We start from the raw sequence: 71,389 nt of genomic DNA on the forward strand, positions 1-71,389 counted from the left end.
TGTGATATGGCAATAGTGACACCAAAATAAGCCACCTATTTATAAAACTGACATGGAAGAAAAACTAAAGGTTAACTTCTGAAATTGTAGCCGATGTTAAAAAGATTCTCGTTGTCGGCAGGATTAGATCCTGCGCGGGGAGATCCCAATGGATTTCTAGTCCATCGCCTTAACCACTCGGCCACAACAACTGACTGTAAGGCTTGTGCACATAATCTGTATGCAAGTTTTCAAGGTGTCCCACAGCAAATTCCTGATATTCTGCAATGCACTTTTTAAAAATAATGTTTTTTTCAGCAGGCACATTCTCTCCTGAAAACAAAAATTGCATGCGTTTATCTCTAGTTTGGAATACTATAGGCTTGCATGCATACTCTCATGGGTCACTCAAGTTTTTTGGACCCTATTGCACTCTGTTTTCGTGCTGCTTTTAGTATATGGCCCATATTACAGAAGTCTACCATCTTTGAGTATTTGAGGCTCCTTTGTAAGTGCTTTATATTTTCTCCTTTAAGAGCTATATAATAAAGGGGTCCGGGAAAGATTGCATTTATGGAAGATAAAAGAAGGCCCATTTGTCTCACCAAATGCTGTAGAGAAACCTGATGTTTTACTCATGTTATCCTTAGTTCGTTTTTGTTAGACCTTGCATTCTTAAGGTGGTCCCAACCCCACCTTATTGCTTTTCACCTCCGCATTTTGCTGTATCTTTTTGTTGGCCTTAGGACTCTGATCACTTTATCGCTACTAATCAGTGCTGAAGTGCACGTGCTTCTTCCCTAATCATGTGTATAATTGGAGTATACCTGACTGACAGATTTAATTTACTTGAAAGCCCCTTGTAAAGTGGTATACCATATACCCAGGGACTGATTGTGCCGCCCAAAGAAATAGCATTTCAAACCTGTCTCAAGCCTGCTACTGCAGTGCCTGTGCTGCAGTGTACTGCCACTTCGACTTGGCATTTAAAACTACTTGACAAGCCTTAAACTCCAATTTTATTACATATCAGTAACCCCTAAGGTAGGCCCTAAGTAGTCCTGGGGCATCATGCTATGTAAGTAAAAGGTAAGACATGTACTGTGGTAGTTTGTATGTCCTATTAGTATCAAACAGTCTATTACATTTTTCACTACTGTGAGATCTGCCCCTCTCATAGGTTAGCATTGGGTATTCCCTTATACTTTTTGGGTGGTAATTCCATATCAGAGAGGAGAAGCTTTATTTATTTATTGATAAATCCTATCTACTGGTGAGGTTGGATTTAATCTTACTATTGTATAAATGCCATTTTTAGAGAGTGAGCATTTCCCTTCACTTACTGCTCTATTTGCATGAAAACCTGTCTTCAATTGACGTCTGGATTGGGCTGCGAGACAGCTACATATGTGCATTCCCTGTAGACAGCCACAACACAGGTCACTCAACTGCAACTGCATTCATCTGCATTCTGATTGGCCTGGGGGAGAGCTCCGCTCCCCTTACCGCAAATATATTCAAGAACGATAATTTATGTCAGTAAGTACAGTATACCTACATCTTATAATCATGTGTGTTTAAATAATTTGTCGTTAGATCGTTTAAATATTGAAAAGGATCTGTTTTTAATAGACATTTTACAAAAACAACTGGTACATTTGGGAATTCCGTAAAGGAAAAACCCAACTGCCGTGACATTGCCAACCACAATGCCGTGACTCGGATTCGAACCGAGGTTGCTGCGGCCACAACGCAGAGTACTAACCACTATACGATCACGGCGAGCTACTTGGGCTCAATAATGTACAGTGACATGAAGAAATTATAATTCGGAACACTCAGGGCTACTCCTGTGATAGGCTGAATGTGTTCATTGCTTCCTCATTCCTTATACAAAGGCTTTATCTCCTCAGTGGTTGATAGGCTGAAACCGTTTCCTGGCCGCCTGCTTGTGAACTGGCAGGAGTCAAAGATCACACATACACTGGTGGGCCTGTGATGGGACACCAATGCAGAGAAACACACCTGGAGCAGATATTCTATTCTGTTTATTAGACCTGCATCTCCCCTGTACCTCCTCAAGCCATCTGTATGTGAAGCAAGAAAGAGTAAAGGAACGGTCCATCTACACTTTTATTGGGAGGATGCTGCCGTGAGCTCCTCCCAGCTAATCACACAAACAGCAGTAAAGCAAGATAACTACACAGTTAGGGGGGACTGCATGGTTAGGTTTTTGAGGAATTATTGAAACTGACCTCAGTGACCCATAATCAGAGATGTGGCTAATGACTGCATGCCTAATTATGATGAAGCAAGCACCATGGCTCGTAGGGGCCCCACAACACACTTTTCTTAGCTCATTGAATTAAAGTATAAACTTCTGCCATGTGTGAGTGGTTAAGGCTTGTTAATTTTGTTGCTTTTCAAATTCACGCCTGGCAACAAGACGAAGGAACATTGGGGCATCAGACGCTTTGGAAAGTAGCCACCAACCGCAGAGAAAGAGAGAAAGAGGGAAAAGGCAGTATGAGGTGTGGAGAAAACAACAGCAGGTACAGGGAGCTCAAATGAGATTAATGGCGCCTAAATAGAGCACGTAAAGGAACAGTTACAAATCTAAGAAAAGGGAAAGAAAAGACTAGGAAAAAACACAGAAAGAGCTTGTAGATGAAATTCTCTTCCAGGAACAGCAGGTTAAGAGAAATTAAACAGGGAGCAGTTAAGCTTGTAACACGGGGGAGAATAGAAAAGAAAATGCAGTTTTATGAAGTGTGTTTGCCTAATCCAGCTAGCACTTTTATTTTATTTCTCTATTTGCTTCTTTTATTGGTAAAGTAAGTTTCAAGTGCATGCACAGGTATGACCGAGAGAGCCAGGGTATAATAATTTGAAGTGTTTGCACCAGCGCTAATGAAGGACGAGAGTTATAGCAAAGATATGAAAGGGGGAGCGATCATAAATATGTGATATGGCAATAGTGACACCAAAATAAGCCACCTATTTATAAAACTGACATGGAAGAAATACTAAAGGTTAACTTCTGAAATTGTAGCCGATGTTAAAAAGATTCTCGTTGTCGGCAGGATTCGAACCTGCGCAGGGAGACCCCAATGGATTTCTAGTCCATCGCCTTAACCACTCGGCCACAACAACTGACTGTAAGGTGTATGCACATAATCTGTATGCAAGTTTACAAGGTGTCCCACAGCAAATTCCTGATATTCTGCAATGCACTTTTAAAAAATAATGTTTTTTTCAGCAGGCACATTCTCTCCTAAAAACAAAAATTGCATGCGTATATCTCTAGTTTGGAATACCATAGGCTTGCATGCATACTCTCATGGGTCACTCAAGTTTTTTGGACCCTATTGCACTCTGTTTTCGTGCTGCTTTTAGTATATGACCCATATTACAGAAGTCTACCATCTTTGAGTATTTGAGGCTCCTTTGTAAGTGTTTATATTTTTTCCTTGAAGAGCTATATAATAAAGGGGTCCGGGAAGGATTGCATTTATGGAAGATAAAAGAAGGCCCACTTGTCTCACCAAATGCTGTAGAGAAACCTGATGTTTTACTCATGTTATCCTTAGTTCGTTTTTGTTAGACCTTGCATTCTTAAGGTGGTCCCAACCCCACCTTATTGCTTTTCACCTCCGCATTTTGCTGTATCTTTTTGTTGGCCTTAGGACTCTGATCACTTTATCGCTACTAATCAGTGCTGAAGTGCACGTGCTTCTTCCCTAATCATGTGTATAATTGGAGTATACCTGACTGACAGATTTAATTTACTTGAAAGCCCCTTGTAAAGTCTTATACCATATACCCAGGGACTGATTGTGCCGCCCAAAGAAATAGCATTTCAAACCTGTCTCAAGCCTGCTACTGCAGTGCCTGTGCTGCAGTGTACTGCCACTTCGACTTGGCATTTAAAACTACTTGCCAAGCCTTGAACTCCAATTTTATTACATATCAGTAACCCCTAAGGTAGGCCCTAGGTAGTCCTAGGGGCATCATGCTATGTAAGTAAAAGGTAAGACATGTACTGTGGTAGTTTGTATGTCCTAGTAGTATCAAACAGTCTATTACATTTTTCACTACTGTGAGGTCTGCCCCTCTCATAGGTTAGCATTGTGTATTCCCTTATACTTTTTGGGGGGTAATTCCATATCAGAGAGGAGAAGCTTTATTTATTTATTGATAATTCCTATCTATTGGTGAGGTTGGATTTAATCTTACTATTGTATAAATGCCATTTTTAGAGAGTGAGCATTTCTCTGCACTTACTGCTCTATTTGCATTGAAACCTGTCTTCGATTGACGTCTGGATTGGGCTGCGGGACAGCTACATATGTGCATTCCCTGTAGACAGCCACAACACAGGTCACTCAACTGCAACTGCATTCATCTGCATTCTGATTGGCCTGGGGGAGAGCTCCGCTCCCCTTACCGCAAATATGTTCAAGAACGATAATTTATGTCAGTAAGTACAGTATACCTACATCTTATAATCATGTGTGTTTAAATAATTTGTCGTTAGATCGTTTAAATATTGAAAAGGATCTGTTTTTAATAGACATTTTACAAAAACAACTGGTACATTTGGGAATTCTGTAAAGGAAAAACCCAACTGCCGTGACATTGCCAACCACAATGCCGTGACTCAGATTCGAACCGAGGTTGCTGCGGCCACAACGCAGAGTACTAACCACTATACGATCACGGCGAGCTACTTGGGCTCAATAACGTACAGTGACATGAAGAAATTATAATTCGGAACACTCAGGGCTACTCCTGTGATAGGCTGAATGTGTTCATTGCTTCCTCATTCCTTATACAAAGGCTTTATCTCCTCAGTGGTTGATAGGCTGAAACCGTTTCCTGGCTGCCTGCTTGTGAACTGGCAGGAGTCAAAGATCACACATACACTTGTGGGCCTGTGATGGGACACTAATGCAGAGAAACAAACCTGGCGCAGATATTCTATTCTGTTTATTAGACCTGCATCTCCCCTGTACCTCCTCAAGCCATCTGTATGTGAAGCAAGAAAGAGTTAAGGAACGGTCCATCTACACTTTTATTGGGAGGATGCTGCCGTGAGCTCCTCCCAGCTAATCACACAAACAGCAGTAAAGCAAGATAACTACACAGTTAGGGGGGACTGCATGGTTAGGTTTTTGAGGAATTATTGAAACTGACCTCAGTGACCCATAATCAGAGCTGTGGCTAATGACTGCATGCCTAATTATGATGAAGCAAGCACCATGGCTCGTAGGGGCCCCACAACACACTTTTCTTCGCTCATTGAATTAAAGTATAAACTTCTGCCATGTGTGAGTGGTAAAGGCTTGTTAATTTTGTTGCTTTTCAAATTCACGTCTGACAACAAGACGAAGGAACATTGGGGCATCAGACGCTTTGGAAAGTAGCCACCAACCGCAGAGAAAGAGAGAAAGAGGGAAAAGACAGTATGAGGTGTGGAGAAAACAGCAGCAGGTACAAGGAGCTCAAATGAGATTAATGGCGCCTCAGTAGAGCACGTAAAGGAACAGTTACAAATCTAAGAAAAGGGAAAGAAAAGACTAGGAAAAAACACAGAAAGAGCTTGTAGATGAAATTCTCTTCCAGGAACAGCAGGTTAGGAGAAATTACACAGGGAGCAGTTAAGCTTGTAACACGGGGGAGAATAGAAAAGAGAATGCAGTTTTATGAAGTGTGTTTGCCTAATCCAGCTAGCACTTTTATTTTATTTCTCTATTTGCTTCTTTTATTGGTAAAGTAAGTTTCAAGTGCATGCACAGGTATGACCGAGAGAGCCAGGGTATAATAATTTGAAGCGTTTGCACCAGCGCTAATGAAGGACGAGAGTTATAGCAAAGATATGAAAGGGGGAGCGATAATAAATATGTGATATGGCAATAGTGGCACCAAAATAAGCCACCTATTTATAAAACTGACATGGAAGAAATACTAAAGGTTAACTTCTGAAATTTTAGCCGATGTTAAAAAGATTCTCGTTGTTGGCAGGATTCGAACCTGCGCGGGGAGACCCCAATGGATTTCTAGTCCATCGCCTTAACCACTCGGCCACAACAACTGACTGTGAGGTGTGTGCACATAATCTGTATGCAAGTTTTCAAGGTGTCCCACAGCAAATTCCTGATATTCTGCAATGCACTTTTAAAAAATAATGTTTTTTTCAGCAGGCACATTCTCTCGTAAAAACAAAAATTGCATGCGTATATCTCTAGTTTGGAATACCATAGGCTTGCATGCATACTCTCATGGGTCACTCAAGTTTTTTGGACCCTATTGCACTCTGTTTTCGTGCTGCTTTTAGTATATGGCCCATATTACAGAAGTCTACCATCTTTGAGTATTTGAGGCTCCTTTGTAAGTGCTTTATATTTTTTCCTGGAGGAGCTATATAATAAAGGGGTCCAGGAAGGATTGCATTTATGGAAGATAAAAGAAGGCCCACTTGTCTCACCAAATGCTGTAGAGAAACCTGATGTTTTACTCATGTTATCCTTAGTTCGTTTTTGTTAGACCTTGCATTCTTAAGGTGGTCCCAACCCCACCTTATTGCTTTTCACCTCCGCATTTTGCTGTATCTTTTTGTTGGCCTTAGGACTCTGATCACTTTATCGCTACTAATCAGTGCTGAAGTGCACGTGCTTCTTCCCTAATCATGTGTATAATTGGAGTATACCTGACTGACAGATTTAATTTACTTGAAAGCCCCTTGTAAAGTGGTATACCATATACCCAGGGACTGATTGTGCCGCCCAAAGAAATAGCATTTCAAACCTGTCTCAAGCCTGCTACTGCAGTGCCTGTGCTGCAGTGTACTGCCACTACGACTTGGCATTTAAAACTACTTGCCAAGCCTTAAACTCCAATTTTATTACATATCAGTAACCCCTAAGGTAGGCCCTAGGTAGTCCTAGGGGCATCATGCTATGTAAGTAAAAGGTAAGACATGTACTGTGGTAGTTTGTATGTCCTAGTAGTATCAAACAGTCTATTACATTTTTCACTACTGTGAGGTCTGCCCCTCTCATAGGTTAGCATTGGGTATTCCCTTATACTTTTTGGGTGGTAATTCCATATCAGAGAGGAGAAGCTTTATTTATTTATTGATAAATCCTATCTACTGGTGAGGTTGGATTTAATCTTACTATTGTATAAATGCCATTTTTAGAGAGTGAGCATTTCTCTGCACTTACTGCTCTATTTGCATTGAAACCTGTCTTCGATTGACGTCTGGATTGGGCTGCGGGACAGCTACATATGTGCATTCCCTGTAGACAGCCACAACACAGGTCACTCAACTGCAACTGCATTCATCTGCATTCTGATTGGCCTGGGGGAGAGCTCCGCTCCCCTTACCGCAAATATGTTCAAGAACGATAATTTATGTCAGTAAGTACAGTATACCTACATCTTATAATCATGTGTGTTTAAATAATTTGTCGTTAGATCGTTTAAATATTGAAAAGGATCTGTTTTTAATAGACATTTTACAAAAACAACTGGTACATTTGGGAATTCTGTAAAGGAAAAACCCAACTGCCGTGACATTGCCAACCACAATGCCGTGACTCAGATTCGAACCGAGGTTGCTGCGGCCACAACGCAGAGTACTAACCACTATACGATCACGGCGAGCTACTTGGGCTCAATAACGTACAGTGACATGAAGAAATTATAATTCGGAACACTCAGGGCTACTCCTGTGATAGGCTGAATGTGTTCATTGCTTCCTCATTCCTTATACAAAGGCTTTATCTCCTCAGTGGTTGATAGGCTGAAACCTTTTCCTGGCCGCCTGCTTGTGAACTGGCAGGAGTCAAAGATCACACATACACTTGTGGGCCTGTGATGGGACACCAATGCAGAGAAACAAACCTGGCGCAGATATTCTATTCTGTTTATTAGACCTGCATCTCCCCTGTACCTCCTCAAGCCATCTGTATGTGAAGCAAGAAAGAGTTAAGGAACGGTCCATCTACACTTTTATTGGGAGGATGCTGCCGTGAGCTCCTCCCAGCTAATCACACAAACAGCAGTAAAGCAAGATAACTACACAGTTAGGGGGGACTGCATGGTTAGGTTTTTGAGGAATTATTGAAACTGACCTCAGTGACCCATAATCAGAGCTGTGGCTAATGACTGCATGCCTAATTATGATGAAGCAAGCACCATGGCTCGTAGGGGCCCCACAACACACTTTTCTTAGCTCATTGAATTAAAGTATAAACTTCTGCCATGTGTGAGTGGTAAAGGCTTGTTAATTTTGTTGCTTTTCAAATTCACGTCTGACAACAAGACGAAGGAACATTGGGGCATCAGACGCTTTGGAAAGTAGCCACCAACCGCAGAGAAAGAGAGAAAGAGGGAAAAGACAGTATGAGGTGTGGAGAAAACAGCAGCAGGTACAAGGAGCTCAAATGAGATTAATGGCGCCTCAGTAGAGCACGTAAAGGAACAGTTACAAATCTAAGAAAAGGGAAAGAAAAGACTAGGAAAAAACACAGAAAGAGCTTGTAGATGAAATTCTCTTCCAGGAACAGCAGGTTAGGAGAAATTACACAGGGAGCAGTTAAGCTTGTAACACGGGGGAGAATAGAAAAGAAAATGCAGTTTTATGAAGTGTGTTTGCCTAATCCAGCTAGCACTTTTATTTTATTTCTCTATTTGCTTCTTTTATTGGTAAAGTAAGTTTCAAGTGCATGCACAGGTATGACCGAGAGAGCCAGGGTATAATAATTTGAAGCGTTTGCACCAGCGCTAATGAAGGACGAGAGTTATAGCAAAGATATGAAAGGGGGAGCGATAATAAATATGTGATATGGCAATAGTGACACCAAAATAAGCCACCTATTTATAAAACTGACATGGAAGAAATACTAAAGGTTAACTTCTAAAATTGTAGCCGATGTTAAAAAGATTCTCGTTGTCGGCAGGATTCGAACCTGCGCGGGGAGACCCCAATGGATTTCTAGTCCATCGCCTTAACCACTCGGCCACAACAACTGACTGTAAGGTGTGTGCACATAATCTGTATGCAAGTTTTCAAGGTGTCCCACAGCAAATTCCTGATATTCTGCAATGCACTTTAAAAAAATAATGTTTTTTTCAGCAGGCACATTCTCTCGTAAAAACAAAAATTGCATGCGTATATCTCTAGTTTGGAATACCATAGGCTTGCATGCATACTCTCATGGGTCACTCAAGTTTTTTGGACCCTATTGCACTCTGTTTTCGTGCTGCTTTTAGTATATGGCCCATATTACAGAAGTCTACCATCTTTGAGTATTTGAGGCTCCTTTGTAAGTGCTTTATATTTTTTCCTGGAGGAGCTATATAATAAAGGGGTCCAGGAAGGATTGCATTTATGGAAGATAAAAGAAGGCCCACTTGTCTCACCAAATGCTGTAGAGAAACCTGATGTTTTACTCATGTTATCCTTAGTTCGTTTTTGTTAGACCTTGCATTCTTAAGGTGGTCCCAACCCCACCTTATTGCTTTTCACCTCCGCATTTTGCTGTATCTTTTTGTTGGCCTTAGGACTCTGATCACTTTATCGCTACTAATCAGTGCTGAAATGCACGTGCTTCTTCCCTAATCAGGTGTATAATTGGAGTATACCTGACTGACAGATTTAATTTACTTGAAAGCCCCTTGTAAAGTGGTATACCATATACCCAGGGACTGATTGTGCCGCCCAAAGAAATAGCATTTCAAACCTGTCTCAAGCCTGCTACTGCAGTGCCTGTGCTGCAGTGTACTGCCACTTCGACTTGGCATTTAAAACTACTTGCCAAGCCTTAAACTCCAATTTTATTACATATCAGTAACCCCTAAGGTAGGCCCTAAGAAGTCCTAGGGGCATCATGATATGCAAGTAAAAGGTAAGACATGTACTGTGGTAGTTTGTATGTCCTAGTAGTATCAAACAGTCTATTACATTTTTCACTACTGTGAGGTCTGCCCCTCTCATAGGTTAGCATTGGGTATTCCCTTATACTTTTTTGGGGGTAATTCCATATCAGAGAGGAGAAGCTTTATTTATTTATTGATAAATCCTATCTACTGGTGAGGTTGTATTTAATCTTACTATTGTATAAATGCCATTTTTAGAGAGTGAGCATTTCTCTGCACTTACTGCTCTATTTGCATGAAAACCTGTCTTCAATTGACGTCTGGATTGGGCTGCGAGAAAGCTACATATGTGCATTCCCTGTAGACAGCCACAACACAGGTCACTCAACTGCAACTGCATTCATCTGCATTCTGATTGGCCTGGGGGAGAGGTCCGCTCCCCTTACCGCAAATATGTTCAAGAACGATAATTTATGTCAGTAAGTACAGTATACCTACATCTTATAATCATGTGTGTTTAAATAATTTGTCGTTAGATCATTTAAATATTGAAAAGGATCTGTTTTTAATAGACATTTTACAAAAACAACTGGTACATTTGGGAATTCTGTAAAGGAAAAACCCAACTGCCGTGACATTGCCAACCACAATGCCGTGCCTCGGATTCGAACCGAGGTTGCTGCGGCCACAACGCAGAGTACTAACCACTATACGATCACGGCGAGCTACTTGGGCTCAATAATGTACAGTGACATGAAGAAATTATAATTCGGAACACTCAGGGCTACTCCTGTGATAGGCTGAATGTGTTCATTGCTTCCTCATTCCTTATACAAAGGCTTTATCTCCTCAGTGGTTGATAGGCTGAAACCGTTTCCTGGCCGCCTGCTTGTGAACTGGCAGGAGTCAAAGATCACACATACACTGGTGGGCCTGTGATGGGACACCAATGCAGAGAAACACACCTGGCGCAGATATTCTATTCTGTTTATTAGACCTGCATCTCCCCTGTACCTCCTCAAGCCATCTGTATGTGAAGCAAGAAAGAGTTAAGGAACGGTCCATCTACACTTTTATTGGGAGGATGCTGCCGTGAGCTCCTCCCAGCTAATCACACAAACAGCAGTAAAGCAAGATAACTACACAGTTAGGGGGGACTGCATGGTTAGGTTTTTGATGAATTATTGAAACTGACCTCAGTGACCCATAATCAGAGCTGTGGCTAATGACTGCATGCCTAATTATGATGAAGCAAGCACCATGGCTCGTAGGGGCCCCACAACACACTTTTCTTAGCTCATTGAATTAAAGTATAAACTTCTGCCATGTGTGAGTGGTAAAGGCTCGTTAATTTTGTTGCTTTTCAAATTCACGTCTGACAACAAGACGAAGGAACATTGGGGCATCAGACGCTTTGGAAAGTAGCCACCAACCGCAGAGAAAGAGAGAAAGAGGGAAAAGACAGTATGAGGTGTGGAGAAAACAGCAGCAGGTACAAGGAGCTCAAATTAGATTAATGGCGCCTAAATAGAGCACGTAAAGAAACAGTTACAAATCTAAGAAAAGGGAAAGAAAAGACTAGGAAAAAACACAGAAAGAGCTTGTAGATGAAATTCTCTTCCAGGAACAGCAGGTTAAGAGAAATTACACAGGGAGCAGTTAAGCTTGTAAGACGGGGGAGAATAGAAAAGAAAATGCAGTTTTATGAACTGCGTTTGCCTAATCCAGCTAGCACTTTTATTTTATTTCTCTATTTGCTTCTTTTATTGGTAAAGTAAGTTTCAAGTGCATGCACAGGTATGACCGAGAGAGCCAGGGTATAATAATTTGAAGCGTTTGCACCAGCGCTAATGAAGCACGAGAGTTATAGCAAAGATATGAAAGGGGGAGCGATAATAAATATGTGATATGGCAATAGTGACACCAAAATAAGCCACCTATTTATAAAACTGACATGGAAGAAATACTAAAGGTTAACTTCTGAAATTGTAGCCGATGTTAAAAAAGATTCTCGTTGTCGGCAGGATTCGAACCTGCGCGGGGAGACCCCAATGGATTTTTAGTCCATCGCCTTAACCACTCGGCCACAACAACTGACTGTAAGGTGTGTGCACATAATCTGTATGCAAGTTTTCAAGGTGTCCCACAGCAAATTCCTGATATTCTGCAATGCACTTTTTAAAAATAATGTTTTTTCAGCAGGCACATTCTCTCCTAAAAACAAAAATTGCATGCGTATATCTCTAGTTTGGAATACCATAGGCTTGCATGCATACTCTCATGGGTCACTCAAGTTTTTGGACCCTATTGAACTCTGTTTTCGTGCTGCTTTTAGTATATGACCCATATTACAGAAGTCTACCATCTTTGAGTATTTGAGGCTCCTTTGTAAGTGCTTTATATTTTTTCCTTGAAGAGCTATATAATAAAGGGGTCCGGGAATGATTGCATTTATGGAAGATAAAAGAAGGCCCACTTGTCTCACCAAATGCTGTAGAGAAACCTGATGTTTTACTCATGTTATCCTTAGTTCGTTTTTGTTAGACCTTGCATTCTTAAGGTGGTCCCAACCCCACCTTATTGCTTTTCACCTCCGCATTTTGCTGTATCTTTTTGTTGGCCTTAGGACTCTGATCTTTTTATCGCTACTAATCAGTGCTGAAGTGCACGTGCTTCGTCCCTAATCATGTGTATAATTGGAGTATACCTGACTGACAGATTTAATTTACTTGAAAGCCCCTTGTAAAGTGGTATTCCATATACCCAGGGACTGATTGTGCCGCCCAAAGAAATAGCATTTCAAACCTGTCTCAAGCCTGCTACTGCAGTGTCTGTGCTGCAGTGTACTGCCACTTCGACTTGGCATTTAAAACTACTTGCCAAGCCTTAAACTTCAATTTTATTACATATCAGTAACCCCTAAGGTAGGCCCTAGGTAGTCCTAGGGGCATCATGCTATGTAAGTAAAAGGTAAGACATGTACTGTGGTAGTTTGTATGTCCTAGTAGTATCAAACAGTCTATTACATTTTTAGGTTTCGAACCTGGCGAGGGGCACGAAGTGCCCCTCCCAGTTTGAAAACTATTGTCTTCAGTATGGATGTCGGCCCCGCCTCTGCCTCTCATTGGCTAGCTCCATAAATGGAGGATAGCCATTGGGAGGCAGAGGCTGTCAATTGCGCTTTCTCTCGAAAACGCGATTCGGGGGCGTTTCTGGTGCTTTTTTTAAGCCCCGCCCCTTTGTCCCGGGCCGCGCTGCGATTGGCTGCCGGCCCGGGACACCCCCGTGACGTCATTCCCGGGCCGCGCTGTGATTGGCTGGCCGGCCCGGGACCTGACTGCCTCTGCAATTTGTGGCTTCAAAAATCGGGAGATTGCCGCTTGTTTATACGACTTGTGTCCTGATAAATCCAATTACAGCACCTTAGTGAAGCTAGCCAAAAAAAACCTGTGACTTCAAAAACTTTGCATAAGTAATGTGTCATGGCAAACTTTGCTAAAACCATTATTAAAAGGTAGTTAGAAACAGCTGGACAGTCAGATCCACTGATGGACATTTAAATGTGCTGTTTATTGTGGGTCTTTTCTGCTTATTTGTCGTATGATGATGGGAGAAACTGACACAATAACAGTTTTCGTAAATATTGTGGAAAACTGAACGACCGCGGCAAATGTAAGCAAAGTTAACAGGTATGTATTTACCACGAACAAAATGACTAACGTTATCACACCAGTAAGCAATGTTTATATTTATAGGAAATAGTCGCACATTTTCGGTGCGCCCATCTGGGTTTAAGATATTGAAATAGAAAGCTAAGTAATTACAAAACCAAACGCAAAGGAATAGAGCCAAAGCCAATCAGAATGGGCTGCTCAGCGGCCAATGCTAACAGGCCTGAAGCGCACGAATCAGCAGCCCGGGACACCCCCGTGACGTCATTCCCGGGCCGCGCTGTGATTGGCTGGCCGGCCCGGGACCTGACTGCCTCTGCAATTTGTGGCTTCAAAAATCGGGAGATTGCCGCTTGTTTATACGACTTGTGTCCTGATAAATCCAATTACAGCACCTTAGTGAAGCTAGCCAAAAAAACCTGTGACTTCAAAAACTTTGCATACGTAATGTGTCATGACAAACTTTGCTAAAACCATTATTAGAAGGTAGTTAGAAACAGCTGGACAGTCAGATCCACTGATGGACATTTAAATGCGCTGTTTATTGTGGGTCTTTTCTGCTTATTTGTCGTATGATGATGGGAGAAACTGACACAATAACAGTTTTCGTAAATATTGTGGAAAACTGAACGACCGCGGCAAATGTAAGCAAAGTTAACAGGTATGTATTTACCACGAACAAAATGACTAACGTTATCACACCAGTAAGCAATGTTTATATTTATAGGAAATAGTCGCACATTTTCGGTGCGCCCGTCTGGGTTTAAGATATTGAAATAGAAAGCTAAGTAATTACAAAACCAAACGCAAAGGAATAGAGCCAAAGCCAATCAGAATGGGCTGCTCAGCGGCCAATGCTAACAGGCCTGAAGCGCACGAATCAGCGGCTTCCTTACAGACTGCAGCTGCAGCTCTGGCGGCTGCAGGCTGGATGGTTTAGTGAGTGGATCGGGGAGGAGACGGTGGAAGTGCTACTGCTGCCTGCCCTGCTCTAAACAAGTACCCTGCCGGTAAGTGGCACCCTACCGCATCCCCTGTTTCCGTTTGGATTCCTGAGCCCCCAAGGAGTACTTGCGTCTTCTTCCTGTTCACGCGTGTGTAGGTGTCCCGGCTGCAGGCCTTCTCATTGTCCTCCTACCCTTGCATACCCTTGTAGGCTGTGTTATTGTAGCACACTGTTCTGTGATTGGTGGGTGGCAGGATAAGCCTAGGGCTATTGTGACTGCTTGACCAGCGGGTGCCGAGGTGTGTAAGACTGATGAGGGCAATAAATGAATAGCTTTAGTGCAATGAAATCCAGCTGCATAAATCTGTGTTTTTTCTGCTTTGTCGGTTAGTTTCCAGAAAGTTTGGTCAGTTAATTCCGAATGTTTCTGGTCCTTTGGGCTTCGTGGGCAGCCGGATTACTTCTGGAGAGGGAGGAAGATGTACATAAATGTATCTGATTTACTCCCTCACTTAAGAAGTTTGTAAGATTGACACATGAAACCCTTGCAGGCCAATATGTGAGGATTTCTGTTGACCAGAAAGTCCTGAGGAGGGGCACAAGAGATTTGGCCATTTGATCGTTTTATTTATTTTAGATATCAAGTTATTTATATTATCTGTAACGTCAGTTTTTCCCCAGAAATGTTGGTCATGAAAATGGGCTTGTGTCGCTGTATAACCATGCGACCCGTTAAGTCGGGAGAGGAAAAAGGTTTATCTGTGTGTTTCCGTGTCTGCTTATCGTATCTTTAGTCCGTGCGGGACAGTGACCATAGTAGAAACACTTATTCTTTACGCCTTATCACTTCCTTTCCAAAACGCTACTGCAGATAAATCAGTGCTGGGCAGTGCTTGTTTTTTTTCAGCGTTCTTTTAAATTGTGTATTCTCTCTACCCTGTGATGCATTTCATCCGTTCATGTACAAAGGTTTGGGTTTAACAAGTGAATTATGTATGTTTCCCTGGAGATCTTTGAGATTTTGAGTGAGTATGGACGGGCGGGAGGGTCGATGATCAGTGCTTCTTGTGAAACCTACATCCTGCGTCCAAGAAAGCTGAACATCTGTCGGTCTTATCAGTATCTTCTCAAAGCAAGCGTCAAGCCAGTATTTCGATTGCAGGCTGGTGTCACCGACATTCCGTAAACTGAAGTCGTAATCGTCCTTTCTGCGGCAACGAACTGGGACGGAGTCCGAAGAAAGTGACATTATCGCGAATATTACTTTGGATCGCAAACCGAAGTCAGTTTGACTGGTTCTACTTTGTAAAAGAAAGCATGGATAATAAATTCACTTTTTTTTTTTAAAAATGAAAGGAAAAAAACAAGCGGTGTCTTTGGACAAGACTCGGTGCGGTGCTTAATCTCTGTTTACCACTTTTTCTGTCTGCTTTCTCTTCATGGTGACCACTTTTCAGTGTATTAGTGCTGTAGTTGTTATCTCTTTCAACAAGAACAACTATTTTCCGAGTCGCTCCTGGGAAGAGTCCAGTTAATATTGCAGGCCTTTAGTCCTGAGGGGTCCATATTTCCCGGGACAGTCTTCTATCACAGCTTGGCCTCACTACGCTGGCTGATGTGCTTGGAACGTTGAAATCGCATTTGCGAGAGATTAAGCTATTGCCATTGTAAATGACAATGCCATTTATTTATCTGTTTTCAAAACCAACACATAAATAAAAAGTTTGTCATTCACAATGCCAATAGCTCAAACTTTTCCAAGGGCGAAACCGTTGCATTGTAAATGCTTGTTCACTAATGTGAGGTCTGCCCCTCTCATAGGTTAGCATTGGGTATTCCCTTATACTTTTTGGGGGGTAATTCCATATCAGAGAGGAGAAGCTTTATTTATTTATTGATAAATCCTATCTACTGGTGAGGTTGGATTTAAGCTTACTATTGTATGAATGCCATTTTTAGAGAGTGAGCATTTCTCTGCACTTACTGCTCTATTTGCATCAAAACCTGTCTTCAATTGATGTCTGGATTGGGCTGCGAGACAGCTACATATGTGCATTCCCTGTAGACAGCCACAAGACAGGTCACTCAACTGCAACTGCATTCATCTGCATTCTGATTGGCCTGGGGAGAGGTCCGCTCCCCTTACCGCAAATATGTTCAAGAACGATAATTTATGTCAGTAAGTACAGTATACCTACATCTTATAATCATGTGTGTTTAAATAATTTGTCGTTAGATCGTTTAAATATTGAAAAGGATCTGTTTTTAATAGACATTTTACAAAAACAACTGGTACAATTGGGAATTCTGTAAAGGAAAAACCCAACTGCCGTGACAGTGCCAACCACAATGCCGTGACTCGGATTCGAACCGAGGTTGCTGCGGCCACAAAGCAGAGTACTAACCACTATACGATCACGGCGAGCTACTTGGGCTCCATAACGTACAGTGACATGAAGAAATTATAATTCGGAACACTCAGGGCTACTCCTGTGATAGGCTGAATGTGTTCATTGCTTCCTCATTCCTTATACAAAGGCTTTATCTCCTCAGTGGTTGATAGGCTGAAACCGTTTCCTGGCCGCCTGCTTGTGAACTGGCAGGAGTCAAAGATCACACATACACTGGTGGGCCTGTGATGGGCCACCTATGCAGAGAAACACACCTGGCGCAGATATTCTATTCTGTTTATTAGACCTGCATCTCCCCTGTACCTCCTCAAGCCATCTGTATGTGAAGCAAGAAAGAGTTAAGGAACGGTCCATCTACACTTTTATTGGGAGGATGCTGTCGTGAGCTCCTCCCAGCTAATCACACAAACAGCAGTAAAGCAAGATGACTACACAGTTAGGGGGGACTGCATGGTTAGGTTTTTGAGGAATTATTGAAACTGACCTCAGTGACCCATAATCAGAGCTGTGGCTAATGACTGCATGCTTATTATGATGAAGCAAGCACCATGGCTCGTAGGGGCCCCACAACACACTTTTCTTAGCTCATTGAATTAAAGTATAAACTTCTGCCATGTGTGAGTGGTAAAGGCTTGTTAATTTTGTTGCTTTTCAAATTCACGCCTGACAACAAGTCGAAGGAACATTGGGGCATCAGACGCTTTGGAAAGTAGCCACCAACCGCAGAGAAAGAGAGAAAGAGGGAAAAGGCAGTATGAGGTGTGGAGAAAACAGCAGCAGGTACAGGGAGCTCAAATGAGATTAATGGCGCCTAAATAGAGCACGTAAAGGAACAGTTACAAATCTAAGAAAAGGGAAAGAAAAGACTAGGAAAAAACACAGAAAGAGCTTGTAGATGAAATTCTCTTCCAGGAACAGCAGGTTAAGAGAAATTAAACAGGGAGCAGTTAAGCTTGTAACACGGGGGAGAATAGAAAAGAAAATGCAGTTTTATGAAGTGTGTTTGCCTAATCCAGCTAGCACTTTTATTTTATTTCTCTATTTGCTTCTTTTATTGGTAAAGTAAGTTTCAAGTGCATGCACAGGTATGACCGAGAGAGCCAGGGTATAATAATTTGAAGTGTTTGCACCAGCGCTAATGAAGGACGAGAGTTATAGCAAAGATATGAAAGGGGGAGCGATCATAAATATGTGATATGGCAATAGTGACACCAAAATAAGCCACCTATTTATAAAACTGACATGGAAGAAATACTAAAGGTTAACTTCTGAAATTGTAGCCGATGTTAAAAAGATTCTCGTTGTCGGCAGGATTCGAATCTGCGCGGGGAGACCCCAATGGATTTCTAGTCCATCGCCTTAACCACTCGGCCACAACAACTGACTGTGAGGTGTATGCACATAATCTGTATGCAAGTTTACAAGGTGTCCCACAGCAAATTCCTGATATTCTGCAATGCACTTTTAAAAAATAATGTTTTTTTCAGCAGGCACATTCTCTCCTAAAAACAAAAATTGCATGCGTATATCTCTAGTTTGGAATACCATAGGCTTGCATGCATACTCTCATGGGTCACTCAAGTTTTTTGGACCCTATTGCACTCTGTTTTCGTGCTGCTTTTAGTATATGGCCCATATTACAGAAGTCTACCATCTTTGAGTATTTGAGGCTCCTTTGTAAGTGTTTATATTTTTTCCTTGAAGAGCTATATAATAAAGGGGTCCGGGAAGGATTGCATTTATGGAAGATAAAAGAAGGCCCACTTGTCTCACCAAATGCTGTAGAGAAACCTGATGTTTTACTCATGTTATCCTTAGTTCGTTTTTGTTAGACCTTGCATTCTTAAGGTGGTCCCAACCCCACCTTATTGCTTTTCACCTCCGCATTTTGCTGTATCTTTTTGTTGGCCTTAGGACTCTGATCACTTTATCGCTACTAATCAGTGCTGAAGTGCACGTGCTTCTTCCCTAATCATGTGTATAATTGGAGTATACCTGACTGACAGATTTAATTTACTTGAAAGCCCCTTGTAAAGTGGTATACCATATACCCAGGGACTGATTGTGCCGCCCAAAGAAATAGCATTTCAAACCTGTCTCAAGCCTGCTACTGCAGTGCCTGTGCTGCAGTGTACTGCCACTACGACTTGGCATTTAAAACTACTTGCCAAGCCTTAAACTCCAATTTTATTACATATCAGTAACCCCTAAGGTAGGCCCTAGGTAGTCCTAGGGGCATCATGCTATGTAAGTAAAAGGTAAGACATGTACTGTGGTAGTTTGTATGTCCTAGTAGTATCAAACAGTCTATTACATTTTTCACTAATGTGAGGTCTGCCCCTCTCATAGGTTAGCATTGGGTAATCCCTTATACTTTTTGGGGGGTAATTCCATATCAGAGAGGAGAAGCTTTATTTATTTATTGATAAATCCTATCTACTGGTGAGGTTGTATTTAAGCTTACTATTGTATAAATGCCATTTTTAGAGAGTGAGCATTTCTCTGCACTTACTGCTCTATTTGCATCAAAACCTGTCTTCAATTGATGTCTGGATTGGGCTGCGAGACAGCTACATATGTGCATTCCCTGTAGACAGCCACAAGACAGGTCACTCAACTGCAACTGCATTCATCTGCATTCTGATTGGCCTGGGGAGAGGTCCGCTGATCACGGCAAGCTACTTGGGCTCAATAACGTACAGTGACATGAAGAAATTATAATTCGGAACACTCAGGGCTACTCCTGTGATAGGCTGAATGTGTTCATTGCTTCCTCATTCCTTATACAAAGGCTTTATCTCCTCAGTGGTTGATAGGCTGAAACCGTTTCCTGGCCGCCTGCTTGTGAACTGGCAGGAGTCAAAGATCACACATACACTGGTGGGCCTGTGATGGGACACCAATGCAGAGAAACACACCTGGCGCAGATATTCTATTCTGTTTATTAGACCTGCATCTCCCCTGTACCTCCATAAGCCATCTGTATGTGAAGCAAGAAAGAGTTAAGGAACGGTTCATCTACACTTTTATTGGGAGGATGCTGCCGTGAGCTCCTCTCAGCTAATCACACAAACAGCAGTAAAGCAAGATGACTACACAGTTAGGGGGGACTGCATGGTTAGGTTTTTGAGGAATTATTGAAACTGACCTCAGTGACCCATAATCAGAGCTGTGGCTAATGACTGCATGCCTAATTATGATGAAGCAAGCACCATGGCTCGTAGGGGCCCCACAACACACTTTTCTTAGCTCATTGAATTAAAGTATAAACTTCTGCCATGTGTGAGTGGTAAAGGCTCGTTAATTTTGTTGCTTTTCAAATTCACGTCTGACAACAAGACGAAGGAACAATGGGGCATCAGACACTTTGGAAAGTAGCCACCAACCGCAGAGAAAGAGAGAAAGAGGGAAAAGACAGTATGAGGTGTGGAGAAAACAGCAGCAGGTACAAGGAGCTCAAATGAGATTAATGGCGCCTAAATAGAGCACATAAAGGAACAGTTACAAATCTAAGAAAAGGGAAAGAAAAGACTAGGAAAAAACACAGAAAGAGCTTGTAGATGAAATTCTCTTCCAGGAACAGCAGGTTAAGAGAAATTACACAGGGAGCAGTTAAGCTTGTAACACGGGGGAGAATAGAAAAGAAAATGCAGTTTTATGAAGTGTGTTTGCCTAATCCAGCTAGCACTTTTATTTTATTTCTCTATTTGCTTCTTTTATTGGTAAAGTAAGTTTCAAGTGCATGCACAGGTATGACCAAGAGAGCCAGGGTATAATAATTTGAAGCGTTTGCACCAGCGCTAATGAAGGACGAGAGTTATAGCAAAGATATGAAAGGGGGAGCAATAATAAATATGTGATATGGCAATAGTGACACCAAAATAAGCCACCTATTTATAAAACTGACATGGAAGAAAAACTAAAGGTTAACTTCTGAAATTGTAGCCGATGTTAAAAAGATTCTCGTTGTCGGCAGGATTCGAACCTGCGCGGGGAGACCCCAATGGATTTCTAGTCCATCGCCTTAACCACTCGGCCACAACAACTGACTGTAAGGCGTGTGCACATAATCTGTATGCAAGTTTTCAAGGTGTCCCACAGCAAATTCCTGATATTCTGCAATGCACTTTTTAAAAATAATGTTTTTTTCAGCAGGCACATTCTCTCCTGAAAACAAAAATTGCATGCGTTTATCTCTAGTTTGGAATACTATAGGCTTGCATGCATACTCTCATGGGTCACTCAAGTTTTTTGGACCCTATTGCACTCTGTTTTTGTGCTGCTTTTAGTATATGGCCCATATTACAGAAGTCTACCATCTTTGAGTATTTGAGGCTCCTTTGTAAGTGCTTTATATTTTTTCCTTGAAGAGCTATATAATAAAGGGGTCCGGGAAAGATTGCATTTATGGAAGATAAAAGAAGGCCCATTTGTCTCACCAAATGCTGTAGAGAAACCTGATGTTTTACTCATGTTATCCTTAGTTCGTTTTTGTTAGACCTTGCATTCTTAAGGTGGTCCCAACCCCACCTTATTGCTTTTCACCTCCGCATTTTGCTGTATCTTTTTGTTGGCCTTAGGACTCTGATCACTTTATCGCTACTAATCAGTGCTGAAGTGCACGTGCTTCTTCCCTAATCATGTGTATAATTGGAGTATACCTGACTGACAGATTTAATTTGCTTGAAAGCCCCTTGTAAAGTGGTATACCATATACCCAGGGACTGATTGTGCCGCCCAAAGAAATAGCATTTCAAACCTGTCTCAAGCCTGCTACTGCAGTGCCTGTGCTGCAGTGTACTGCCACTTCGACTTGGCATTTAAAACTACTTGCCAAGCCTTAAACTCCAATTTTATTACATATCAGTAACCCCTAAGGTAGGCCCTAGGTAGTCCTAGGGGCATCATGCTATGTAAGTAAAAGGTAAGACATGTACTGTGGTAGTTTGTATGTCCTATTAGTATCAAACAGTCTATTACATTTTTCACTACTGTGATGTCTGCCCCTCTCATAGGTTAGCATTGGGTATTCCCTTATACTTTTTGGGTGGTAATTCCATATCAGAGAGGAGAAGCTTTATTTATTTATTGATAAATCCTATCTACTGGTGAGGTTGGATTTAATCTTACTATTGTATAAATGCCATTTTTAGAGAGTGAGCATTTCCTTGCACTTACTGCTCTATTTGCATGAAAACCTGTCTTCAATTGACGTCTGGATTGGGCTGCGAGACAGCTACATATGTGCATTCCCTGTAGACAGCCACAACACAGGTCACTCAACTGCAACTGCATTCATCTGCATTCTGATTGGCCTGGGGGAGAGCTCCGCTCCCCTTACCGCAAATATATTCAAGAACGATAATTTATGTCAGTAAGTACAGTATACCTACATCTTATAATCATGTGTGTTTAAATAATTTGTCGTTAGATCGTTTAAATATTGAAAAGGATCTGTTTTTAATAGACATTTTACAAAAACAACTGGTACATTTGGGAATTCCGTAAAGGAAAAACCCAACTGCCGTGACATTGCCAACCACAATGCCGTGACTCGGATTCGAACCGAGGTTGCTGCAGCCACAACGCAGAGTACTAACCTCTATACGATCACGGCGAGCTACTTGGGCTCAATAATGTACAGTGACATGAAGAAATTATAATTCGGAACACTCAGGGCTACTCCTGTGATAGGCTGAATGTGTTCATTGCTTCCTCATTCCTTATACAAAGGCTTTATCTCCTCAGTGGTTGATAGGCTGAAACCGTTTCCTGGCCGCCTGCTTGTGAACTGGCAGGAGTCAAAGATCACACATACACTGGTGGGCCTGTGATGGGACACCTATGCAGAGAAACACACCTGGTGCAGATATTCTATTCTGTTTATTAGACCTGCATCTCCCCTGTACCTCCTCAAGCCATCTGTATGTGAAGCAAGAAAGAGTTAAGGAACGGTCCATCTACACTTTTATTGGGAGGATGCTGCCGTGAGCTCCTCCCAGCTAATCACACAAACAGCAGTAAAGCAAGATAACTACACAGTTAGGGGGGACTGCATGGTTAGGTTTTTGAGGAATTATTGAAACTGACCTCAGTGACCCATAATCAGAGATGTGGCTAATGACTGCATGCCTAATTATGATGAAGCAAGCACCATGGCTCGTAGGGGCCCCACAACACACTTTTCTTAGCTCATTGAATTAAAGTATAAACTTCTGCCATGTGTGAGTGGTAAAGGCTTGTTAATTTTGTTGCTTTTCAAATTCACGCCTGGCAACAAGACGAAGGAACATTGGGGCATCAGACGCTTTGGAAAGTAGCCACCAACCGCAGAGAAAGAGAGAAAGAGGGAAAAGGCAGTATGAGGTGTGGAGAAAACAGCAGCAGGTACAGGGAGCTCAAATGAGATTAATGGCGCCTAAATAGAGCACGTAAAGGAACAGTTACAAATCTAAGAAAAGGGAAAGAAAAGACTAGGAAAAAACACAGAAAGAGCTTGTAGATGAAATTCTCTTCCAGGAACAGCAGGTTAAGAGAAATTAAACAGGGAGCAGTTAAGCTTGTAACACGGGGGAGAATAGAAAAGAAAATGCAGTTTTATGAAGTGTGTTTGCCTAATCCAGCTAGCACTTTTATTTTATTTCTCTATTTGCTTCTTTTATTGGTAAAGTAAGTTTCAAGTGCATGCACAGGTATGACCGAGAGAGCCAGGGTATAATAATTTGAAGTGTTTGCACCAGCGCTAATGAAGGACGAGAGTTATAGCAAAGATATGAAAGGGGGAGCGATCATAAATATGTGATATGGCAATAGTGACACCAAAATAAGCCACCTATTTATAAAACTGACATGGAAGAAATACTAAAGGTTAACTTCTGAAATTGTAGCCGATGTTAAAAAGATTCTCGTAGTCGGCAGGATTCGAACCTGCGCAGGGAGACCCCAATGGATTTCTAGTCCATCGCCTTAACCACTCGGCCACAACAACTGACTGTAAGGTGTATGCACATAATCTGTATGCAAGTTTACAAGGTGTCCCACAGCAAATTCCTGATATTCTGCAATGCACTTTTAAAAAATAATGTTTTTTTCAGCAGGCACATTCTCTCCTAAAAACAAAAATTGCATGCGTATATCTCTAGTTTGGAATACCATAGGCTTGCATGCATACTCTCATGGGTCACTCAAGTTTTTTGGACCCTATTGCACTCTGTTTTCGTGCTGCTTTTAGTATATGGCCCATATTACAGAAGTCTACCATCTTTGAGTATTTGAGGCTCCTTTGTAAGTGTTTATATTTTTTCCTTGAAGAGCTATATAATAAAGGGGTCCGGGAAGGATTGCATTTATGGAAGATAAAAGAAGGCCCACTTGTCTCACCAAATGCTGTAGAGAAACCTGATGTTTTACTCATGTTATCCTTAGTTCGTTTTTGTTAGACCTTGCATTCTTAAGGTGGTCCCAACCCCACCTTATTGCTTTTCACCTCCGCATTTTGCTGTATCTTTTTGTTGGCCTTAGGACTCTGATCACTTTATCGCTACTAATCAGTGCTGAAGTGCACGTGCTTCTTCCCTAATCATGTGTATAATTGGAGTATACCTGACTGACAGATTTAATTTACTTGAAAGCCCCTTGTAAAGTGGTATACCATATACCCAGGGACTGATTGTGCCGCCCAAAGAAATAGCATTTCAAACCTGTCTCAAGCCTGCTACTGCAGTGCCTGTGCTGCAGTGTACTGCCACTTCGACTTGACATTTAAAACTACTTGCCAAGCCTTAAACTCCAATTTTATTACATATCAGTAACCCCTAAGGTAGGCCCTAGGTAGTCCTAGGGGCATCATGCTATGTAAGTAAAAGGTAAGACATGTACTGTGATAGTTTGTATGTCCTAGTAGTATCAAACAGTCTATTACATTTTTCACTACTGTGAGGTCTGCCCCTCTCATAGGTTAGCATTGGGTATTCCCTTATACTTTTTGGGGGGTAATTCCATATCAGAGAGGAGAAGCTTTATTTATTTATTGATAATTCCTATCTACTGGTGAGGTTGGATTTAATCTTACTATTGTATAAATGCCATTTTTAGAGAGTGAGCATTTCTCTGCACTTACTGCTCTATTTGCATTGAAACCTGTCTTCGATTGACGTCTGGATTGGGCTGCGGGACAGCTACATATGTGCATTCCCTGTAGACAGCCACAACACAGGTCACTCAACTGCAACTGCATTCATCTGCATTCTGATTGGCCTGGGGGAGAGCTCCGCTCCCCTTACCGCAAATATGTTCAAGAACGATAATTTATGTCAGTAAGTACAGTATACCTACATCTTATAATCATGTGTGTTTAAATAATTTGTCGTTAGATCGTTTAAATATTGAAAAGGATCTGTTTTTAATAGACATTTTACAAAAACAACTGGTACATTTGGGAATTCTGTAAAGGAAAAACCCAACTGCCGTGACATTGCCAACCACAATGCCGTGACTCAGATTCGAACCGAGGTTGCTGCGGCCACAACGCAGAGTACTAACCACTATACGATCACGGCGAGCTACTTGGGCTCGATAACGTACAGTGACATGAAGAAATTATAATTCGGAACACTCAGGGCTACTCCTGTGATAGGCTGAATGTGTTCATTGCTTCCTCATTCCTTATACAAAGGCTTTATCTCCTCAGTGGTTGATAGGCTGAAACCGTTTCCTGGCCGCCTGCTTGTGAACTGGCAGGAGTCAAAGATCACACATACACTTGTGGGCCTGTGATGGGACACCAATGCAGAGAAACAAACCTGGCGCAGATATTCTATTCTGTTTATTAGACCTGCATCTCCCCTGTACCTCCTCAAGCCATCTGTATGTGAAGCAAGAAAGAGTTAAGGAACGGTCCATCTACACTTTTATTGGGAGGATGCTGCCGTGAGCTCCTCCCAGCTAATCACACAAACAGCAGTAAAGCAAGATAACTACACAGTTAGGGGGGACTGCATGGTTAGGTTTTTGAGGAATTATTGAAACTGACCTCAGTGACCCATAATCAGAGCTGTGGCTAATGACTGCATGCCTAATTATGATGAAGCAAGCACCATGGCTCGTAGGGGCCCCACAACACACTTTTCTTCGCTCATTGAATTAAAGTATAAACTTCTGCCATGTGTGAGTGGTAAAGGCTTGTTAATTTTGTTGCTTTTCAAATTCACGTCTGACAACAAGACGAAGGAACATTGGGGCATCAGACGCTTTGGAAAGTAGCCACCAACCGCAGAGAAAGAGAGAAAGAGGGAAAAGACAGTATGAGGTGTGGAGAAAACAGCAGCAGGTACAAGGAGCTCAAATGAGATTAATGGCGCCTCAGTAGAGCACGTAAAGGAACAGTTACAAATCTAAGAAAAGGGAAAGAAAAGACTAGGAAAAAACACAGAAAGAGCTTGTAGATGAAATTCTCTTCCAGGAACAGCAGGTTAGGAGAAATTACACAGGGAGCAGTTAAGCTTGTAACACGGGGGAGAATAGAAAAGAAAATGCAGTTTTATGAAGTGTGTTTGCCTAAACCAGCTAGCACTTTTATTTTATTTCTCTATTTGCTTCTTTTATTGGTAAAGTAAGTTTCAAGTGCATGCACAGGTATGACCGAGAGAGCCAGGGTATAATAATTTGAAGCGTTTGCACCAGCGCTAATGAAGGACGAGAGTTATAGCAAAGATATGAAAGGGGGAGCGATAATAAATATGTGATATGGCAATAGTGGCACCAAAATAAGCCACCTATTTATAAAACTGACATGGAAGAAATACTAAAGGTTAACTTCTGAAATTGTAGCCGATGTTAAAAAGATTCTCGTTGTCGGCAGGATTCGAACCTGCGCGGGGAGACCCCAATGGATTTCTAGTCCATCGCCTTAACCACTCGGCCACAACAACTGACTGTAAGGTGTGTGCACATAATCTGTATGCAAGTTTTCAAGGTGTCCCACAGCAAATTCCTGATATTCTGCAATGCACTTTTAAAAAATAATGTTTTTTTCAGCAGGCACATTCTCTCGTAAAAACAAAAATTGCATGCGTATATCTCTAGTTTGGAATACCATAGGCTTGCATGCATACTCTCATGGGTCACTCAAGTTTTTTGGACCCTATTGCACTCTGTTTTCGTGCTGCTTTTAGTATATGGCCCATATTACAGAAGTCTACCATCTTTGAGTATTTGAGGCTCCTTTGTAAGTGCTTTATATTTTTTCCTGGAGGAGCTATATAATAAAGGGGTCCAGGAAGGATTGCATTTATGGAAGATAAAAGAAGGCCCACTTGTCTCACCAAATGCTGTAGAGAAACCTGATGTTTTACTCATGTTATCCTTAGTTCGTTTTTGTTAGACCTTGCATTCTTAAGGTGGTCCCAACCCCACCTTATTGCTTTTCATCTCCGCATTTTGCTGTATCTTTTTGTTGGCCTTAGGACTCTGATCACTTTATCGCTACTAATCAGTGCTGTAGTGCACGTGCTTCTTCCCTAATCATGTGTATAATTGGAGTATACCTGACTGACAGATTTAATTTACTTGAAAGCCCCTTGTAAAGTGGTATACCATATACCCAGGGACTGATTGTGCCGCCCAAAGAAATAGCATTTCAAACCTGTCTCAAGCCTGCTACTGCAGTGCCTGTGCTGCAGTGTACTGCCACTACGACTTGGCATTTAAAACTACTTGCCAAGCCTTAAACTCCAATTTTATTACATATCAGTAACCCCTAAGGTAGGCCCTAGGTAGTCCTAGGGGCATCATGCTATGTAAGTAAAAGGTAAGACATGTACTGTGGTAGTTTGTATGTCCTAGTAGTATCAAACAGTCTATTACATTTTTCACTACTGTGAGGTCTGCCCCTCTCATAGGTTAGCATTGGGTATTCCCTTATACTTTTTGGGGGGTAATTCCATATCAGAGAGGAGAAGCTTTATTTATTTATTGATAAATCCTATCTACTGGTGAGGTTGGATTTAATCTTACTATTGTATAAATGCCATTTTTAGAGAGTGAGCATTTCTCTGCACTTACTGCTCTATTTGCATTGAAACCTGTCTTCGATTGACGTCTGGATTGGGCTGCGGGACAGCTACATATGTGCATTCCCTGTAGACAGCCACAACACAGGTCACTCAACTGCAACTGCATTCATCTGCATTCTGATTGGCCTGGGGGAGAGCTCCGCTCCCCTTACCGCAAATATGTTCAAGAACGATAATTTATGTCAGTAAGTACAGTATACCTACATCTTATAATCATGTGTGTTTAAATAATTTGTCGTTAGATCGTTTAAATATTGAAAAGGATCTGTTTTTAATAGACATTTTACAAAAACAACTGGTACATTTGGGAATTCTGTAAAGGAAAAACCCAACTGCCGTGACATTGCCAACCACAATGCCGTGACTCAGATTCGAACCGAGGTTGCTGCGGCCACAACGCAGAGTACTAACCACTATACGATCACGGCGAGCTACTTGGGCTCAATAACGTACAGTGACATGAAGAAATTATAATTCGGAACACTCAGGGCTACTCCTGTGATAGGCTGAATGTGTTCATTGCTTCCTCATTCCTTATACAAAGGCTTTATCTCCTCAGTGGTTGATAGGCTGAAACCGTTTCCTGGCCGCCTGCTTGTGAACTGGCAGGAGTCAAAGATCACACATACACTTGTGGGCCTGTGATGGGACACCAATGCAGAGAAACAAACCTGGCGCAGATATTCTATTCTGTTTATTAGACCTGCATCTCCCCTGTACCTCCTCAAGCCATCTGTATGTGAAGCAAGAAAGAGTTAAGGAACGGTCCATCTACACTTTTATTGGGAGGATGCTGCCGTGAGCTCCTCCCAGCTAATCACACAAACAGCAGTAAAGCAAGATAACTACACAGTTAGGGGGGACTGCATGGTTAGGTTTTTGAGGAATTATTGAAACTGACCTCAGTGACCCATAATCAGAGCTGTGGCTAATGACTGCATGCCTAATTATGATGAAGCAAGCACCATGGCTCGTAGGGGCCCCACAACACACTTTTCTTAGCTCATTGAATTAAAGTATAAACTTCTGCCATGTGTGAGTGGTAAAGGCTTGTTAATTTTGTTGCTTTTCAAATTCACGTCTGACAACAAGACGAAGGAACATTGGGGCATCAGACGCTTTGGAAAGTAGCCACCAACCGCAGAGAAAGAGAGAAAGAGGGAAAAGACAGTATGAGGTGTGGAGAAAACAGCAGCAGGTACAAGGAGCTCAAATGAGATTAATGGCGCCTCAGTAGAGCACGTAAAGGAACAGTTACAAATCTAAGAAAAGGGAAAGAAAAGACTAGGAAAAAACACAGAAAGAGCTTGTAGATGAAATTCTCTTCCAGGAACAGCAGGTTAGGAGAAATTACACAGGGAGCAGTTAAGCTTGTAACACGGGGGAGAATAGAAAAGAAAATGCAGTTTTATGAAGTGTGTTTGCCTAATCCAGCTAGCACTTTTATTTTATTTCTCTATTTGCTTCTTTTATTGGTAAAGTAAGTTTCAAGTGCATGCACAGGTATGACCGAGAGAGCCAGGGTATAATAATTTGAAGCGTTTGCACCAGCGCTAATGAAGGACGAGAGTTATAGCAAAGATATGAAAGGGGGAGCGATAATAAATATGTGATATGGCAATAGTGACACCAAAATAAGCCACCTATTTATAAAACTGACATGGAAGAAATACTAAAGGTTAACTTCTGAAATTGTAGCCGATGTTAAAAAGATTCTCGTTGTCGGCAGGATTCGAACCTGTGCGGGGAGACCCCAATGGATTTCTAGTCCATCGCCTTAACCACTCGGCCACAACAACTGACTGTAAGGTGTGTGCACATAATCTGTATGCAAGTTTTCAAGGTGTCCTACAGCAAATTCCTGATATTCTGCAATGCACTTTTAAAAAATAATGTTTTTTTCAGCAGGCACATTCTCTCGTAAAAACAAAAATTGCATGCGTATATCTCTAGTTTGGAATACCATAGGCTTGCATGCATACTCTCATGGGTCACTCAAGTTTTTTGGACCCTATTGCACTCTGTTTTCGTGCTGCTTTTAGTATATGGCCCATATTACAGAAGTCTACCATCTTTGAGTATTTGAGGCTCCTTTGTAAGTGCTTTATATTTTTTCCTGGAGGAGCTATATAATAAAGGGGTCCAGGAAGGATTGCATTTATGGAAGATAAAAGAAGGCCCACTTGTCTCACCAAATGCTGTAGAGAAACCTGATGTTTTACTCATGTTATCCTTAGTTCGTTTTTGTTAGACCTTGCATTCTTAAGGTGGTCCCAACCCCACCTTATTGCTTTTCACCTCCGCATTTTGCTGTATCTTTTTGTTGGCCTTAGGACTCTGATCACTTTATCGCTACTAATCAGTGCTGAAGTGCACGTGCTTCTTCCCTAATCAGGTGTATAATTGGAGTATACCTGACTGACAGATTTAATTTACTTGAAAGCCCCTTGTAAAGTGGTATACCATATACCCAGGGACTGATTGTGCCGCCCAAAGAAATAGCATTTCAAACCTGTCTCAAGCCTGCTACTGCAGTGCCTGTGCTGCAATGTACTGCCACTTCGACTTGGCATTTAAAACTACTTGCCAAGCCTTAAACTCCAATTTTATTACATATCAGTAACCCCTAAGGTAGGCCCTAAGAAGTCCTAGGGGCATCATGATATGCAAGTAAAAGGTAAGACATGTACTGTGGTAGTTTGTATGTCCTAGTAGTATCAAACAGTCTATTACATTTTTCACTACTGTGAGGTCTGCCCCTCTCATAGGTTAGCATTGGGTATTCCCTTATACTTTTTGGGGGGTAATTCCATATCAGAGAGGAGAAGCTTTATTTATTTATTGATAAATCCTATCTACTGGTGAGGTTGTATTTAATCTTACTATTGTATAAATGCCATTTTTAGAGAGTGAGCATTGCTCTGCACTTACTGCTCTATTTGCATGAAAACCTGTCTTCAATTGACGTCTGGATTGGGCTGCGAGAAAGCTACATATGTGCATTCCCTGTAGTCAGCCACAACACAGGTCACTCAACTGCAACTGCATTCATCTGCATTCTGATTGGCCTGGGGAGAGGTCCGCTCCCCTTACCGCAAATATGTTCAAGAACGATAATTTATGTCAGTAAGTACAGTATACCTACATCTTATAATCATGTGTGTTTAAATAATTTGTCGTTAGATCATTTAAATATTGAAAAGGATCTGTTTTTAATAGACATTTTACAAAAACAACTGGTACATTTGGGAATTCTGTAAAGGAAAAACCCAACTGCCGTGACATTGCCAACCACAATGCCGTGCCTCGGATTCGAACCGAGGTTGCTGCGGCCACAACGCAGAGTACTAACCACTATACGATCACGGCGAGCTACTTGGGCTCAATAATGTACAGTGACATGAAGAAATTATAATTCGGAACACTCAGGGCTACTCCTGTGATAGGCTGAATGTGTTCATTGCTTCCTCATTCCTTATACAAAGGCTTTATCTCCTCAGTGGTTGATAGGCTGAAACCGTTTCCTGGCCGCCTGCTTGTGAACTGGCAGGAGTCAAAGATCACACATACACTGGTGGGCCTGTGATGGGACACCAATGCAGAGAAACACACCTGGTGCAGATATTCTATTCTGTTTATTAGACCTGCATCTCCCCTGTACCTCCTCAAGCCATCTGTATGTGAAGCAAGAAAGAGTTAAGGAACGGTCCATCTACACTTTTATTGGGAGGATGCTGCCGTGAGCTCCTCCCAGCTAATCACACAAACAGCAGTAAAGCAAGATAACTACACAGTTAGGGGGGACTGCATGGTTAGGTTTTTGATGAATTATTGAAACTGACCTCAGTGACCCATAATCAGAGCTGTGGCTAATGACTGCATGCCTAATTATGATGAAGCAAGCACCATGGCTCGTAGGGGCCCCACAACACACTTTTCTTAGCTCATTGAATTAAAGTATAAACTTCTGCCATGTATGAGTGGTAAAGGCTCGTTAATTTTGTTGCTTTTCAAATTCACGTCTGACAACAAGACGAAGGAACATTGGGGCATCAGACGCTTTGGAAAGTAGCCACCAACCGCAGAGAAAGAGAGAAAGAGGGAAAAGACAGTATGAGGTGTGGAGAAAACAGCAGCAGGTACAAGGAGCTCAAATTAGATTAATCAACAAAATGTGCCCCCTCCCTCGATTGCTTCAATGTTGAGAACCCAATAAACACAAGTTAAATCAGGTCCGGTATATTTATTTATACCTCTTTTTCAGTGATTATTTGAAAACAACTACTTTTTCATGGCAGATCAATAATACAACATACACAATTATTGACAAAAAACGTTAAACTACATGGACACAATGAAATTGACAAACTATAATGTGAAAAACAGTTTCAAGTGTCACATCCCACAAGTACTACAGTGTTGAACCAAAAACGTAACAGTGAGATAATTCTAATACAGACAACTCATGAAGAACGAAAGAAGAGCCAATTAAATGCAAGAGCACATAGGCGTGAGGCAATAAATTTCAGTACACATTTAATGTATATAGTTGTCTCTTGCTGGATTGCCGACGCGTTTCAAGTTTGGGCATGAAGTTTCCAAACTCTCATCAGGGCTCTTGATTATAATCTAATGGAATGTAAAAAACTCGTTTTAATACAACCAAATGGCCTCCTAGAACATATAGAAGTACCGTTTGAATGAAGTTAAAAGTACCTGATTGTTGGTAATGGGTTGGCCTGTGTGGGTTTATATCAACGGACCGAATCCTTGATTTAGGGCTCAACCAAAAATGGCTTCTTTGACAACATCACCCTGGAACAGAGGTGTTATCATCATTTAGAGTGTGGTCCCCAGTGTACGGAATAACATCTTTACACTTTGCTAAACAATAGTAAATATTGGCGGAATCGTACCTTGAGGTGATCGATTCCGTTGTCAACAGTGGAGGCTGGGGGGCGGAGGATTATCTTTGCTTGTGAACCTGTGCATAAAAATTGTACCTTTTTATGATTGGGGAAACCTTCATGGTTTACATACAGAGGCGCTTTGCTTAGCCAGAAATAAATGTACCTTATGTTTGGGTCTTTGCAGGAAACCTCGTCCCCACTCTACTGCCCCGGCCGGGGCTGTAAGGAATCACAGGGATGTGAATTCAGTAAGTGCTTCACAGACGCGAGCAGTCGTTTGTCTGAAAGAACGCACGAGTGGTTTATTTACTATGAGGCACGCTAGATGAAAAGCTCCGGGTAGATGACCCTGGCTGTTGATTCGGCTTACCTCGGGAATCTTATTCTTTTTCTTTAGCGCAGTCGCCGCGGTGCTTCTCTGTCGCTTGCTGCAAGCAGGAAGAGGCGGCGGCCATTAACACCTACTTAAAGGGGCACCGTTCTGGAAAAACGGAGGAGTGTTGCAAAAACCGCAATGAATTATGGGATTTGGAGTTCGAGCCAAATCGTGATTCATTCTATGGTGAACATTATGATGACTTATATCTCTGTTTATAATGAAGGTTTTCCTCATGATTGCACAGGGGAGTGATGCAATAGTGCCAACGCGGCAGTGTGGCGCCAAGTCTCAAATTCTTGACAATTCAGACATGGTGTTAAGGCCCGTTAAGGTGCAATTAAATTTCAGTATGAGATACGCTTCTTTCTCAAGAAGCATCTTGTCAATGTCAGCGGGGCGCTGTACGTGGTTCATGGTGTGTAGAACAGTCCACTTGAAATCATTTTCATTGTGAGACATTTCAATGAAATGTTCTACCACCGGGGCTGTTAGAATTCTCTTTTTGATCCGTGAGCGATGTTGTCCTATTCGGAGATTAACCTGCTGATTGGTCTTCCCTATATATAATTTGGAACAGGGACAGATCAGGGCATAAATTACATTCTTCGTTTTGCAATTAGAAAACCCCAAATGTTTCCATTTAGTTCCCTGATGCTCGAACTCAACTCCCTCAATGGTGGTGCTGCACGAGACACAATTCCCACACCTATGGTGTCCCTCGACCGGTTTCATGTCCCAAAGTGCTCGGATATCATGTTTAGGTGGGGGCTTTGGGAGATCTGCTCGCACGATATGTTGACCCAGACTGCGGTTCTTTCTATACGCAAAAATGGGGCGTTGAAAGGGGCATTCTAAGTCCTCCAACAGGTGCCAGTTTTTTAGGACTGCCTGTCTCAATTTGTGGGTGTCTGGCCCGAACGTTGTCACGCATACCAACCTGTCCAGTTCCTTTTTGACATTGGTTTCCAATAGGGTTTCACGGGGGGTGCAGCGTGCCCTCTTGAATGAATTCCGAAGAAGCTTCCTTGGGTAGCCTCTATGTATCATTTCACTACAGAATGTTTGCGCATGTTGGTCGTAGTCACCAAGCTCCGAACAATTTCTTCGGATGCGTAGCATTTGTCCATACGGCAAATTCGCCTTTAGGCTTCTTGGGTGGTAGCTTTTGTGGTGGAGGATGGTATTCTTGTCAGTTGGTTTTTTGTACAACGACGTTTGGAGTTTACCCTCTTTACAGGTTACCTCGACGTCCAAAAACGTCATTTTTGTGGTGCTTGATTCGATGGAAAATTTGATGTCAGGGTGTCTATTGTTAATCCATTCATGGAACTCTGACAGTTCAATCTGGCTCCCCTGCCACAGGAGCCAGATATCATCAATGTATCTCCACCATTGAAGGATGTTGTCTTTATAGGGGTTGTTATTGTCAACAAACATGGTCTCATACTGAGCCATATAGAGCACTGCCATTTCTGGGGCATAAGGACACCCCATGGCAGTGCCCTTGATTTGCATATAAAACTGGCCGTTGAATGTAAAGAAATTCTTTTGTAAGGCAATTGCTGCAAGTTTAAGAATAAATGCAGTAGGTACCCTGTGGGGCCGTTCCCTTTTATCTAAAACCAGTTCAATGACTTCAAGCGCCTCTTCCTGAGGAATCTGTGTATACAAGGACGTAACGTCCATAGTTGCCATGATCTGATTTGATTGGTCAAACTCGATACCCTCCACCTTCTTCAAAAAGTCCGTCGTGTCTCTGAGATACGATTTCACCTCCGTCACGAAGGGCTTTAGAAAAAAATCAACATACTTGGATAGTGGCTCCAAGCAGGAGTCCACACCCGATACTATCGGGCGCCCTGGTGGTTCGGCTAGGCTCTTGTGGATTTTGGGTAGCAGATATAAAACTGGTGTGCGGGGAAATTTTTTATTCAAAAATTCAAACTCCTTGCTACCCAGAAAGCCTGCATCTCTCCCTTGTATTAGAACATCAGAAATCAAACTCTGAATCTGTTTTGTAGGGTCCTCATTTAGGGGGCGATACCATGTGGTGTTCTCGACCTGTTTTAGACCTTCAATGACATATTTTTCACGAGGCCAGACCACTACTGCACCGCCCTTATCGGCCTGTTTTATGACCAAGGTGGGATCTTCCTTCAAGCTTTGTAATGCTTGTAATTCGCCCTTGCTAATGTTCGACGGCACATATCTATTGGATTTCTCCATTTTATTTATGGAGGAAAGCATGATTTGCTCGAAGGCAATTATCTGCTTGGGGATGTTCTGATGCGGGACAAAGGTGGACTTGTTCCTTAGTCCAGTGACTTCCGTATTTTGAGTAAGTGGTTGGTTGAAGAAAAAGGCTTTCAACCTCAGTTTTCTACAAAACTCCAAAACTTCTATTTTGAGTCTGGTATAATCAGTGCGTTTGCATGGGACGAATTTCAAGCCCAGATTCAATAAGGATTCCTCTTGCGTGGTTAACGTTCGATCCGATAAATTTACTACCACATTAGGTTTATCTATGACTGGTAGAATCGTTTCCGTGTTCGCATTTGCCAAGGGGCTCTGGATTTGGCTTTTCCTTGCTGGCCTCTGTCTAAAAAAGCCACCTGCTTTCTTGGGTTATTGCCTCTGAAATCAGGGTCAGATGACCCTGAAGACGAAGTATCAGAGAAGGTAGAGAAACGATTCCTAGATCTACCCTGGAATTCGTACAGCGCCCTGCGTGACTCAGCCTGAGTGTAGTAGTCCTCTTTGAGGAACGGATATACTGATTCAAGCTTAAAAGATTTACTATCTTTCTCGTATTTTAAGGATTTGTTGTTTATAGTAATGTCCTTAAACACCTGGATATCCTTTTGGATCTTGTCAAGAAGAGTCTTGGCGTCAGTGACTGCAGGATTGTCTGCTATTGCTTTTGTTAGCTCCTCAATTTCCTCCAATTCTTTCTTACACAACCTCTGCGCCGTCTCAATGGTGTGCACCATTAAGTCTCGGCTGCATTTAGTATTGATCTGGCTGAATCCTTTTTTATATTCAGCGTCTTCCACAAAGATAACGGGGGTATTCTTAACCTGGAGACCCCAGGGAATAGTTCCACCCTGTAGATGTTTTAACAAGAAATATCCGTGTAAGTCTGTTCTGACGTGTTTTTTACAAAGACGAGTCAATTTCTCTGTCTCGTTTTGTTGCTTTGCATCGGTACTCAAGGAAATAGATCCAAACGGTGAAGAGGCTATGAGAGACTGAATATGACTCTCGCTGTAAGAAAGTGTATCTTTCTCTGCCATAATTTCTGAAGGACTCAAGGTCCTTCCACTGTGAAAGTTCTCTTGCTGCCCCTAAGTCTCTCGCGGATATAGCATCCGCTCTTAACAGCACACAAAAAAAGGAGATAGGTCCTTGGCGGGGCCGAGGGGGGGCTGGACCCTATATGGAGCTAAACAACAAAATGTGCCCCCTCCCTCGATTGCTTCTTGTTAAAACATCTACAGGGTGGAACTATTCCCAGATTCCAGATCAATACTAAATGCAGCCGAGACTTAATGGTGCACACCATTGAGACGGCGCAGAGGTTGTGTAAGAAAGAATTGGAGGAAATTGAGGAGCTAACAAAAGCAATAGCAGACAATCCTGCAGTCACTGACGCCAAGACTCTTCTTGACAAGATCCAAAAGGATATCCAGGTGTTTAAGGACATTACTATAAACAACAAATCCTTAAAATACGAGAAAGATAGTAAATCTTTTAAGCTTGAATCAGTATATCCGTTCCTCAAAGAGGACTACTACACTCAGGCTGAGTCACGCAGGGCGCTGTACGAATTCCAGGGTAGATCTAGGAATCGTTTCTCTACCTTCTCTGATACTTCGTCTTCAGGGTCATCTGACCCTGATTTCAGAGGCAATAACCCAAGAAAGCAGGTGGCTTTTTTAGACAGAGGCCAGCAAGGAAAAGCCAAATCCAGAGCCCCTTGGCAAATGCGAACACGGAAACGATTCTACCAGTCATAGATAAACCTAATGTGGTAGTAAATTTATCGGATCGAACGTTAACCACGCAAGAGGAATCCTTATTGAATCTGGGCTTGAAATTCGTCCCATGCAAACGCACTGATTATACCAGACTCAAAATAGAAGTTTTGGAGTTTTGTAGAAAACTGAGGTTGAAAGCCTTTTTCTTCAACCAACCACTTACTCAAAATACGGAAGTCACTGGACTAAGGAACAAGTCCACCTTTGTCCCGCATCAGAACATCCCCAAGCAGATAATTGCCTTCGAGCAAATCATGCTTTCCTCCATAAATAAAATGGAGAAATCCAATAGATATGTGCCGTCGAACATTAGCAAGGGCGAATTACAAGCATTACAAAGCTTGAAGGAAGATCCCACCTTGGTCATAAAACAGGCCGATAAGGGCGGTGCAGTAGTGGTCTGGCCTCGTGAAAAATATGTCATTGAAGGTCTAAAACAGGTCGAGAACACCACATGGTATCGCCCCCTAAATGAGGACCCTACAAAACAGATTCAGAGTTTGATTTCTGATGTTCTAATACAAGGGAGAGATGCAGGCTTTCTGGGTAGCAAGGAGTTTGAATTTTTGAATAAAAAATTTCCCCGCACACCAGTTTTATATCTGCTACCCAAAATCCACAAGAGCCTAGCCGAACCACCAGGGCGCCCGATAGTATCGGGTGTGGACTCCTGCTTGGAGCCACTATCCAAGTATGTTGATTTTTTTCTAAAGCCCTTCGTGACGGAGGTGAAATCGTATCTCAGAGACACGACGGACTTTTTGAAGAAGGTGGAGGGTATCGAGTTTGACCAATCAAATCAGATCATGGCAACTATGGACGTTACGTCCTTGTATACACAGATTCCTCAGGAAGAGGCGCTTGAAGTCATTGAACTGGTTTTAGATAAAAGGGAACGGCCCCACAGGGTACCTACTGCATTTATTCTTAAACTTGCAGCAATTGCCTTACAAAAGAATTTCTTTACATTCAACGGCCAGTTTTATATGCAAATCAAGGGCACTGCCATGGGGTGTCCTTATGCCCCAGAAATGGCAGTGCTCTATATGGCTCAGTATGAGACCATGTTTGTTGACAATAACAACCCCTATAAAGACAACATCCTTCAATGGTGGAGATACATTGATGATATCTGGCTCCTGTGGCAGGGGAGCCAGATTGAACTGTCAGAGTTCCATGAATGGATTAACAATAGACACCCTGACATCAAATTTTCCATCGAATCAAGCACCACAAAAATGACGTTTTTGGACGTCGAGGTAACCTGTAAAGAGGGTAAACTCCAAACGTCGTTGTACAAAAAACCAACTGACAAGAATACCATCCTCCACCACAAAAGCTACCACCCAAGAAGCCTAAAGGCGAATTTGCCGTATGGACAAATGCTACGCATCCGAAGAAATTGTTCGGAGCTTGGTGACTACGACCAACATGCGCAAACATTCTGTAGTGAAATGATACATAGAGGCTACCCAAGGAAGCTTCTTCGGAATTCATTCAAGAGGGCACGCTGCACCCCCCGTGAAACCCTATTGGAAACCAATGTCAAAAAGGAACTGGACAGGTTGGTATGCGTGACAACGTTCGGGCCAGACACCCACAAATTGAGACAGGCAGTCCTAAAAAACTGGCACCTGTTGGAGGACTTAGAATGCCCCTTTCAACGCCCCATTTTTGCGTATAGAAAGAACCGCAGTCTGGGTCAACATATCGTGCGAGCAGATCTCCCAAAGCCCCCACCTAAACATGATATCCGAGCACTTTGGGACATGAAACCGGTCGAGGGACACCATAGGTGTGGGAATTGTGTCTCGTGCAGCACCACCATTGAGGGAGTTGAGTTCGAGCATCAGGGAACTAAATGGAAACATTTGGGGTTTTCTAATTGCAAAACGAAGAATGTAATTTATGCCCTGATCTGTCCCTGTTCCAAATTATATATAGGGAAGACCAATCAGCAGGTTAATCTCCGAATAGGACAACATCGCTCACGGATCAAAAAGAGAATTCTAACAGCCCCGGTGGTAGAACATTTCATTGAAATGTCTCACAATGAAAATGATTTCAAGTGGACTGTTCTACACACCATGAACCACGTACAGCGCCCCGCTGACATTGACAAGATGCTTCTTGAGAAAGAAGCGTATCTCATACTGAAATTTAATTGCACCTTAACGGGCCTTAACACCATGTCTGAATTGTCAAGAATTTGAGACTTGGCGCCACACTGCCGCGTTGGCACTATTGCATCACTCCCCTGTGCAATCATGAGGAAAACCTTCATTATAAACAGAGATATAAGTCATCATAATGTTCACCATAGAATGAATCACGATTTGGCTCGAACTCCAAATCCCATAATTCATTGCGGTTTTTGCAACACTCCTCCGTTTTTCCAGAACGGTGCCCCTTTAAGTAGGTGTTAATGGCCGCCGCCTCTTCCTGCTTGCAGCAAGCGACAGAGAAGCACCGCGGCGACTGCGCTAAAGAAAAAGAATAAGATTCCCGAGGTAAGCCGAATCAACAGCCAGGGTCATCTACCCGGAGCTTTTCATCTAGCGTGCCTCATAGTAAATAAACCACTCGTGCGTTCTTTCAGACAAACGACTGCTCGCGTCTGTGAAGCACTTACTGAATTCACATCCCTGTGATTCCTTACAGCCCCGGCCGGGGCAGTAGAGTGGGGACGAGGTTTCCTGCAAAGACCCAAACATAAGGTACATTTATTTCTGGCTAAGCAAAGCGCCTCTGTATGTAAACCATGAAGGTTTCCCCAATCATAAAAAGGTACAATTTTTATGCACAGGTTCACAAGCAAAGATAATCCTCCGCCCCCCAGCCTCCACTGTTGACAACGGAATCGATCACCTCAAGGTACGATTCCGCCAATATTTACTATTGTTTAGCAAAGTGTATAGGGGATGTTATTCCGTACACTGGGGACCACACTCTAAATGATGATAACACCTCTGTTCCAGGGTGATGTTGTCAAAGAAGCCATTTTTGGTTGAGCCCTAAATCAAGGATTCGGTCCGTTGATATAAACCCACACAGGCCAACCCATTACCAACAATCAGGTACTTTTAACTTCATTCAAACGGTACTTCTATATGTTCTAGGAGGCCATTTGGTTGTATTAAAACGAGTTTTTTACATTCCATTAGATTATAATCAAGAGCCCTGATGAGAGTTTGGAAACTTCATGCCCAAACTTGAAACGCGTCGGCAATCCAGCAAGAGACAACTATATACATTAAATGTGTACTGAAATTTATTGCCTCACGCCTATGTGCTCTTGCATTTAATTGGCTCTTCTTTCGTTCTTCATGAGTTGTCTGTATTAGAATTATCTCACTGTTACGTTTTTGGTTCAACACTGTAGTACTTGTGGGATGTGACACTTGAAACTGTTTTTCACATTATAGTTTGTCAATTTCATTGTGTCCATGTAGTTTAACGTTTTTTGTCAATAATTGTGTATGTTGTATTATTGATCTGCCATGAAAAAGTAGTTGTTTTCAAATAATCACTGAAAAAGAGGTATAAATAAATATACCGGACCTGATTTAACTTGTGTTTATTGGGTTCTCAACATTGAAGCAATCGAGGGAGGGGGCACATTTTGTTGTTTAGCTCCATATAGGGTCCAGCCCCCCCTCGGCCCCGCCAAGGACCTATCTCCTTTTTTTGTGTGCTCAAATTAGATTAATGGCGCCTAAATAGAGCACGTAAAGAAACAGTTACAAATCTAAGAAAAGGGAAAGAAAAGACTAGGAAAAAACACAGAAAGAGCTTGTAGATGAAATTCTCTTCCAGGAACAGCAGGTTAAGAGAAATTACACAGGGAGCAGGTAAGCTTGTAACACGGGGGAGAATAGAAAAGAAAATGCAGTTTTATGAAGTGTGTTTGCCTAATCCAGCTAGCACTTTTATTTTATTTCTCTATTTGCTTCTTTTATTGGTAAAGTAAGTTTCAAGTGCATGCACAGGTATGACCGAGAGAGCCAGGGTATAATAATTTGAAGTGTTTGCACCAGCGCTAATGAAGGACGAGAGTTATAGCAAAGATATGAAAGGGGGAGCGATCATAAATATGTGATATGGCAATAGTGACACCAAAATAAGCCACCTATTTATAAAACTGACATGGAAGAAATACTAAAGGTTAACTTCTGAAATTGTAGCCGATGTTAAAAAGATTCTCGTTGTCGGCAGGATTCGAACCTGCGCGGGGAGACCCCAATGGATTTCTAGTCCATCGCCTTAACCACTCGGCCACAACAACTGACTGTAAGGTGTATGCACATAATCTGTATGCAAGTTTACAAGGTGTCCCACAGCAAATTCCTGATATTCTGCAATGCACTTTTAAAAAATAATGTTTTTTTCAGCAGGCACATTCTCTCCTAAAAACAAAAATTGCATGCGTATATCTCTAGTTTGGAATACCATAGGCTTGCATGCATACTCTCATGGGTCACTCAAGTTTTTTGGACCCTATTGCACTCTGTTTTCGTGCTGCTTTTAGTATATGGCCCATATTACAGAAGTCTACCATCTTTGAGTATTTGAGGCTCCTTTGTAAGTGTTTATATTTTTTCCTTGAAGAGCTATATAATAAAGGGGTCCGGGAAGGATTGCATTTATGGAAGATAAAAGAAGGCCCACTTGTCTCACCAAATGCTGTAGAGAAACCTGATGTTTTACTCATGTTATCCTTAGTTCGTTTTTGTTAGACCTTGCATTCTTAAGGTGGTCCCAACCCCACCTTATTGCTTTTCACCTCCGCATTTTGCTGTATCTTTTTGTTGGCCTTAGGACTCTGATCACTTTATCGCTACTAATCAGTGCTGAAGTGCACGTGCTTCTTCCCTAATCATGTGTATAATTGGAGTATACCTGACTGACAGATTTAATTTACTTGAAAGCCCCTTGTAAAGTGTTATACCATATACCCAGGGACTGATTGTGCCGCCCAAAGAAATAGCATTTCAAACCTGTCTCAAGCCTGCTACTGCAGTGCCTGTGCTGCAGTGTACTGCCACTACGACTTGGCATTTAAAACTACTTGCCAAGCCTTAAACTCCAATTTTATTACATATCAGTAACCCCTAAGGTAGGCCCTAGGTAGTCCTAGGGGCATCATGCTATGTAAGTAAAAGGTAAGACATGTACTGTGGTAGTTTGTATGTCCTAGTAGTATCAAACAGTCTATTACATTTTTCACTAATGTGAGGTCTGCCCCTCTCATAGGTTAGCATTGGGTAATCCCTTATACTTTTTGGGGGGTAATTCCATATCAGAGAGGAGAAGCTTTATTTATTTATTGATAAATCCTATCTACTGGTGAGGTTGGATTTAAGCTTACTATTGTATAAATGCCATTTTTAGAGAGTGAGCATTTCTCTGCACTTACTGCTCTATTTGCATCAAAACCTGTCTTCAATTGATGTCTGGATTGGGCTGCGAGACAGCTACATATGTGCATTCCCTGTAGACAGCCACAAGACAGGTCACTCAACTGCAACTGCATTCATCTGCATTCTGATTGGCCTGGGGAGAGGTCCGCTCCCCTTACCGCAAATATGTTCAAGAACGATAATTTATGTCAGTAAGTACAGTATACCTACATCTTATAATCATGTGTGTTTAAATAATTTGTCGTTAGATCGTTTAAATATTGAAAAGGATCTGTTTTTAATAGACATTTTACAAAAACAACTGGTACATTTGGGAATTCTGTAAAGGAAAAACCCAACTGCCGTGACATTGCCAACCACAATGCCGTGACTCGGATTCGAACCGAGGTTGCTGCGGCCACAACGCAGACTACTAACCACTATACGATCACGGCAAGCTACTTGGGCTCAATAACGTACAGTGACATGAAGAAATTATAATTCGGAACACTCAGGGCTACTCCTGTGATAGGCTGAATGTGTTCATTGCTTCCTCATTCCTTATACAAAGGCTTTATCTCCTCAGTGGTTGATAGGCTGAAACCATTTCCTGGCCGCCTGCTTGTGAACTGGCAGGAGTCAAAGATCACACATACACTGGTGGGCCTGTAATGGGACACCAATGCAGAGAAACACACCTGGCGCAGATATTCTATTCTGTTTATTAGACCTGCATCTCCCCTGTACCTCCATAAGCCATCTGTATGTGAAGCAAGAAAGAGTTAAGGAACGGTTCATCTACACTTTTATTGGGAGGATGCTGCCGTGAGCTCCTCTCAGCTAATCACACAAACAGCAGTAAAGCAAGATGACTACACAGTTAGGGGGGACTGCATGGTTAGGTTTTTGAGGAATTATTGAAACTGACCTCAGTGACCCATAATCAGAGCTGTGGCTAATGACTGCATGCCTAATTATGATGAAGCAAGCACCATGGCTCGTAGGGGCCCCACAACACACTTTTCTTAGCTCATTGAATTAAAGTATAAACTTCTGCCATGTGTGAGTGGTAAAGGCTCGTTAATTTTGTTGCTTTTCAAATTCACGTCTGACAACAAGACGAAGGAACAATGGGGCATCAGACACTTTGGAAAGTAGCCACCAACCGCAGAGAAAGAGAGAAAGAGGGAAAAGACAGTATGAGGTGTGGAGAAAACAGCAGCAGGTACAAGGAGCTCAAATGAGATTAATGGCGCCTAAATAGAGCACATAAAGGAACAGTTACAAATCTAAGAAAAGGGAAAGAAAAGACTAGGAAAAAACACAGAAAGAGCTTGTAGATGAAATTCTCTTCCAGGAACAGCAGGTTAAGAGAAATTACACAGGGAGCAGTTAAGCTTGTAACTCGGGGAGAATAGAAAAGAAAATGCAGTTTTATGAAGTGTGTTTGCCTAATTCAGCTAGTACTTTTATTTTATTTCTCTATTTGCTTCTTTTATTGGTAAAGTAAGTTTCAAGTGCATGCACAGGTATGACCGAGAGAGCCAGGGTATAATAATTTGAAGCGTTTGCACCAGCGCTAATGAAGGACGAGAGTTAGAGCAAAGATATGAAAGGGGGAGCAATAATAAATATGTGATATGGCAATAGTGACACCAAAATAAGCCACCTATTTATAAAACTGACATGGAAGAAAAACTAAAGGTTAACTTCTGAAATTGTAGCCGATGTTAAAAAGATTCTCGTTGTCGGCAGGATTCGAACCTGCGCGGGGAGACCCCAATGGATTTCTAGTCCATCGCCTTAACCACTCGGCCACAACAACTGACTGTAAGGCATGTGCACATAATCTGTATGCAAGTTTTCAAGGTGTCCCACAGCAAATTCCTGATATTCTGCAATGCACTTTTTATAAATAATGTTTTTTTCAGCAGGCACATTCTCTCCTGAAAACAAAAATTGCATGCGTTTATCTCTAGTTTGGAATACTATAGGCTTGCATGCATACTCTCATGGGTCACTCAAGTTTTTTGGACCCTATTGCACTCTGTTTTTGTGCTGCTTTTAGTATATGGCCCATATTACAGAAGTCTACCATCTTTGAGTATTTGAGGCTCCTTTGTAAGTGCTTTATATTTTTTCCTTGAAGAGCTATATAATAAAGGGGTCCGGGAAAGATTGCATTTATGGAAGATAAAAGAAGGCCCATTTGTCTCACCAAATGCTGTAGAGAAACCTGATGTTTTACTCATGTTATCCTTAGTTCGTTTTTGTTAGACCTTGCATTCTTAAGGTGGTCCCAACCCCACCTTATTGCTTTTCACCTCCGCATTTTGCTGTATCTTTTTGTTGGCCTTAGGACTCTGATCACTTTATCGCTACTAATCAGTGCTGAAGTGCACGTGCTTCTTCCCTAATCATGTGTATAATTGGAGTATACCTGACTGACAGATTTAATTTACTTGAAAGCCCCTTGTAAAGTGGTATACCATATACCCAGGGACTGATTGTGCCGCCCAAAGAAATAGCATTTCAAACCTGTCTCAAGCCTGCTACTGCAGTGCCTGTGCTGCAGTGTACTGCCACTTCGACTTGGCATTTAAAACTACTTGCCAAGCCTTAAACTCCAATTTTATTACATATCAGTAACCCCTAAGGTAGGCCCTAGGTAGTCCTAGGGGCATCATGCTATGTAAGTAAAAGGTAAGACATGTACTGTGGTAGTTTGTATGTCCTATTAGTATCAAACAGTCTATTACATTTTTCACTACTGTGAGATCTGCCCCTCTCATAGGTTAGCATTGGGTATTCCCTTATACTTTTTGGGGGGTAATTCCATATCAGAGAGGAGAAGCTTTATTTATTTATTGATAAATCCTATCTACTGGTGAGGTTGGATTTAATCTTACTATTGTATGAATGCCATTTTTAGAGAGTGAGCATTTCTCTGCACTTACTGCTCTATTTGCATGAAAACCTGTCTTCAATTGACGTCTGGATTGGGCTGCGAGACAGCTACATATGTGCATTCCCTGTAGACAGCCACAACACAGGTCACTCAACTGCAACTGCATTCATCTGCATTCTGATTGGCCTGGGGGAGAGCTCCGCTCCCCTTACCGCAAATATATTCAAGAACGATAATTTATGTCAGTAAGTACAGTATACCTACATCTTATAATCATGTGTGTTTAAATAATTTGTCGTTAGATCGTTTAAATATTGAAAAGGATCTGTTTTTAATAGACATTTTACAAAAACAACTGGTACATTTGGGAATTCTGTAAAGGAAAAACCCAACTGCCGTGACATTGCCAACCACAATGCCGTGACTCGGATTCGAACCGAGGTTGCTGCGGCCACAACGCAGAGTACTAACCACTATACGATCACGGCGAGCTACTTGGGCTCAATAACGTACAGTGACATGAAGAAATTATAATTCGGAACACTCAGGGCTACTCCTGTGATAGGCTGAATGTGTTCATTGCTTCCTCATTCCTTATACAAAGGCTTTATCTCCTCAGTGGTTGATAGGCTGAAACCGTTTCCTGGCCGCCTGCTTGTGAACTGGCAGGAGTCAAAGATCACACATACACTGGTGGGCCTGTGATGGGACACCAATGCAGAGAAACACACCTGGCGCAGATATTCTATTCTGTTTATTAGACCTGCATCTCCCCTGTACCTCCTCAAGCCATCTGTATGTGAAGCAAGAAGGAGTTAAGGAACGGTCCATCTACACTTTTATTGGGAGGATACTGCCGTGAGCTCCTCCCAGCTAATCACACAAACAGCAGTAAAGCAAGATAACTACACAGTTAGGGGGGACTGCATGGTTAGGTTTTTGAGGAATTATTGAAACTGACCTCAGTGACCCATAATCAGAGCTGTGGCTAATGACTGCATGCCTAATTATGATGAAGCAAGCACCATGGCTCGTAGGGGCCCCACAACACACTTTTCTTAGCTCATTAAATTAAAGTATAAACTTCTGCCATGTGTGAGTGGTAAAGGCTTGTTAATTTTGTTGCTTTTCAAATTCACGTCTGACAACAAGACGAAGGAACATTGGGGCATCAGACGCTTTGGAAAGTAGCCACCAACCGCAGAGAAAGAGAGAAAGAGGGAAAAGACAGTCTGAGGTGTGGAGAAAACAGCAGCAGGTACACGGAGCTCAAATGAGATTAATGGCGCCTAAGTAGAGCACGTAAAGGAACAGTTACAAATCTAAGAAAAGGGAAAGAAAAGACTAGGAAAAAACACAGAAAGAGCTTGTAGATGAAATTCTCTTCCAGGAACAGCAGGTTAGGAGAAATTACACAGGGAGCAGTTAAGCTTGTAACACGGGGGAGAATAGAAAAGAAAATGCAGTTTTATGAAGTGTGTTTGCCTAATCCAGCTAGCACTTTTATTTTATTTCTCTATTTGCTTCTTTTATTGGTAAAGTAAGTTTCAAGTGCATGCACAGGTATGACCGAGAGAGCCAGGGTATAATAATTTGAAGCGTTTGCACCAGCGCTAATGAAGGACGAGAGTTATAGCAAAGATATGAAAGGGGGAGCGATAATAAATATGTGATATGGCAATAGTGACACCAAAATAAGCCACCTATTTATAAAACTGACATGGAAGAAATACTAAAGGTTAACTTCTGAAATTGTAGCCGATGTTAAAAAGATTCTCGTTGTCGGCAGGATTCGAACCTGCGCGGGGAGACCCCAATGGATTTCTAGTCCATCGCCTTAACCACTCGGCCACAACAACTGACTGTAAGGTGGGTGCACATAATCTGTATGCAAGTTTTCAAGGTGTCCCACAGCAAATTCCTGATATTCTGCAATGCACTTTTAAAAAATAATGTTTTTTTCAGCAGGCACATTCTCTCGTAAAAACAAAAATTGCATGCGTATATCTCTAGTTTGGAATACCATAGGCTTGCATGCATACTCTCATGGGTCACTCAAGTTTTTTGGACCCTATTGCACTCTGTTTTCGTGCTGCTTTTAGTATATGGCCCATATTACAGAAGTCTACCATCTTTGAGTATTTGAGGCTCCTTTGTAAGTGCTTTATATTTTTTCCTGGAAGAGCTATATAATAAAGGGGTCCAGGAAGGATTGCATTTATGGAAGATAAAAGAAGGCCCACTTGTCTCACCAAATGCTGTAGAGAAACCTGATGTTTTACTCATGTTATCCTTAGTTCGTTTTTGTTAGACCTTGCATTCTTAAGGTGGTCCCAACCCCACCTTATTGCTTTTCACCTCCGCATTTTGCTGTATCTTTTTGTTGGCCTTAGGACTCTGATCACTTTATTGCTACTAATCAGTGCTGAAGTGCACGTGCTTCTTCCCTAATCATGTGTATAATTGGAGTATACCTGACTGACAGATTTAATTTACTTGAAAGCCCCTTGTAAAGTGGTATACCATATACCCAGGGACTGATTGTGCCGCCCAAAGAAATAGCATTTCAAACCTGTCTCAAGCCTGCTACTGCAGTGCCTGTGCTGCAGTGTACTGCCACTACGACTTGGCATTTAAAACTACTTGCCAAGCCTTAAACTCCAATTTTATTACATATCAGTAACCCCTAAGGTAGGCCCTAGGTAGTCCTAGGGGCATCATGCTATGTAAGTAAAAGGTAAGACATGTACTGTGGTAGTTTGTATGTCCTAGTAGTATCAAACAGTCTATTACATTTTTCACTACTGTGACGTCTGCCCCTCTCATAGGTTAGCATTGGGTATTCCCTTATACTTTTTGGGGGGTAATTCCATATCAGAGAGGAGAAGCTTTATTTATTTATTGATAAATCCTATCTACTGGTGAGGTTGGATTTAATCTTACTATTGTATAAATGCCATTTTTAGAGAGTGAGCATTTCTCTGCACTTACTGCTCTATTTGCATTGAAACCTGTCTTCGATTGACGTCTGGATTGGGCTGCGGGACAGCTACATATGTGCATTCCCTGTAGACAGCCACAACACAGGTCACACAACTGCAACTGCATTCATCTGCATTCTGATTGGCCTGGGGGAGAGCTCCGCTCCCCTTACCGCAAATATGTTCAAGAACGATAATTTATGTCAGTAAGTACAGTATACCTACATCTTATAATCATGTGTGTTTAAATATTTTGTCGTTAGATCGTTTAAATATTGAAAAGGATCTGTTTTTAATAGACATTTTACGAAAACAACTGGTACATTTGGGAATTCTGTAAAGGAAAAACCCAACTGCCGTGACATTGCCAACCACAATGCCGTGACTCGGATTCGAACCAAGGTTGCTGCGGCCACAACGCAGAGTACTAACCACTATACGATCATGGCGAGCTACTTGGGCTCAATAACGTACAGTGACATGAAGAAATTATAATTCGGAACACTCAGGGCTACTCCTGTGATAGGCTGAATGTGTTCATTGCTTCCTCATTCCTTATACAAAGGCTTTATCTCCTCAGTGGTTGATAGGCTGAAACCGTTTCCTGGCCGCCTGCTTGTGAACTGGCAGGAGTCAAAGATCACACATACACTGGTGGGCCTGTGATGGGACACCAATGCAGAGAAACAAACCTGGCGCAGATATTCTATTCTGTTTATTAGACCTGCATCTCCCCTGTACCTCCTCAAGCCATCTGTATGTGAAGCAAGAAAGAGTTAAGGAACGGTCCATCTACACTTTTATTGGGAGGATGCTGCCGTGAGCTCCTCCCAGCTAATCACACAAACAGCAGTAAAGCAAGATAACTACACAGTTAGGGGGGACTGCATGGTTAGGTTTTTGAGGAATTATTGAAACTGACCTCAGTGACCCATAATCAGAGCTGTGGCTAATGACTGCATGCCTAATTATGATGAAGCAAGCACCATGGCTCGTAGGGGCCCCACAACACACTTTTCTTAGCTCATTGAATTAAAGTATAAACTTCTGCCATGTGTGAGTGGTAAAGGCTTGTTAATTTTGTTGCTTTTCAAATTCACGTCTGACAACAAGACGAAGGAACATTGGGGCATCAGACGCTTTGGAAAGTAGCCACCAACCGCAGAGAAAGAGAGAAAGAGGGAAAAGACAGTATGAGGTGTGGAGAAAACAGCAGCAGGTACAAGGAGCTCAAATGAGATTAATGGCGCCTCAGTAGAGTACGTAAAGGAACAGTTACAAATCTAAGAAAAGGGAAAGAAAAGACTAGGAAAAAACACAGAAAGAGCTTGTAGATGAAATTCTCTTCCAGGAACAGCAGGTTAGGAGAAATTACACAGGGAGCAGTTAAGCTTGTAACACGGGGGAGAATAGAAAAGAAAATGCAGTTTTATGAAGTGTGTTTGCCTAATCCAGCTAGCACTTTTATTTTATTTCTCTATTTGCTTCTTTTATTGGTAAAGTAAGTTTCAAGTGCATGCACAGGTATGACCGAGAGAGCCAGGGTATAATAATTTGAAGCGTTTGCACCAGCGCTAATGAAGGACGAGAGTTATAGCAAAGATAAGAAAGGGGGAGCGATAATAAATATGTGATATGGCAATAGTGACACCAAAATAAGCCACCTATTTATAAAACTGACATGGAAGAAATACTAAAGGTTAACTTCTGAAATTGTAGCCGATGTTAAAAAGATTCTCGTTGTCGGCAGGATTCGAACCTGTGCGGGGAGACCCCAATGGATTTCTAGTCCATCGCCTTAACCACTCGGCCACAACAACTGACTGTAAGGTGTGTGCACATAATCTGTATGCAAGTTTTCAAGGTGTCCCACAGCAAATTCCTGATATTCTGCAATGCACTTTTAAAAAATAATGTTTTTTTCAGCAGGCACATTCTCTCGTAAAAACAAAAATTGCATGCGTATATCTCTAGTTTGGAATACCATAGGCTTGCATGCATACTCTCATGGGTCACTCAAGTTTTTTGGACCCTATTGCACTCTGTTTTCGTGCTGCTTTTAGTATATGGCCCATATTACAGAAGTCTACCATCTTTGAGTATTTGAGGCTCCTTTGTAAGTGCTTTATATTTTTTCCTGGAAGAGCTATATAATAAAGGGGTCCAGGAAGGATTGCATTTATGGAAGATAAAAGAAGGCCCACTTGTCTCACCAAATGCTGTAGAGAAACCTGATGTTTTACTCATGTTATCCTTAGTTCGTTTTTGTTAGACCTTGCATTCTTAAGGTGGTCCCAACCCCACCTTATTGCTTTTCACCTCCGCATTTTGCTGTATCTTTTTGTTGGCCTTAGGACTCTGATCACTTTATCGCTACTAATCAGTGCTGAAGTGCACGTGCTTCTTCCCTAATCAGGTGTATAATTGGAGTATACCTGACTGACAGATTTAATTTACTTGAAAGCACCTTGTAAAGTGGTATACCATATACCCAGGGACTGATTGTGCCGCCCAAAGAAATAGCATTTCAAACCTGTCTCAAGCCTGCTACTGCAGTGCCTGTGCTGCAGTGTACTGCCACTTCAACTTGGCATTTAAAACTACTTGCCAAGCCTTAAACTCCAATTTTATTACATATCAGTAACCCCTAAGGTAGGCCCTAGGTAGTCCTAGGGGCATCATGCTATGTAAGTAAAAGGTACGACATGTACTGTGGTAGTTTGTATGTCCTAGTAGTATCAAACAGTCTATTACATTTTTCACTACTGTGAGGTCTGCCCCTCTCATAGGTTAGCATTGGGTATTCCCTTATACTTTTTGGGGGGTAATTCCATATCAGAGAGGAGAAGCTTTATTTATTTATTGATAAATCCTATCTACTGGTGAGGTTGGATTTAATCTCACTATTGTATAAATGCCATTTTCAGAGAGTGAGCATTTCTCTGCACTTACTGCTCTATTTGCATTGAAACCTGTCTTCGATTGACGTCTGGATTGGGCTGCGAGACAGCTACATATGTTCATTCCCTGTAGACAGCCACAACACAGGTCACTCAACTGCAACTGCATTCATCTGCATTCTGATTGGCCTGGGGGAGAGCTCCGCTCCCCTTACCGCAAATATGTTCAAGAACGATAATTTATGTCAGTAAGTACAGTATACCTACATCTTATAATCATGTGTGTTTAAATAATTTGTCGTTAGATCGTTTAAATATTGAAAAGGATCTGTTTTAATAGACATTTTACAAAAACAACTGGTACATTTGGGAATTCTGTAAAGGAAAAACCCAACTGCCGTGACATTGCCAACCACAATGCCGTGACTCAGATTCGAACCGAGCCTGCTGCAGTCACAACGCAGAGTACTAACCACTATACGATCACGGCGAGCTACTTGGGCTCAATAACGTACAGTGACATGGAGAAATTATAATTCGGAACATTCAGGGCTACTCCTGTGATAGGCTGAATGTGTTCATTGCTTCCTCATTCCTTATACAAAGGCTTTATCTCCTCAGTGGTTGATAGGCTGAAACCGTTTCCTGGCCGCCTGCTTGTGAACTGGCAGGAGTCAAAGATCACACATACACTGGTGGGCCTGTGATGGGACACCAATGCAGAGAAACACACCTGGCGCAGATATTCTATTCTGTTTATTAGACCTGCATCTCCCCTGTACCTCCTCAAGCCATCTGTATGTGAAGCAAGAAGGAGTTAAGGAACGGTCCATCTACACTTTTATTGGGAGGATGCTGCCGTGAGCTCCTCCCAGCTAATCACACAAACAGCAGTAAAGCAAGATAACTACACAGTTAGGGGGGACTGGATGGTTAGGTTTTTGAGGAATTATTGAAACTGACCTCAGTGACCCATAATCAGAGCTGTGGCTAATGACTGCATGCCTAATTATGATGAAGCAAGCACCATGGCTCGTAGGGGCCCCACAACACACTTTTCTTAGCTCATTAAATTAAAGTATAAACTTCTGCCATGTGTGAGTGGTAAAGGCTTGTTAATTTTGTTGCTTTTCAAATTCACGTCTGACAACAAGACGAAGGAACATTGGGGCATCAGACGCTTTGGAAAGTAGCCACCAACCGCAGAGAAAGAGAGAAAGAGGGAAAAGGCAGTATGAGGTGTGGAGAAAACAGCAGCAGGTACAAGGAGCTCAAATGAGATTAATGGTGCCTAAATAGAGCACGTAAAGGAACAGTTACAAATCTAAGAAAAGGGAAAGAAAAGACTAGGAAAAAACACAGAAAGAGCTTGTAGATGAAATTCTTTTCCAGGAACAGCAGGTTAAGAGAAATTACACAGGGAGCAGTTAAGCTTGTAACACGGGGGAGAATAGAAAAGAAAATGCAGTTTTATGAAGTGTGTTTGCCTAATCCAGCTAGCACTTTTATTTTATTTCTCTATTTGCTTCTTTTATTGGTAAAGTAAGTTTCAAGTGCATGCACAGGTATGACCGAGAGAGCCAGGGTATAATAATTTGAAGCGTTTGCACCAGCGCTAATGAAGGACGAGAGTTATAGCAAAGATATGAAAGGGGGAGCGATAATAAATATGTGATATGGCAATAGTGACACCAAAATAAGCCACCTATTTATAAAACTGACATGGAAGAAATACTAAAGGTTAACTTCTGAAATTGTAGCCGATGTTAAAAAGATTCTCGCTGTCGGCAGGATTCGAACCTGCGCGGGGAGACCCCAATGGATTTCTTGTCCATCGCCTTAACCACTCGGCCACAACAACTGACTGTAAGGTGTGTGCACATAATCTGTATGCAAATTTTCAAGGTGTCCCACAGCAAATTCCTGATATTCTGCAATGCACTTTTTAAAAATAATGTTTTTTTCAGCAGGCACATTCTCTCCTAAAAACAAAAATTGGATGCGTATATCTCTAGTTTGGAATACCATAGGCTTGCATGCAAACTCTCATGGGTCACTCAAGTTTTTTGGACCCTATTGCACTCTGTTTTCGTGCTGCTTTTAGTATATGGCCCATATTACAGAAGTCTACCATCTTTGAGTATTTGAGGCTCCTTTGTAAGTGCTTTATATTTTTTCCTTGAAGAGCTATATAATAAAGGGGTCCGGGAAGGATTGCATTTATGGAAGATAAAAGAAGGCCCACTTGTCTCACCAAATGCTGTAGAGAAACCTGATGTTTTACTCATGTTATCCTTAGTTCGTTTTTGTTAGACCTTGCATTCTTAAGGTGGTCCCAACCCCACCTTATTGCTTTTCACCTCCGCATTTTGCTGTATCTTTTTGTTGGCCTTAGGACTCTGATCACTTTATCGCTACTAATCAGTGCTGAAATGCACGTGCTTCTTCCCTAATCATGTGTATAATTGGAGTATACCTGACTGACAGATTTAATTTACTTGAAAGCCCCTTGTAAAGTGGTATACCATATACCCAGGGACTGATTGTGCCGCCCAAAGAAATAGCATTTCAAACCTGTCTCAAGCCTGCTACTGCAGTGCCTGTGCTGCAGTGTACTGCCACTTCGACTTGGCATTTAAAACTACTTGCCAAGCCTTAAACTCCAATTTTATTACATATCAGTAACCCCTAAGGTAGGCCCCAGGTAGTCCTAGGGGCATCATGCTATGTAAGTAAAAGGTAAGACATGTACTGTGGTAGTTTGTATGTCCTAGTAGTATCAAACAGTCTATTACATTTTTCACTACTGTGAGGTCTGCCCCTCTCATAGGTTAGCATTGGGTATTCCCTTATACTTTTTTGGGGGTAATTCCATATCAGAGAGGAGAAGCTTTATTTATTTATTGATAAATCCTATCTACTGGTAAGGTTGGATTTAATCTTACTATTGTATAAATGCCATTTTTAGAGAGTGAGCATTTCTCTGCACTTACTGCTCTATTTGCATTGAAACCTGCCTTCGATTGACGTCTGGATTGGGCTGCGAGACAGCTACATATGTGCATTCCCTGTAGACAGCCACAACACAGGTCACTCAACTGCAACTGCATTCATCTGCATTCTGATTGGCCTGGGGGAGAGCTCCGCTCCCCTTACCGCAAATATGTTCAAGAACGATAATTTACGTCAGTAAGTACAGTATACCTACATCTTATAATTATGTGTGTTTAAATAATTTGTCGTTAGATCGTTTAAATATTGAAAAGGATCTGTTTTTAATAGACATTTTACAAAAACAACTGGTACATTTGGGAATTCTGTAAAGGAAAAACCCAACTGCCGTGACATTGCCAACCACAAAGCCGTGACTCGGATTCGAACCGAGGTTGCTGCAGCCACAACGCAGAGTACTAACCACTATACGATCACGGCGAGCTACTTGGGCTCGATAACTTACAGTGACATGAAGAAATTATAATTCGGAACACTCAGGGCTACTCCTGTGATAGGCTGAATGTGTTCATTGCTTCCTCATTCCTTATACAAAGGCTTTATCTCCTCAGTGGTTGATAGGCTGAAACCGTTTCCTGGCCGCCTGCTTGTGAACTGGCAGGAGTCAAAGATCACACATACACTGGTGGGCCTGTGATGGGACACCAATGCAGAGAAACACACCCGGCGCAGATATTCTATTCTGTTTATTAGACCTGCATCTCCCCTGTACCTCCTCAAGCCATCTGTATGTGAAACAAGAAAGAATTAAGGAACGGTCCATCTACACTTTTATTGGGAGGATGCTGCCGTGAGCTCCTCCCAGCTAATCACACAAACAGCAGTAAAGCAAGTTGACTACACAGTTAGAGGGGACTGCATGGTTAGGTTTTTGAGGAATTATTGAAACTGACCTCATTGACCCATAATCAGAGCTGTGGCTAATGACTGCATGCCTAATTATGATGAAGCAAGCACCATGGCTCGTAGGGGCCCCACAACACACTTTTCTTAGCTCATTGAATTAAAGTATAAACTTCTGCCATGTGTGAGTGGTAAAGGCTTGTTAATTTTGCTGCTTTTCAAATTCACGTCTGACAACAAGACGAAGGAACATTGGGGCATCAGACGCTTTGGAAAGTAGCCACCAACCGCAGAGAAAGAGAGAAAGAGGGAAAAGACAGTATGAGGTGTGGAGAAAACAGCAGCAGGTACAAGGAGCTCAAATGAGATTAATGGCGCCTCAGTAGAGCACGTAAAGGAACAGTTACAAATCTAAGAAAAGGGAAAGAAAAGACTAGGAAAAAACACAGAAAGAGCTTGTAGATGAAATTCTCTTCCAGGAACAGCAGGTTAGGAGAAATTACACAGGGAGCAGTTAAGCTTGTAACACGGGGGAGAATAGAAAAGAAAATGCAGTTTTATGAAGTGTGTTTGCCTAATCCAGCTAGCACTTTTATTTTATTTCTCTATTTGCTTCTTTTATTGGTAAAGTAAGTTTCAAGTGCATGCACAGGTATGACCGAGAGAGCCAGGGTATAATAATTTGAAGCGTTTGCACCAGCGCTAATGAAGGACGAGAGTTATAGCAAAGATATGAAAGGGGGAGCGATAATAAATATGTGATATGGCAATAGTGACACCAAAATAAGCCACCTATTTATAAAACTGACATGGAAGAAATACTAAAGGTTAACTTCTGAAATTGTAGCCGATGTTAAAAAGATTCTCGTTGTCGGCAGGATTCGAACCTGCGCGGGGAGACCCCAATGGATTTCTAGTCCATCGCCTTAACCACTCGGCCAAAACAACTGACTGTAAGGCGTGTGCACATAATCTGTATGCAAGTTTTCAAGGTGTCCCACAGCAAATTCCTGATATTCTGCAATGCACTTTTAAAAAATAATGTTTTTTTCAGCAGGCACATTCTCTCGTAAAAACAAAAATTGCATGCGTATATCTCTAGTTTGGAATACCATAGGCTTGCATGCATACTCTCATGGGTCACTCAAGTTTTTTGGACCCTATTGCACTCTGTTTTCGTGCTGCTTTTAGTATATGGCCCATATTACAGAAGTCTACCATCTTTGAGTATTTGAGGCTCCTTTGTAAGTGCTTTATATTTTTTCCTTGAAGAGCTATATAATAAAGGGGTCCGGGAAAGATTGCATTTATGGAAGATAAAAGAAGGCCCACTTGTCTCACCAAATGCTGTAGAGAAACCTGATGTTTTACTCATGTTATCCTTAGTTCGTTTTTGTTAGACCTTGCATTCTTAAGGTGGTCCCAACCCCACCTTATTGCTTTTCACCTCCGCATTTTGCTGTATCTTTTTGTTGGCCTTAGGACTCTGATCACTTTATCGCTACTAATCAGTGCTGAAGTGCACGTGCTTCTTCCCTAATCATGTGTATAATTGGAGTATACCTGACTGACAGATTTAATTTACTTGAAAGCCCCTTGTAAAGTGGTATACCATATACCCAGGGACTGATTGTGCCGCCCAAAGAAATAGCATTTCAAACCTGTCTCAAGCCTGCTACTGCAGTGCCTGTGCTGCAGTGTACTGCCACTACGACTTGGCATTTAAAACTACTTGCCAAGCCTTAAACTCCAATTTTATTACATATCAGTAACCCCTAAGGTAGGCCCTAGGTAGTCCTAGGGGCATCATGCTATGTAAGTAAAAGGTAAGACATGTACTGTGGTAGTTTGTATGTCCTAGTAGTATCAAACAGTCTATTACATTTTTCACTACTGTGAGGTCTGCCCCTCTCATAGGTTAGCATTGGGTATTCCCTTATACTTTTTGGGGGGTAATTCCATATCAGAGAGGAGAAGCTTTATTTATTTATTGATAAATCCTATCTACTGGTGAGGTTGGATTTAATCTCACTATTGTATAAATGCCATTTTCAGAGAGTGAGCATTTCTCTGCACTTACTGCTCTATTTGCATTGAAACCTGTCTTCGATTGACGTCTGGATTGGGCTGCGAGACAGCTACATATGTTCATTCCCTGTAGACAGCCACAACACAGGTCACTCAACTGCAACTGCATTCATCTGCATTCTGATTGGCCTGGGGGAGAGCTCCGCTCCCCTTACCGCAAATATGTTCAAGAACGATAATTTATGTCAGTAAGTACAGTATACCTACATCTTATAATCATGTGTGTTTAAATAATTTGTCGTTAGATCGTTTAAATATTGAAAAGGATCTGTTTTAATAGACATTTTACAAAAACAACTGGTACATTTGGGAATTCTGTAAAGGAAAAACCCAACTGCCGTGACATTGCCAACCACAATGCCGTGACTCGGATTCGAACCGAGCCTGCTGCAGCCACAACGCAGAGTACTAACCACTATACGATCACGGCGAGCTACTTGGGCTCAATAACGAACAGTGACATGAAGAAATTATAATTCGGAACATTCAGGGCTACTCCTGTGATAGGCTGAATGTGTTCATTGCTTCCTCATTCCTTATACAAAGGCTTTATCTCCTCAGTGGTTGATAGGCTGAAATCGTTTCCTGGCCGCCTGCTTGTGAACTGGCAGGAGTCAAAGATCACACATACACTGGTGGGCCTGTGATGGGACACCAATGCAGAGAAACACACCTGGCGCAGATATTCTATTCTGTTTATTAGACCTGCATCTCCCCTGTACCTCCTCAAGCCATCTGTATGTGAAGCAAGAAGGAGTTAAGGAACGGTCCATCTACACTTTTATTGGGAGGATGCTGCCGTGAGCTCCTCCCAGCTAATCACACAAACAGCAGTAAAGCAAGATAACTACACAGTTAGGGGGGACTGCATGGTTAGGTTTTTGAGGAATTATTGAAACTGACCTCAGTGACCCATAATCAGAGCTGTGGCTAATGACTGCATGCCTAATTATGATGAAGCAAGCACCATGGCTCGTAGGGGCCCCACAACACACTTTTCTTAGCTCATTGAATTAAAGTATAAACTTCTGCCATGTGTGAGTGGTAAAGGCTTGTTAATTTTGTTGCTTTTCAAATTCACTTCTGACAACAAGACGAAGGAACATTGGGGCATCAGACGCTTTGGAAAGTAGCCACCAACCGCAGAGAAAGAGAGAAAGAGGGAAAAGACAGTATGAGGTGTGGAGAAAACAGCAGCAGGTACACGGAGCTCAAATGAGATTAATGGCGCCTAAGTAGAGCACGTAAAGGAACAGTTACAAATCTAAGAAAAGGGAAAGAAAAGACTAGGAAAAAACACAGAAAGAGCTTGTAGATGAAATTCTCTTCCAGGAACAGCAGGTTAGGAGAAATTACACAGGGAGCAGTTAAGCTTGTAACACGGGGGAGAATAGAAAAGAAAATGCAGTTTTATGAAGTGTGTTTGCCTAATCTAGCTAGCACTTTTATTTTATTTCTCTATTTCCTTCTTTTATTGGTAAAGTAAGTTTCAAGTGCATGCACAGGTATGACCGAGAGAGCCAGGGTATAATAATTTGAAGCGTTTGCACCAGCGCTAATGAAGGACGAGAGTTATAGCAAAGATATGAAAGGGGGAGCGATAATAAATATGTGATATGGCAATAGTGACACCAAAATAAGCCACCTATTTATAAAACTGACATGGAAGAAATACTAAAGGTTAACTTCTGAAATTGTAGCCGATGTTAAAAAGATTCTCGTTGTCGGCAGGATTCGAACCTGCGCGGGGAGACCCCAATGGATTTCTAGTCCATCGCCTTAACCACTCGGCCACAACAACTGACTGTAAGGTGTGTGCACATAATCTGTATGCAAGTTTTCAAGGTGTCTGTTGTACATTCTTACATTGCTTCTTAGCTTCCTTAGTCCTTTCTCTGTGTTTCTGTCTTGCGTTTAGACTTTCCTTCTTGTTTCTTGTCGCAGTTAGGTACTCTTTGCATGCTGAGAGATCCTTCTGCTAGACGTTCATCTGTGCTGTGATGACGTCTGAGAATCTCCATGGGTGTTAGCGGAGAGGCTGCACATTCTGTGTTCCAGCCCTTGGTTGGAGAGGTGAGCAACGTGATGTGTCACGACGTGAGAGCAACGTGAGGGGTCACGCAATTTCGAGCTGCCATTTTGTTGTTTTGTCACCATAGTTACGGGACTACAACGGATCTCTGATAAAGCAGTGAGGAGGATTTCTTTTGTTCTATTTCCTTACTCAGCGCACGTCGATGTATCCTGAGGTTGGGGTTTCCTTGGTGGTAATGCCCTGCACTATGACCGTAACGAACGTCCCTCAACTCGATGTCTCTTGTCAAATAGCACAAGTAAGCGAGCGCATGCATATCTAAATATAGCCCCGATATTTTACAGCTTGGCAGTTGAACACACTACTTTCTAGCACAAAGTCCTGTCATGTTTTCTGCAATTATTTTGGAATTAAAAACAAGCACGAACGAATTGGGAGAGTTTTTAATTCTTTCACAAGAGTGCCATCTAGTGGATTGTTTTGGTATATCATCATTCTTTTTGTTGGCAAAGAGACAAAACTCATGCAGTAAAAGTGTTGTGCAACAAAGAGATGGATGGCGAATGTGGCATTTGGCAAGCCCAGTATGTGACTGTGAGGAATCTCTAGTCTTATGAGGCAGGAGGAGAATTCAAACATGATGTCAATAGGTGTGAATTACAATTTTAGTGCAAGACTGTTTTCTCTAGTTGGTAGTCAAAACTACTGCAAACCAACTACGAAGTATATCTCAGGACTTGTAGTAACGAGCTAAGGAGATTCGAGAACCAGTACCTGAGGGGGACAACTGAAGTGGGCGAACGCTCCAGTGCCACAACAGGTTCACAACAGATTGTCCCTGGACCTAGTTGGTGGCTCCTGTAGTATATTGGGACAAAGATTCTTTAAAAAAAAAAAAGAAAGATAAGTAAAGCGAGACGACAAAGCAAATTCCAGGACCCGTTGAACTAAGCGATGGGTGGGGACAGGGAAATGTCCCTGTACTGGTAGAGAGTGAAGCAAATTCCAGGACCCGCTAAACCGAGAGTTGGGTGGAGACAAGAAGATGTCCCTGTACTGGTAGAGAGTGAAGCAAATTCCAGGACCCGCTAAACCAAGAGTTGGTTGGGGACAAGAAGATGTTCCTGTACTGGTAGAGAGTGAAGCAAATTCCAGGACCCGCTAAACCAAGAGTTGGTTGGGGACAAGAAGATGTCCCTGGACTGGTAGAGAGTGAAGCAGATTCCAGGACCCGTTAAATCAAGAGATGGGTGGAGACAGAAGAGTCTCTGGACTGGAAAGTACCGGGAGAGGACACAGGATGTCTCAGGACCGGGGTAGGGGTACCGGGAGTGGACAGACGTCGTCCCAGGACCGGTGGTGGACAAGACTCCCACAACCTGTACCAGGAGAGAATGAAGTGAGGTTCAACTCCGGCAGGGTTCATGACCGTGGTTCATGAAGCTCTAGAGTCTGTGTAATGAAATTTTTAAGGATTTTGGAAGCCTAAAAACAATCTGAGGCTCTTAACCCGAAGGATAGACCCAGAACCTGCACACCTGGTTCTGATCCAACTTTTTGGTCTGAAAGAAGTCAAGATCCATATTTTCTTCGGGGGTATCCTTCCAGAACTGTTGTATTTTCTATGCAGCGAATATCTGCGATGGACAATTTTTGTTTGAGAAAGTGAACTTTCTTTTTCTGTCTTTGGTGGCCACATTGATGGAAAGCAGAGAGTTGTCTGACTCTTCATTTTTGTCTGCTGAAGGGGGGAAGGTGGTTATAGGGATCTTCATCTTATTTCTCTTCTTGATCCTGATTCTTCTCTCCTTGTTCTGGAAGTTCTTGAGGTCTTTGACCTCCTTAGTGTTATACGTTTTCTTTTCTGTTTTCCATGCTTTATCTTCTTACGTGTTTGAGGTTTTCATATTTGTTGTTTGTAGGGGGGAAGATATGTTGTACATTCTTACATTGCTTTTTAGCTTCCTTAGTCCTTTCTCTGTGTTTCTGTCTTCTTACATAGCTGTATTCTATCTGTAGTGTTGGGGATTCTACTATGGGCAGTTGGTCTGGTCAGCTGTGGGGAACTACTGCTCTGTGTCTTAACTTATTCTTAGTAACTTAATAAATACAACCTAACTACAAGAAGACGTGTCCTGCTGCATACTTAATTCTATTTACAACAGTGTCCCACAGCAAATTCCTGATATTCTGCAATGCACTTTTAAAAAATAATGTTTTTTTCAGCAGGCACATTCTCTTGTAAAAACAAAAATTGCATGCGTATATCTCTAGTTTGGAATACCATAGGCTTGCATGCATACTCTCATGGGTCACTCAAGTTTTTTGGACCCTATTGCACTCTGTTTTCGTGCTGCTTTTAGTATATGGCCCATATTACAGAAGTCTACCATCTTTGAGTATTTGAGGCTCCTTTGTAAGTGCTTTATATTTTTTCCTGGAAGAGCTATATAATAAAGGGGTCCAGGAAGGATTGCATTTATGGAAGATAAAAGAAGGCCCACTTGTCTCACCAAATGCTGTAGAGAAACCTGATGTTTTACTCATGTTATCCTTAGTTCGTTTTTGTTAGACCTTGCATTCTTAAGGTGGTCCCAACCCCACCTTATTGCTTTTCACCTCCGCATTTTGCTGTATCTTTTTGTTGGCCTTAGGACTCTGATCACTTTATCGCTACTAATCAGTGCTGAAGTGCACGTGCTTCTTCCCTAATCATGTGTATAATTGGAGTATACCTGACTGACAGATTTAATTTACTTGAAAGCCCCTTGTAAAGTGGTATACCACATACCCAGGGACTGATTGTGCCGCCCAAAGAAATAGCATTTCAAACCTGTCTCAAGCCTGCTACTGCAGTGCCTGTGCTGCAGTGTACTGCCACTACGACTTGGCATTTAAAACTACTTGCCAAGCCTTAAACTCCAATTTTATTACATATCAGTAACCCCTAAGGTAGGCCCTAGGTAGTCCTAGGGGCATCATGCTATGTAAGTAAAAGGTAAGACATGTACTGTGGTAGTTTGTATGTCCTAGTAGTATCAAACAGTCTATTACATTTTTCACTACTGTGAGGTCTGCCCCTCTCATAGGTTAGCATTGGGTATTCCCTTATACTTTTTGGGGGGTAATTCCATATCAGAGAGGAGAAGCTTTATTTATTTATTGATAAATCCTATCTACTGGTGAGGTTGGATTTAATCTCACTATTGTATAAATGCCATTTTCAGAGAGTGAGCATTTCTCTGCACTTACTGCTCTATTTGCATTGAAACCTGTCTTCGATTGACGTCTGGATTGGGCTGCGAGACAGCTACATATGTTCATTCCCTGTAGACAGCCACAACACAGGTCACTCAACTGCAACTGCATTCATCTGCATTCTGATTGGCCTGGGGGAGAGCTCCGCTCCCCTTACCGCAAATATGTTCAAGAACGATAATTTATGTCAGTAAGTACAGTATACCTACATCTTATAATCATGTGTGTTTAAATAATTTGTCGTTAGATCGTTTAAATATTGAAAAGGATCTGTTTTTAATAGACATTTTACAAAAACAACTGGTACATTTGGGAATTCTGTAAAGGAAAAACCCAACTGCCGTGACATTGCCAACCACAATGGCGTGACTCGGATTCGAACCGAGGTTGCTGCGGCCACAACGCAGAGTACTAACCACTATACGATCACGGCGAGCTACTTGGGCTCAACAGCGTACAGTGATATGAAGAAATTATAATTCGGAACACTCAGGGCTACTCCTGTGATAGGCTGAATGTGTTCATTGCTTCCTCATTCCTTATACAAAGGCTTTATCTCCTCAGTGGTTGATAGGCTGAAACCGTTTCCTGGCCGCCTGCTTGTGAACTGGCAGGAGTCAAAGATCACACATACACTGGTGGGCCTGTGATGGGACACCAATGCAGAGAAACAAACCTGGCGCAGATATTCTATTCTGTTTATTAGACCTGCATCTCCCCTGTACCTCCTCAAGCCATCTGTATGTGAAGCAAGAAAGAGTTAAGGAACGGTCCATCTACACTTTTATTGGGAGGATGCTGCCGTGAGCTCCTCCCAGCTAATCACACAAACAGCAGTAAAGCAAGATAACTACACAGTTAGGGGGGACTGCATGGTTAGGTTTTTGAGGAATTATTGAAACTGACCTCAGTGACCCATAATCAGAGCTGTGGCTAATGACTGCATGCCTAATTATGATGAAGCAAGCACCATGGCTCGTAGGGGCCCCACAACACACTTTTCTTAGCTCATTGAATTAAAGTATAAACTTCTGCCATGTGTGAGTGGTAAAGGCTTGTTAATTTTGTTGCTTTTCAAATTCACGTCTGACAACAAGACGAAGGAACATTGGGGCATCAGACGCTTTGGAAAGTAGCCACCAACCGCAGAGAAAGAGAGAAAGAGGGAAAAGACAGTATGAGGTGTGGAGAAAACAGCAGCAGGTACAAGGAGCTCAAATGAGATTAATGGCGCCTCAGTAGAGCACGTAAAGGAACAGTTACAAATCTAAGAAAAGGGAAAGAAAAGACTAGGAAAAAACACAGAAAGAGCTTGTAGATGAAATTCTCTTTCAGGAACAGCAGGTTAGGAGAAATTACACAGGGAGCAGTTAAGCTTGTAACACGGGGGAGAATAGAAAAGAAAATGCAGTTTTATGAAGTGTGTTTGCCTAATCCAACTAGCACTTTTATTTTATTTCTCTATTTGCTTCTTTTATTGGTAAAGTAAGTTTCAAGTGCATGCACAGGTATGACCGAGAGAGCCAGGGTATAATAATTTGAAGCGTTTGCACCAGCGCTAATGAAGGACGAGAGTTACAGCAAAGATATGAAAGGGGGAGCGATAATAAATATGTGATATGGCAATAGTGACACCAAAATAAGCCACCTATTTATGAAACTGACATGGAAGAAATACTAAAGGTTAACTTCTGAAATTGTAGCCGATGTTAAAAAGATTCTCGTTGTCGGCAGGATTCGAACCTGCGCGGGGAGACCCCAATGGATTTCTAGTCCATCGCCTTAACCACTCGGCCACAACAACTGACTGTAAGGTGTGTGCACATAATCTGTATGCAAGTTTTCAAGGTGTCCCACAGCAAATTCCTGATATTCTGCAATGCACTTTTAAAAAATAATGTTTTTTTCAGCAGGCACATTCTCTCGTAAAAACAAAAATTGCATGCGTATATCTCTAGTTTGGAATACCATAGGCTTGCATGCATACTCTCATGGGTCACTCAAGTTTTTTGGACCCTATTGCACTCTGTTTTCGTGCTGCTTTTAGTATATGGCCCATATTACAGAAGTCTACCATCTTTGAGTATTTGAGGCTCCTTTGTAAGTGCTTTATATTTTTTCCTTGAAGAGCTATATAATAAAGGGGTCCGGGAAAGATTGCATTTATGGAAGATAAAAGAAGGCCCACTTGTCTCACCAAATGCTGTAGAGAAACCTGATGTTTTACTCATGTTATCCTTAGTTCGCTTTTGTTAGACCTTGCATTCTTAAGGTGGTCCCAACCCCACCTTATTGCTTTTCACCTCCGCATTTTGCTGTATCTTTTTGTTGGCCTTAGGACTCTGATCACTTTATCGCTACTAATCAGTGCTGAAGTGCACGTGCTTCTTCCCTAATCAGGTGTATAATTGGAGTATACCTGACTGACAGATTTAATTTACTTGAAAGCCCCTTGTAAAGTGGTATACCATATACCCAGGGACTGATTGTGCCGCCCAAAGAAATAGCATTTCAAACCTGTCTCAAGCCTGCTACTGCAGTGCCTGTGCTGCAGTGTACTGCCACTTCGACTTGGCATTTAAAACTACTTGCCAAGCCTTAAACTCCAATTTTATTACATATCAGTAACCCCTAAGGTAGGCCCTAGGTAGTCCTAGGGGCATCATGCTATGTAAGTAAAAGGTAAGACATGTACTGTGGTAGTTTGTATGTCCTAGTAGTATCAAACAGTCTATTACATTTTTCACTACTGTGAGGTCTGCCCCTCTCATAGGTTAGCATTGGGTATTCCCTTATACTTTTTGGGGGGTAATTCCATATCAGAGAGGAGAAGCTTTATTTATTTATTGATAAATCCTATCTACTGGTGAGGTTGGATTTAATCTTACTGTTGAATAAATGCCATTTTCAGAGAGTGAGCATTTCTCTGCACTTACTGCTCTATTTGCATTGAAACCTGTCTTCGATTGACGTCTGGATTAGGCTGCGAGACAGCTACATATGTGCATTCCCTGTAGACAGCCACAACACAGGTCACTCAACTGCAACTGCATTCATCTGCATTCTGATTAGCGTGGGGGAGAGCTCCGCTCCCCTTACCGCAAATATGTTCAAGAACGATAATTTATGTCAGTAAGTACAGTATACCTACATCTTATAATCATGTGTGTTTAAATAATTTGTCGTTAGATCGTTTAAATATTGAAAAGGATCTGTTTTTAATAGACAGTTTACAAAAACAACTGGTACATTTGGGAATTCTGTAAAGGAAAAACCCAACTGCCGTGACATTGCCAAACACAATGCCGTGACTCGGATTCGAACCGAGGTTGTTGCGGCCACAACGCAGAGTACTAACCATTATACGATCACGGCGAGCTACTTGGGCTCAATAATGTACAGTGACATGAAGAAATTATAATTCTGAACACTCAGGGCTACTCCTGTGATAGGCTGAATGTGTTCATTGCTTCCTCATTCCTTATACAAAGGCTTTATCTCCTCAGTGGTTGATAGGCTGAAACCGTTTCCTGGCCGCCTGCTTGTGAACTGGCAGGAGTCAAAGATCACACATACACTGGTGGGCCTGTGATGGGACACCAATGCAGAGAAACACACCTGGCGCAGATATTATATTCTGTTTATTAGACCTGCATCTCCCCTGTACCTCCTCAAGCCATCTGTATGTGAAGCAAGAAAGAGTTAAGGAACAGTCCATCTACTCTTTTATTGGGAGGATGCTGCCGTGAGCTCCTCCCAGCGAATCACACAAACAGCAGTAAAGCAAGATAACTACACAGTTAGGGGGGACTGCATGGTTAGGTTTTTGAGGAATTATTGAAACTGACCTCAGTGACCCATAATCAGAGCTGTGGCTAATGACTGCATGCCTAATTATGATGAAGCAAGCACCATGGCTCGTAGGGGCCCCACAACACACTTTTCTTAGCTCATTGAATTAAAGTATAAACTTCTGCCATGTGTGAGTGGTAAAGGCTTGTTAATTTTGTTGCTTTTCAAATTCACGTCTGACAACAAGACGAAGGAACATTGGGGCATCAGACGCTTTGGAAAGTAGCCACCAACCGCAGAGAAAGAGAGAAAGAGGGAAAAGACAGTATGAGGTGTGGAGAAAACAGCAGCAGGTACAAGGAGCTCAAATGAGATTAATGGCGCCTAAATAGAGCACGTAAAGGAACAGTTACAAATCTAAGAAAAGGGAAAGAAAAGACTAGGAAAAAACACAGAAAGAGCTTGTAGATGAAATTCTCTTCCAGGAACAGCAGGTTAGGAGAAATTACACAGGGAGCAGTTAAGCTTGTAACACGGGGGAGAATAGAAAAGAAAATGCAGTTTTATGAAGTGTGTTTGCCTAATCCAGCTAGCACTTTTATTTTATTTCTCTATTTGCTTCTTTTATTGGTAAAGTAAGTTTCAAGTGCATGCACAGGTATGACCGAGAGAGCCAGGGTATAATAATTTGAAGCGTTTGCACCAGCGCTAATGAATGACGAGAGTTATAGCAAAGATATGAAAGGGGGAGCGATAATAAATATGTGATATGGCAATAGTGACGCCAAAATAAGCCACCTATTTATAAAACTGACATGGAAGAAATACTAAAGGTTAACTTCTGAAATTGTAGCCGATGTTAAAAAGATTCTCGTTGTCGGCAGGATTCGAACCTGCGCGGGGAGACCCCAATGGATTTCTAGTCCATCGCCTTAACCACTCGGCCACAACAACTGACTGTAAGGTGTGTGCACATAATCTGTATGCAAGTTTTCAAGGTGTCTGTTGTACATTCTTACATTGCTTCTTAGCTTCCTTAGTCCTTTCTCTGTGTTTCTGTCTTGCGTTTAGACTTTCCTTCTTGTTTCTTGTCGCAGTTAGGTACTCTTTGCATGCTGAGAGATCCTTCTGCTAGACGTTCATCTGTGCTGTGATGACGTCTGAGAATCTCCATGGGTGTTAGCGGAGAGGCTGCACATTCTGTGTTCCAGCCCTTGGTTGGAGAGGTGAGCAACGTGATGTGTCACGACGTGAGAGCAACGTGAGGGGTCACGCAATTTCGAGCTGCCATTTTGTTGTTTTGTCACCATAGTTACGGGACTACAACGGATCTCTGATAAAGCAGTGAGGAGGATTTCTTTTGTTCTATTTCCTTACTCAGCGCACGTCGATGTATCCTGAGGTTGGGGTTTCCTTGGTGGTAATGCCCTGCACTATGACCGTAACGAACGTCCCTCAACTCGATGTCTCTTGTCAAATAGCACAATTAAGCGAGCGCATGCATATCTAAATATAGCCCCGATATTTTACAGCTTGGCAGTTGAACACACTACTTTCTAGCACAAAGTCCTGTCATGTTTTCTGCAATTATTTTGGAATTAAAAACAAGCACGAACGAATTGGGAGAGTTTTTAATTCTTTCACAAGAGTGCCATCTAGTGGATTGTTTTGGTATATCATCATTCTTTTTGTTGGCAAAGAGACAAAACTCATGCAGTAAAAGTGTTGTGCAACAAAGAGATGGATGGCGAATGTGGCATTTGGCAAGTCCAGTATGTGACTGTGAGGAATCTCTAGTCTTATGAGGCAGGAGGAGAATTCAAACATGATGTCAATAGGTGTGAATTACAATTTTAGTGCAAGACTGTTTTCTCTAGTTGGTAGTCAAAACTACTGCAAACCAACTACGAAGTATATCTCAGGACTTGTAGTAACGAGCTAAGGAGATTCGAGAACCAGTACCTGAGGGGGACAACTGAAGTGGGCGAACGCTCCAGTGCCACAACAGGTTCACAACAGATTGTCCCTGGACCTAGTTGGTGGCTCCTGTAGTATATTGGGACAAAGATTCTTTAAAAAAAAAAAAGAAAGATAAGTAAAGCGAGACAACAAAGCAAATTCCAGGACCCGTTGAACTAAGCGATGGGTGGGGACAGGGAAATGTCCCTGTACTGGTAGAGAGTGAAGCAAATTCCAGGACCCGCTAAACCGAGAGTTGGGTGGAGACAAGAAGATGTCCCTGTACTGGTAGAGAGTGAAGCAAATTCCAGGACCCGCTAAACCAAGAGTTGGTTGGGGACAAGAAGATGTTCCTGTACTGGTAGAGAGTGAAGCAAATTCCAGGACCCGCTAAACCAAGAGTTGGTTGGGGACAAGAAGATGTCCCTGGACTGGTAGAGAGTGAAGCAGATTCCAGGACCCGCTAAACCAAGAGATGGGTGGAGACAGAAGAGTCTCTGGACTGGAAAGTACCGGGAGAGGACACAGGATGTCTCAGGACCGGGGTAGGGGTACCGGGAGTGGACAGACGTCGTCCCAGGACCGGTGGTGGACAAGACTCCCACAACCTGTACCAGGAGAGAATGAAGTGAGGTTCAACTCCGGCAGGGTTCATGACTGTGGTTCATGAAGCTCTAGAGTCTGTGTAATGAAATTTTTAAGGATTTTGGAAGCCTAAAAACAATCTGAGGCTCTTAACCCGAAGGATAGACCCAGAACCTGCACACCTGGTTCTGATCCAATTTTTTGGTCTGAAAGAAGTCAAGATCCATATTTTCTTCGGGGGTATCCTTCCAGAACTGTTGTATTTTCTATGCAGCGAATATCTGCGATGGACAATTTTTGTTTGAGAAAGTGAACTTTCTTTTTCTGTCTTTGGTGGCCACATTGATGGAAAGCAGAGAGTTGTCTGACTCTTCATTTTTGTCTGCTGAAGGGGGGAAGGTGGTTATAGGGATCTTCATCTTATTTCTCTTCTTGATCCTGATTTTTCTCTCCTTGTTCTGGAAGTTCTTGAGGTCTTTGACCTCCTTAGTGTTATACGTTTTCTTTTCTGTTTTCCATGCTTTATCTTCTTACGTGTTTGAGGTTTTCATATTTGTTGTTTGTAGGGGGGAAGATATGTTGTACATTCTTACATTGCTTTTTAGCTTCCTTAGTCCTTTCTCTGTGTTTCTGTCTTCTTACATAGCTGTATTCTATCTGTAGTGTTGGGGATTCTACTATGGGCAGTTGGTCTGGTCAGCTGTGGGGAACTACTGCTCTGTGTCTTAACTTCTTAACTTATTCTTAGTAACTTAATAAATACAACCTAACTACAAGAAGACGTGTCCTGCTGCATACTTAATTCTATTTACAACAGTGTCCCACAGCAAATTCCTGATATTCTGCAATGCACTTTTAAAAAATAATGTTTTTTTCAGCAGGCACATTCTCTTGTAAAAACAAAAATTGCATGCGTATATCTCTAGTTTGGAATACCATAGGCTTGCATGCATACTCTCATGGGTCACTCAAGTTTTTTGGACCCTATTGCACTCTGTTTTCGTGCTGCTTTTAGTATATGGCCCATATTACAGAAGTCTACCATCTTTGAGTATTTGAGGCTCCTTTGTAAGTGCTTTATATTTTTTCCTGGAAGAGCTATATAATAAAGGGGTCCAGGAAGGATTGCATTTATGGAAGATAAAAGAAGGCCCACTTGTCTCACCAAATGCTGTAGAGAAACCTGATGTTTTACTCATGTTATCCGTAGTTCGTTTTTGTTAGACCTTGCATTCTTAAGGTGGTCCCAACCCCACCTTATTGCTTTTCACCTCCGCATTTTGCTGTATCTTTTTGTTGGCCTTAGGACTCTGATCACTTTATCGCTACTAATCAGTGCTGAAGTGCACGTGCTTCTTCCCTAATCATGTGTATAATTGGAGTATACCTGACTGACAGATTTAATTTACTTGAAAGCCCCTTGTAAAGTGGTATACCACATACCCAGGGACTGATTGTGCCGCCCAAAGAAATAGCATTTCAAACCTGTCTCAAGCCTGCTACTGCAGTGCCTGTGCTGCAGTGTACTGCCACTACGACTTGGCATTTAAAACTACTTGCCAAGCCTTAAACTCCAATTTTATTACATATCAGTAACCCCTAAGGTAGGCCCTAGGTAGTCCTAGGGGCATCATGCTATGTAAGTAAAAGGTAAGACATGTACTGTGGTAGTTTGTATGTCCTAGTAGTATCAAACAGTCTATTACATTTTTCACTACTGTGAGGTCTGCCCCTCTCATAGGTTAGCATTGGGTATTCCCTTATACTTTTTGGGGGGTAATTCCATATCAGAGAGGAGAAGCTTTATTTATTTATTGATAAATCCTATCTACTGGTGAGGTTGGATTTAATCTCACTATTGTATAAATGCCATTTTCAGAGAGTGAGCATTTCTCTGCACTTACTGCTCTATTTGCATTGAAACCTGTCTTCGATTGACGTCTGGATTGGGCTGCGAGACAGCTACATATGTTCATTCCCTGTAGACAGCCACAACACAGGTCACTCAACTGCAACTGCATTCATCTGCATTCTGATTGGCCTGGGGGAGAGCTCCGCTCCCCTTACCGCAAATATGTTCAAGAACGATAATTTATGTCAGTAAGTACAGTATACCTACATCTTATAATCATGTGTGTTTAAATAATTTGTTGTTAGATTGTTTAAATATTGAAAAGGATCTGTTTTAATAGACATTTTACAAAAACAACTGGTACATTTGGGAATTCTGTAAAGGAAAAACCCAACTGCCGTGACATTGCCAACCACAATGCCGTGACTCGGATTCGAACCGAGCCTGCTGCAGCCACAACGCAGAGTACTAACCACTATACGATCAC

At 42.0% G+C, this 71,389-nt stretch overlaps 19 non-coding genes across 19 annotated transcripts; all 19 read right to left on the reverse strand.

Moving 5' to 3' along the window:
* Window positions 1-1,689: 1,689 nt before the first annotated feature.
* Window positions 1,690-1,761, reverse strand: TRNAH-GUG (transfer RNA histidin (anticodon GUG)). Its single transcript has one exon. It is a non-coding gene; the product is annotated as a tRNA-His (tRNA).
* Window positions 1,762-3,050: 1,289 nt separating this feature from the next.
* TRNAS-AGA (transfer RNA serine (anticodon AGA)) lies at window positions 3,051-3,132 on the reverse strand. Its single transcript has one exon. It is a non-coding gene; the product is annotated as a tRNA-Ser (tRNA).
* Window positions 3,133-5,991: 2,859 nt separating this feature from the next.
* On the reverse strand, window positions 5,992-6,073 carry TRNAS-AGA (transfer RNA serine (anticodon AGA)). Its single transcript has one exon. It is a non-coding gene; the product is annotated as a tRNA-Ser (tRNA).
* Window positions 6,074-8,933: 2,860 nt separating this feature from the next.
* Window positions 8,934-9,015, reverse strand: TRNAS-AGA (transfer RNA serine (anticodon AGA)). Its single transcript has one exon. It is a non-coding gene; the product is annotated as a tRNA-Ser (tRNA).
* A 2,861-nt stretch (window positions 9,016-11,876) lies between these two features.
* On the reverse strand, window positions 11,877-11,958 carry TRNAF-AAA (transfer RNA phenylalanine (anticodon AAA)). Its single transcript has one exon. It is a non-coding gene; the product is annotated as a tRNA-Phe (tRNA).
* A 6,233-nt stretch (window positions 11,959-18,191) lies between these two features.
* On the reverse strand, window positions 18,192-18,273 carry TRNAS-AGA (transfer RNA serine (anticodon AGA)). Its single transcript has one exon. It is a non-coding gene; the product is annotated as a tRNA-Ser (tRNA).
* A 2,583-nt stretch (window positions 18,274-20,856) lies between these two features.
* On the reverse strand, window positions 20,857-20,938 carry TRNAS-AGA (transfer RNA serine (anticodon AGA)). The gene has a single exon. It is a non-coding gene; the product is annotated as a tRNA-Ser (tRNA).
* Window positions 20,939-23,798: 2,860 nt separating this feature from the next.
* On the reverse strand, window positions 23,799-23,880 carry TRNAS-AGA (transfer RNA serine (anticodon AGA)). Its single transcript has one exon. It is a non-coding gene; the product is annotated as a tRNA-Ser (tRNA).
* Window positions 23,881-26,739: 2,859 nt separating this feature from the next.
* On the reverse strand, window positions 26,740-26,821 carry TRNAS-AGA (transfer RNA serine (anticodon AGA)). Its single transcript has one exon. It is a non-coding gene; the product is annotated as a tRNA-Ser (tRNA).
* Window positions 26,822-29,681: 2,860 nt separating this feature from the next.
* On the reverse strand, window positions 29,682-29,763 carry TRNAS-AGA (transfer RNA serine (anticodon AGA)). The gene has a single exon. It is a non-coding gene; the product is annotated as a tRNA-Ser (tRNA).
* An 11,730-nt stretch (window positions 29,764-41,493) lies between these two features.
* TRNAS-AGA (transfer RNA serine (anticodon AGA)) lies at window positions 41,494-41,575 on the reverse strand. Its single transcript has one exon. It is a non-coding gene; the product is annotated as a tRNA-Ser (tRNA).
* Window positions 41,576-44,432: 2,857 nt separating this feature from the next.
* Window positions 44,433-44,514, reverse strand: TRNAS-AGA (transfer RNA serine (anticodon AGA)). The gene has a single exon. It is a non-coding gene; the product is annotated as a tRNA-Ser (tRNA).
* A 1,499-nt stretch (window positions 44,515-46,013) lies between these two features.
* On the reverse strand, window positions 46,014-46,085 carry TRNAH-GUG (transfer RNA histidin (anticodon GUG)). Its single transcript has one exon. It is a non-coding gene; the product is annotated as a tRNA-His (tRNA).
* Window positions 46,086-47,374: 1,289 nt separating this feature from the next.
* On the reverse strand, window positions 47,375-47,456 carry TRNAS-AGA (transfer RNA serine (anticodon AGA)). The gene has a single exon. It is a non-coding gene; the product is annotated as a tRNA-Ser (tRNA).
* A 1,499-nt stretch (window positions 47,457-48,955) lies between these two features.
* TRNAH-GUG (transfer RNA histidin (anticodon GUG)) lies at window positions 48,956-49,027 on the reverse strand. Its single transcript has one exon. It is a non-coding gene; the product is annotated as a tRNA-His (tRNA).
* Window positions 49,028-50,316: 1,289 nt separating this feature from the next.
* Window positions 50,317-50,398, reverse strand: TRNAS-AGA (transfer RNA serine (anticodon AGA)). Its single transcript has one exon. It is a non-coding gene; the product is annotated as a tRNA-Ser (tRNA).
* An 8,742-nt stretch (window positions 50,399-59,140) lies between these two features.
* On the reverse strand, window positions 59,141-59,222 carry TRNAS-AGA (transfer RNA serine (anticodon AGA)). The gene has a single exon. It is a non-coding gene; the product is annotated as a tRNA-Ser (tRNA).
* Window positions 59,223-64,436: 5,214 nt separating this feature from the next.
* Window positions 64,437-64,518, reverse strand: TRNAS-AGA (transfer RNA serine (anticodon AGA)). The gene has a single exon. It is a non-coding gene; the product is annotated as a tRNA-Ser (tRNA).
* A 2,860-nt stretch (window positions 64,519-67,378) lies between these two features.
* Window positions 67,379-67,460, reverse strand: TRNAS-AGA (transfer RNA serine (anticodon AGA)). The gene has a single exon. It is a non-coding gene; the product is annotated as a tRNA-Ser (tRNA).
* Between the last annotated feature and the right edge of the window lie 3,929 nt (window positions 67,461-71,389).

Source organism: Lissotriton vulgaris, chromosome 1_1 (genome assembly GCF_964263255.1).
Source record: "Lissotriton vulgaris chromosome 1_1, aLisVul1.2, whole genome shotgun sequence".
In the NCBI taxonomy this organism is placed as follows: Eukaryota; Metazoa; Chordata; class Amphibia; order Caudata; family Salamandridae; genus Lissotriton; species Lissotriton vulgaris.